General features: G+C 40.2%; 1 protein-coding gene and 1 long non-coding RNA gene across 4 annotated transcripts; one reads left to right on the top strand and one right to left on the bottom strand.

The window, feature by feature from the left end:
* Positions 1–6,273: 6,273 nt before the first annotated feature.
* On the top strand, positions 6,274–63,457 carry LOC128077743 (uncharacterized). 3 transcript variants are annotated; one of them, XR_008205164.1, is made up of 12 exons: positions 6,274–6,476; positions 7,306–7,586; positions 9,028–9,183; positions 10,538–10,711; positions 17,834–17,923; positions 18,861–18,896; positions 22,645–22,765; positions 25,039–25,181; positions 25,935–26,075; positions 32,036–32,162; positions 55,685–55,893; positions 56,984–63,457. It is a non-coding gene; the product is annotated as an uncharacterized LOC128077743 (long non-coding RNA). The 3 variants fall into 3 exon arrangements; XR_008205162.1 differs by having other exon boundaries at positions 55,685–63,457; XR_008205163.1 differs by having other exon boundaries at positions 32,033–32,162; positions 55,685–63,457.
* Positions 36,301–40,534, bottom strand: PPP1R3C (protein phosphatase 1 regulatory subunit 3C). Its single transcript, XM_052677250.1, has 2 exons — positions 40,401–40,534; positions 36,301–38,834 (listed from the first exon to the last, which is right to left on the bottom strand). Exon 2 carries the CDS (start codon positions 38,831–38,833, stop codon positions 37,889–37,891), a length of 945 nt encoding a protein of 314 aa, XP_052533210.1. The 5' UTR covers position 38,834; positions 40,401–40,534; the 3' UTR covers positions 36,301–37,888.
* Positions 63,458–64,957: the final 1,500 nt, after the last annotated feature.

The raw sequence follows: 64,957 nt of genomic DNA, 5'->3' as shown, positions 1-64,957 counted from the left end.
ATCTCAAATCAAGCATTCTAGGAGGTGAAAATTCTGCTTAGAGTGGCGTGTGCTACTGGAGATTACTGTAGATCTGTGGAAAGGATTCCATGTTAATAATTACTTTGGTCCAGTAGTTGCCAGATAGGGGCTGCAGTCTCCCAGGGTATTATGATAAAGCTGTGTTTGAATTTCTGAGAGGCTGTTTGCTTTTGTTCTGTTGATCATCTCATAACCTGTGCTCACCTGATTTCCATTGGCAATGGCCTTCTTATACCTACAGAGTTTTAAAAGGTATTTCTTACTCTGAAATATTCAATATTAGTCAACATCTCAGGCACAGGACCAAAATCTGAATAAAATGGGTTTAGAAGACAAGGCTTTATTTTCCTGTACTGCTTTTAAAAGTCAAACATCATCCTGTGATCAAAGCTGTTAGACAGCATCAACTCAGCTTTAAGTGGTGTATCCTCTTCCTCATTCTGTGGATTTGGCATTGGCATTGGCAGTAACCAATTATGAAGGATGCCATAGGAGTAATGTTTTAAATTAACCTGATATTACTGGATTTTTCTGGGCTTTCTTGATTTTTCCTTCACCGTGCACTAGCTGTATTTGGGGGTTCATTTCATTTGTAGGAATACTTCGTATACACTGTGTTTATGAATCTGACTCTGTAATTGTTTGTGTCATTTTTCATACTGCACTTCTTTCAAAAGAAGAAATTGACTTAATGTTTTTCCCTTCCCCATCTCCGATGCACCAACTGGTGCATCAGATCTATTTCTTACAGTGCAAAGGTATTCTTAATTTACCTTTTCTCTCAATTTATTTATTGCTGACTTTATTAGCAGAGATTATTAATTATATGCCAGAAACACAGATTCTATACTTAATCATGTGCTCAGCAGAAATTTTCCTACTTGTAGGTGTACCATGAAGAAGAAATTACTGCTTTCATGCAGCAGAGCCAATCCCTGGCTAATCCCTCCTATCATCACTTAGAGCAACAACCCATGTTCTTTTCACACTGCTGCTGCGGTCGCTGTCTTCAGGATCTACCGTCTTTCATAATGCAACAAAGATGTAATTGTAGAATTATAAAGAAATTGAACCTTTCACTTTGAATTTCCCTACAGAATCAATCCCTTTAGGCTATTTGTGACATATTAAGATTTTCTCTCCTTTTTTTTTTTGTCCAGAACTCAGGTTTCACTTGGTACTTTTTATGACATAGGGTAATTTAACAGACTTTTTAGAGCAGAGTTTTCATTTGTGTACATGAGTTACGTGGCTGTTCTCCTGTCAGTCCTTATCCTCACTACCTACAATGTCAAGCCTCTATTTGCAGTATGTCTTCATAATTCAGAGTGATTCTCATATTAATGAGGAACACTCGGTCTTGTAAATGTCTTTGCCTTGTTTTAGAAGGTTGTTTTTAATTTATTATTTTTTGTTTTTATTAAAGAAGAATGGATCAGGGAATTTGAAGGAAGGTTAGGGCACTGTTCTTCACCTCTTGTTTCTGAGATCTGTTTAAGAAAAATTCACACGGGGGTAAATCTTTGAGTTCCAGACCAGTCATTAAGTCATTATTATTTAACCTCTCCTTACTTTCTTTGTGATTATTTTATTAATTGAATTACTTGCAGATGTTTGCTTGTTCTCCTGTTCATCTTCTCAAATCCCATGCTTACCTATCATCTTCTGGTAATGGGTTTCACGTGCTTTTGGATTTTCAGAATCCAGATTAAAATGGAAGAGTTGAACTCCATTATGAGAAAAGAAGCTTGGCTTGTTTAAACCACATGGAATCCCCCCCCCCCCCCCCCCCAATAACATTTGACAACATTTAGGAGGCTGAGGAGTTAACAGTATGCCTCGAGTCTGTCTAAATTGATATTTTTTTTAAAACTGAGGCTGATTTCAGTGTGGCTTGGTGTTTGTTCAGCCATGGCACAGCCTGCTGCCGTACCAGACACTACTAAGGCTGCCATGAGAGCTGGCAGTATGCTTTACTCAGCAGCACTATGCCAGGGCTGAATTGAGCTGGCTGCCAATCCCAAGAGGCTGCAGCTCTTCCCTTGTGCTTTCCAAGTGCTTCTTAGATTTTTGCTCTGGAATCACTGGCACTTACATCAGCCAGACGGTGAAGGTTATATACCAGCTGCAGTGCTCTGAATGTGGTGCCTCTGTATTGTGTTTGGTTTCCTGTCCTTGTTTAATAAGGTCTGCTAGAAATTGGTAAGTGGAGGTGAACAAAAAGCATAAAATGCCCATTTATTACCAAAGCAATGGTGGTAGTTGGTCAACTGTGAGTCATTTTTTCCCTCCTATTATCTTCCTTTTTTAGGTTTCACTTGCTGATGCTCTTTAGTGTATGAATATGTTGATACCCCACAAATGCTGCCTTAGAGCTTTTTGTCAATAGTAGCTAGCAGAGATTTTTTCCCATAGCTTATCAAACCTAAAAGTAGTGCTATAAAAGTACTGGAGAAGTATTACTTAGATCAGAGCTTCATTACAATTATTGAATATTACTTGAGCAAAGCATACAAATAAAGATATCTCGTATTATCATCTGCTGATACATGCTGGGCATTGTATAGAATGTCCATTACATCTAGTAACACTGAGGAACAGGCTTTCTTTTCTCCATCTACTGCCTTTTCGAATAGGTGGCTTGTGAAGAAAACAAAAATATATGTTGGCAACTTGAATGCAATGAAAAAAAGTTTATTTCATTTTGGTGTGGGTTGTTTTTTGTTGTTGTTTTTTTCTTTGTTTGTTTGTTTTTTTGTGGTGTGTGTGTGTATTGGGTTTATTCGGGCTGGTTGATTTATTTGTTGGCCATGTTCCCAAGCATGGAATGGCTTTGGCTGAAGCAAAGTAGAAAACAAGAACTAAAGGACAATGTTCTAGTTTGTAACCAGCACTTACCTTCAATATTAGATCTAGCCAGCAGCTTAATGCTTATTTCACTCACAACTTAGTTTTACAGCAAATTTTTATTTTTTTCTGCAAGATATATGAATGTACTTCAGAAAATACATTTGATAAAGAGATTATCCATAAATTTTATCTGTGTTTTGCATACTTACAGATATTCAAAACTTTGCCAGTTCTCCCTGATACCTTCAGAATCTACCGGAGATTGTCAAGACGTGTTACAAAGTTCCTGATAGAATGGTTAATTTCAGCTAATAATATCCTTCCACAGCATGATTTGCAAAGAGAGTAGTGCCATGCCTGTCCATTCAACACTCAAGTGGCTGTGGCATTTGCTAGTGAACTGCCATTCAGGTTTCCTGAGGGCAGAGCTTGAATTGCTCATGGACCATGAGCTCTTAAGTCTAGGTTTTGCATTGGGCAGAGGAAGCCTGGGCCTCGCACATTGGAGGTGAGAAAAGTAAAGCAGTCAAAGCCAGCTCTGATCCTGTTATGAATCCTCACTGTTATGAATGGTGTTTGAGGTTTAGCTCTTAATTTTGCTGTGGGTTAAAGGTATTCAAATGGAACACAAGCTTTCTTTCTGCTTCAGAGTGAGACAGAGCCTTCTCTCCCCTCACCTCAGGGAAATAAAGCAATATATGCTGCACTTTTAGCTGGATTTGATCTCTATCTTTGTTTTATAAAAATTGTCTAATTGGCTACACCAAAATACCCTGCTAAGGCGTCCTGCCTGAAGCCTTCTCCTTTGCTTGCAAGAGAGGTGTAACCTAAGCAGAGGGCAGGATGAGTCTGGAAATGGGAAATCATTAAGCAAATTGTGATAACTCTAATTACTAAAGTACCATTATTGTTCATGTCTTGGTGTGAAATCCTATTGAGCAATGTGAAAAAATAAGAAAAACAATAAGCCAGAAAGTTATTGCTGGCTGAAAATACACAGAATGCTGTAAAAATCATTGTGGTAAATTGTTCCAGATATTACTTAGCACCAATTTCTTTTTTATTACTGGACTCAGAAAATGACATGTGTTTTGTTGTACTGTCAATGCAATATTCTTCCAGCTGTGTTTAGCTGCTAACATAGCATTCTAAACCCCAGACAAGGGCTTGTCTGGACTCTGAACCATTAAAGAGACTATTTTCTACAGGGAAACTGTCTTCTCTCTGGGGAGGTAAGGGGCTGAACCGCAATCTGGACAGAACAAGATGAGAGCTTTCAATATCCCAGACACAACTGCCTTTCCCATCAGGTGTGGTTTCTTTCTTGATGCCCATTTTATTTGCAAATGATTTTTTGTGTGAGAACAAGAGACTTTATCACCAATAATTTACTGCTGCTTTTCAGTATTTCGATCAGCATCCCATCCATTGGGTAGCAATTTTGTGTGAAGAGGTGCAATTTAGGGCATTCAAAAATTTCTGCTTCTATAACATACGGAGAGATTTATAAATGTAACTTTTTTAGTGGGTGCTTGCAGAAGCTGCACAAACCAGTTGGTGCTTATGAATGTTTTTTGAGACGTTTCTTCTGAAAAACCCTGTTCTGGATTGCTTCTAATTACAGAGAGAAGCTTAATTTTCTGTGGTATGTATTTATTGCTTGTTAGGAGAAAAATCTTTGTCCTTCAGGTGCTAGAGGAGGGCATGCCTATGGAATTCTGGAGTTATTTTCATCACAAGAACAGAGAATTTTGCTTGAAATCATATACAATATAAAAGCCAAACTGAATTTCCTGACTCGTGGTTCACTGTTCTAATTATTAGCGGCTTTTCTCATGCATATAAATGAACTAGAGATGGCTTAGAAAAATACTGGGTTGGAAGGAAAGAAAAAACATTTGGAGTTTCTGTGAAATGTAGTATTTTTAACATGTTTCGTTAGCTGAAAGTAATCCATTTTGATTATAAAGCAGCTCTGCAGAGATAGATGTTGAGAACACTCTGTTGCCTGCATTTTGAAGCATAGAGTCCTTATTAAAGCCAAAGAGAAACTGCCATTCATTGCAGCAGCCTCTGGATGAGCGCCATATTTGCCAACTTGTAAAAATGCTGTCAATATGGAATTTAAGTTTTGACTGAAGTAATTTCATTTTGACAACTCGATTGGCAGTCTTTAATACAACTGTCTATGCACTTGCTAATTTACAAAATGTGTTCCCCAAACTCAACAATTTGATCATTTATTACTTATTTATGAAAATCCTAACTTTTTGTACACAACTGTAGTCTGAATAGTGAGAAGGTGTTTTCAAGGCTGTAATTCCCAGTATTTTTCCCTGTATCTAACTTGAATGTTTTGCAAACATTATACCCAAAACTGGGAGCATGCCAGAAACACAAAAAGCAATTTTGTCTGAATATTCCTAAATTGTTTTGTTAGTAAGTTACTTCTTAGAATACCCTTAAAGCACAAGAAGAGAGTTCAAATTGAGGAGCTGTTTGTTTTCTGATGCCAGAAGATAAACAGTGTTCTGTAGGTCTTTCCCCTTGCCTTTAAATATTATTTGTATTATGTTTGGTTTTTTGTCAAGGGACCTCTTGTTCCTTAATGAAATGATTTTGTAAACAGAAGTAAAATAGATTGAAATGCTCTTGTAACTCTCCAGTCTGAGGGGAGAGAGAATAGCTTCAGATACACAGTGGCTCTCAATTCAGCAAGGAGAAAAATCATCAAAACAGGAATAAAAAAAACTATGAGTAACTGTATGTCCATTTCCCCTGGTATTTTTACATGTACTTATTTAATCTGCGCTATCCATTAATAATTAATTGTCCCATTACATCGCTGCTATAGTTCTATGTTTGGGATCCGTTGTGCCTAATCACTTTCTGATTCTGCTTGTTCCTGGTGAGATTCTCCCTGAGCTGAGTTCGTCCATTTATAACACTTTCCATCACTGTCTTCTATGTAATTATTCTGACAATGAAGCTGCTGCAGATTGTAGAAGCCTACCCTGGAGACAAAAACTTGCATAGGAATACCATCTTCCAAAAATATTGACTGCCTCTGAATCTTTAAAGTTTTTTTTTGTTTTGTTTTGTTTGTTGTTGTTGTTTTAACGGACTTGATTAATGAAATAAGTCAGTGTCTCTGCAGTTTCTGCAGATACGTGTTTGCACTGGGATCTCAGTGTAACAGCTAATCATCTGTAGCTTCATCAAGATCATGTTTTGTGAATACTTCTAATATTTAAAAAAAAAAAAAAAAAAAAGACTTTTCCACTCTAGGGTTGTTGGTTGGTTTGGATTCTCTCCGTATTTGTTCCAGAATGGTTACTTTGTTGTCCACTGATCACTTTGTCACTCCCTCTGGCTCTATTTATTTATTTTACACAGGAGATAAGGTGTTTGCCAGTTGTCCTCTAGACTTATTGAAGAATGTTGATGCTGTCCAAGCCAAGAACTGGTGTTCTTCAGTTGACATGTAGTTCATTTGGGGAGCTTGCTCAGGTCACGTACTTTGTCAGCACCAATAAAGATGATTCACAGCACTTGCAGCTATTTAAACAAGCAGAGCCGTCCTCCCTCCCAAAGGTTCACACTAGGTAAGAATCTGTTCTATGCCTTTATCTTCACTTTAATGTCTCATGGCATAAGTCTTATCTTGTAAATTCCTTGAGCACTGTTGAATGTCTTCTATTATCTAAGACCAAATCACCACCTAATTATTTCACCTCTGAATTGCAATTCATGAATTTTTGGAGCCCTGTAGAAGTTTTTCTTAACTCTGAGATTGTGTGTGGACAGACATCAGACTGCTGATAAAATGTCCCCAGAGTGCACTTGCACCCCATACAGATGGATTTATGCCCTGTGCCTACCACAGGTGGCCAGGTCCATCACAGGGGCTTTCTCCCAGCAGATGGCTGTGCCTCCACTCCACCACCCCACAAATCACTCCTTTGGCAGCTCTGCCACAACCCTCAGCACCTTCCCTTCATGTTTTGACCAGGCCGGAGCTGGCTCATACTCTGGGTGGGATTGGCAACTGGAAGAAGAACCTCGTGCTGGGCATGTCAGCCTGCACTTGGGGCTGGATGACTCTAGAGCAGTGGGCCAGGGCTGCTTGGCAGTCACACAGTGTGCTGCAAGTCAAAGGGCTATTTTGGACTTCACTTGAATGTGTTTCCAGGGATAATATTCCCACTGTCATGGCTTATTGCAGAAGTTTATCTTAAAGGCTTGTGTGGCAGCCTACAGATATGGAAAATTAAGTGAAGCAAGCCAGTTTTTAGGTTCTTTTTTCTTAAAATATCTAGCTCTGTGAATTTAGACTTGTGTTAGGCCTGACTGACAGTGACAGCCCTGAGCATCCCATGTGAAAAGCACACTTCTCCAAAGCCGCTCAGCAGCATTCGCATCTTGTTCTTGCAGGCACTGGGCTTTGTAATCCCACGGAATCATGGAAGCTCAAAAAGACAACTAAGATCATCAGATCCAAGCATCAGGTATAGGCCGAAGAGGAAGAGAAATGCAGACAATGTGAAACAGCTCTCTGTTCCCAAGTCCTGCATCATTCCTGGTTCTGCAAGATGTGATGAAAGTACTCATCATAATAAAAAAGCCGCATCATCTATCAGATGCTGAGGGAAACAACAAATGAAAAAATTCACCAACTGGAAACAGCCCATCTGCCACATCAGCACCAACATGTGGTAAATGCCTGCTCATCCCTCATTTGCTGGTTTATGGATGACAAGTGATGTGTCAGCCCCTTGAGCTGAGGCAGCATTTCATGCAAACTGTAAGGTCTCAGGTATAGCATTAAGTGCGCAAGATTTCATCAGCAAGACCTGCCCTATTTCCCTAAGGCCACCCACTGCATCAGGCTTGCTAATCCAGCTGGTCTGACAGCTGTGTGCCTGATGCTGAATTTCTGTTTCCTTAGGCCTTTTCTAAGCTTCACAAATGTCCTATATAGCCCAGACAGGGATCTAATCTCTTTCCTAATTTTCAGGCTTTCTTCAGGATTAGTGTTAGAAAAATCACATTGTGGGGTAATGAAAATCCATCTTTCTGAGATCTGCTCCCATCTGCTCTGAGGGAAAATAAGTTCATGCAAGACTAAATTTGGAACTGACATATGTATGATAAGTCAGGATAAAATGATTTGCAAAATGATACCCCACTTCAGACTCAGGATTTGATACCTTTTGCTGTTCTGGGTGTGGAGTTCTCTTGGGCTGCTGTCAAGTCCTTTTTCCCAGCAACCACATGCTGGATGCAGGTATGTCAACTAATGCTGCTAAAGCATCTTATTTAAAACTGACCTAGCAGGCTATTAAGTCCCCTGGTATTTTGGCACCTACAGCTGGTTACTGATGTCTCTAATACTTCCAGTAGCAGCTGGCACCTACAGGAACAGAGACACAAATCTAGCTTGGAATTTAAGACCTTCCCCACTATGAGTAAAAAACATGTTTGTGGGAGATTTAACAGTATGACATTGTATATTCATGTCATATGTAGCTTGTTTGTATCCTGTAAATTAATTAATTTAAGGCATTATTAATAGACATACATGTAAAGACACAAAAATACCTTTGCCACCTTGCAATACTTCACTAAAAAGGATGAACTAAAAATATTCAATTATAAAGATAACAATCAATTCTGTTTCAGGTGTGCTCTCTCTCATTTTAGTATGAAACTCCTAATTTGCAGAAAGCAGCAATTTCCCTAGTAATCTTTATGTAGGACCCAAATGCTTTCTTAAGCTTTCTATAAATTCTATAGCAGGAACATATATGTTCAGGTGAAAATAAGAAATTAAATTCTTGGAAAAAAATCCGTAGACTTTTAGCTATAATTTCTTAGACATTAATTTCTATTGAATTCTGCAGCCATGCACAGACCTGAGGGCATGGGCAGCAGAATTCCTGAGAAGTGCCTTTGTGCTGGGCTACGAGGCTCCTCTCCACTGCTTCTGTGTTTGGCATCACCAGTCGATTCCCCGAGCTGCATCACTTGTGTGTGGCATTCCTTCTGTAATGCAACAAACTGATGTTTACAGCTCTGCTTTGAAAACTGATAGCTTTTCCTGAGAATAATGGTATGTTGTCTTTTTTCCCCTCAAATGATGCTGCCTGCAACAAGATCAGAAGTTATCGATCCTAGAGTAAATGAGGTCAGCTCTTCAGGACTTCAATTTCCCTATACAAGGCAGTGGGAGCTATGCAAGAGGTCTGAACACTGGAGGGCCCCAGCGAGAAGAGAGTTGCAGAGGTGCTCTGTTGCTTGTGGAGTGGTCAGGTAACCTCGCTGGAATTAACCTTCCTTAAAAACATTACTTCTGGCTGTAGATTACAATTGGTTTTCAGAAGCATATGTATCTGAAAGGAACGATTATAGTTTCAGCTAAACGAACTGAATTCTGGATTTAGAGTAAATACAGCTGAGCTTTCAGCTAGAGTGAGAGTTTTTTGGTGCCAGAAGAAAAACACTTGTTTTCCTTCAGCAAAACTGGCTGCACACACACAACTGCCAACTTCTGCTGGCTGAATTCACATGCTTCTTACAAATGCAGATAGAATTCAGTCAGTGATTACAATAGACTTTCTTTGTGTTTATATGACTGTTTCACATTTCTCTGCATCTAGCTCAACTTATTCCTAACAATCTCTTCACAGATTAAGAAACAAGTTTTGTGTCTCACAGGGACACACTTAAATAAAAATAGTGTGGTACTTTTAAATGCTTAAAGGGTACAAAACTCACAACTTTTTGTCTTCTGCTGAAACCTGACAGCATCAGCAAAGAATGATTCTGAAATAGGATTAAAGCAGCCTGAGAAATGTTGTTCTTAGTCATTGTTCCCTAAGGCTGATGCACACTCAGCTTTCAAAAAAACTTGTTCTTAAATGGGCAGCAGTTTCCTTTTACTTGGGATAAATCTTCATCTAAATCCACATCATATTTAAGCAGGAGGTGTTTATATTCCCAAAAAAAAAGGGTTTCTCCAGGTAATGCTCAGTTAGCACTGCATTAGCAGCACAGCTCAGGAAGCTGCTCCGTGTGCATCTCAGCTTTACTGACTTCTCTTTACCTAGGACCAAAGAATGTCCAAGATGGCGAGTGACTATTAGGCTGTACAATGACTTCTAATGACCTGCATTTCCCCTGTGGACAGTTACCACTGAACTTTACTTTTTTTCTCCAGGGCTGGGACTGTCAGAAGCTCAGTGCATATTTTGTCTCTGGCCAGTGCAACAGAGGGAAGGGGAAGAACAGTCATGGAGAAAAGGAAACAAAGCCAGGCAAGAAAGCATGAGGGAATATTAGCATAATGTGAGCAGTGCTAGTGGTTGTCACCAGCAGATTTTGCTGGCAGTAATTGGTTCAGTTACTTTCCCCTGACCATATCGCTGTAGTCCCTGCCCAGAATGAATCCAAGCCATGATAGACGAGAAAGATGTATGCATGTATCTCTCTGGCATTTGTTGGATTTTCTATTTTAAATGCTCTAAACACTACAGAGATTTCCAAAATTAGGATACAAGTGGTTAACTAGCACTGATAGCACTGATGATATGCTATTAATCTTCAAATCTCATGGACCTATCTTAGTTAATTTAGGAAAATTTTTGTTGTTATTTTCCTTTTTCAGGTATGTTTCAGATCATATTACGTAAGCTGAATTCCACTGAAAACCTGGACGCATTCCTGTAGCTCACAATCATTTTTTAAACTCAAGATAGATTAGTTGGGAAAAGAAGGAAAATGATTTACTGGCCAAAGAAAATAATTAACATTCTCTGGATTGAGAAAACTTCCTTTCATGGTAAGCTCTACCTTGCCCTGTTTTATTTTGGAGAGTACAACAAGCAAGTACATTGTGTGCATAGTAGGAAAGCGATGCCAATGTCTCTGTATTTTTTTTATGGTGGTTTTCTGCTGTAAACCAGATTTATCTCAGGAGATTATTTTATTTCTCCATAGGAAGCATATGTGGAGAGTTAGTAGCACGATGTCCTGAATCTGTAATAGCCAGCACTGTAATACTTGAAGTTTTCTAACCAGCTTCAAACTTCCTTATTCCTGTGTCAGATCTAAGTGTTGGTGTGGCAGGAGTGTTGCTGTCATTCCTTTTTACTCATTTGCCTTTTGTCTACCATTAATTTCTTATTGCAGTTTCTTATTACAAAATATTGCAAAAATCAACATGTTATCTTTTCAACATGATAAATTAATTCCAGAGCGGCATTATACCAGATAAGGATTTTGGCCTCTGAAATAAAATTACCTCATACAACCTTCTTGTTCTAGAATCATTTGAGTTAAAAGGGGCCCTTTAAAGATCATCTAGTCTAACTCCCCTGCAATGAACAGGGACACCTGCAGCTCAATCACGTTGCTCAGAGCCCTATCCAGCCTGACCTTGAATGTCGCGTTTTGACCCCTCTCTTCTCCAGGTGAACAGCCCCAGCTCTCTAAGCCTGTCCTCATAGGGAGGTATTCCATCTCTTGGATCATTTTTGTGGCCTTCCTCTGGATGTGCTCCAGAAGGTCCATGTCTCTCCTGTACTCACCCTGCTGGCTACACTTTTTTTGTTGCAGCCAAGGATACAGTTGGCTTTCTGGGCTGTGAGGGCACATTGCTGGCTCATGTCCAGCTCACTATCCGCCAGTACCCCAAGGACCTTTTCAACAGGATTGTGCTCTATCCTTATATCCTTCTGCTTGTACTGATAATGGAGATTGCAATGACCCAGGTGGAAGACCTCGCACTTAGATTTGTTGAACCATGTGAGGTTCACCTGGATCCACTGCTCAGCCTGTCTAGGTCTCTGAATGGCGTCCTGTCCCTTGGGTGTCAACTGTACCACACAGCTTGGTGTCATCTACAAACTTGCTGAAGGAGCACTCTATCCCACTGTCCGTGTTATTGATGAAGATGTTAAAGAGTACCAGTCTCAGTACCAATCCCTGAGCACTCATCACTGATCTCCATCTGGACATTGAGCCATTGACCACCACTCTCTGGGTGCAATCTTGCAACCAGTTTCTCATTCATTGAACAGTCCATCTACCAAATCCGTATCTTCCCAATTTGGAGAGAATGATATTATGGGGGTCTGTCAAAGGCCTTACTGAAGTCCAGATAGATAACAGCAGCCACTCTTTCCATGTCCACTGATGCAGTTTTACCATCAGGAAAAGAAACAAGGTTGATCAGACAGGACCTGCCCTTGGTTATCCCCTATCACCTCCCTTTCTTGTATGTGTCTTACCATAGCTTCCAGGAGGATCTGCTGCATGATCTTCCCAGCTCAGAGGTGAGGCTGACAGGCCAGTAGTTCCCTGAGTCATTCTTTTTAAAAATGGGTGTGACACTGTCTTTTTCCAGTCACTTGGGAGCTTTGCCTGACTGCCACAACTTTTCAGATATCTTTGAGTGGCTTGTCAACTACATCAGCCAATTGCCTCAGGACTCTGGGATGTATCTCACTGGGACCCGTAGACTTGTGGATGTTCACGTTTCTCAGGTGGTTGCAAACCTGATGTTTGCTTACAGCAGGAGAAGCGATGTTCCCCCAGTTCTCCCTGCATCCCCCCTTGGTGGGGCCATCTATTACTTAGCTCAGGAAGTTATCCTTGATACACTCTAGGAGCCTCCTGGATTGCCTACAGCTTACTTTACTGCTTTTCCAGCTGATGTCAAGGTGGTTGAATTCCCCCAGGCAGGATGAGAGCCTGGGATCATGATTTCTCCTGTAGCTGGAGGAAGAAGGCTTCATCAACAGGCTGTGCTTGATCAGGTTGTCTGTAGTAGACACCAGCCACAAGGATCTCCTTGTTGCTTTGGTTTCAAATCCTACAGGCAGACTCAGGTGGGCAATTACTCTTGGCTAGAACAGATGCATCTGTTCAGTGAACTGGAAGGAACAAACTCAAAGTCAGCACTGAGGTTGGCTGGCATCCTTCAGATCTCAGCAGTACAGAGGCAGGCTGCATTTGGGACAACCACATCAATCTCAGCTTCTGTGCTTTGAATTTGCAGTACTGTGGATCCTCTCTATGTATGAGCTTGTAACACAGCTGCCTATCTACTGTGTGATTCTGGTCTTTCTGTTCCCACAAAGTGCATCTGTTTGCTAACATAGTGGCTTTCTGGAAAACTCCAGCCACCTGACCTCATTGCTTTTAGCAAAAGAACGTTAATATATCAGCTGGGAGGACTATGTGCTTTCCTACAGTCGCTAAAAATGTTTTAAACAACATACACATATTTTTGGCAAGCAAAATCTTATTTTCTGTTTTGAGACTGGAAAACTAAGCAAATTCTCATGAAACGGAAAGGAGTATGCAGCTTTCTTTCAGATAACGAGTCCTAGGATATTTCCATCATTCTTAGTAGATATGGGGAGAGAATGAAAGCTACAGTGATTTTCTTTTTGACAATCTTCCTTTTGACCAAGTTTAATAATTGCTTAGAGGCACAACAGTGCACTTGCTTGGAGAGGCAGGAGAGCAAGGGAAGGTCTCTGATTCATGTTGCTGTTTTAGCTTATTAAACTGCAGAGTGTTTACACTGTTGCTTGTTAAATGTAGGAATAGCACACCTATCTCAGCTGATAGTGGCATCTGGGAAAATGTGTTGAAATACAAAATAAATGGATAAGCAGAGCAAAAGGATGGTTTTTTTATGCTGCTACAAATTTGTTTTGTATGTTTCTGGAAGACATTAGCTGCAGAATAAATTTTAAATTAAAGGGAAAAAAAAGTATGAAGCTGGGGGGTGGATACCACCTTTTGTGACAGCTTTTATATTGTTCGTAAGTGACACACGATTTTGGCAGGAGTGATGTTTCTCACAAAACCAGGAAAGTGATCTCTGCTTCTTACTACAGCAACACTGATGCTGCAGAGGCCACAACAAAGGCTTGTGGTTTTATTACCATTTCCTCACATGCCTACATTACTTGGTTAAGTATCACATTACAAAATCAAAGTTTACACATGCTACTGAACAGGGCAGATAGAATTGAAACAGTATGATTGCTGATATGGACCATTTTACTGCAAGCAGTCTTCTCAGCGTGCTGGAATTGTGCGTTGTGGCACCTCCAGACCAGGAGCAGAGGCTGAAATCACTGCAGCACTTCAGAGAGCCCCAAAACATTTCAGTGATGTGCAGCGACCCGTGCAAGTTCCCAAGCTGGAGGAAAGGGTTTGTTCTGGAAATGAAGTGAGCATTTGTATAACCTAAGAAGAAGCACGTTGTTGAACCTGCAAATCCTTATAATGCATTAAAAAAATTAATAGCACAGCTATCTGCTGTTGGCTGTCCTCTGAATTTAATGATAATTGGATTTAAATGTGGTAATACTTTGCTAATAGGATAGCAGGAGAAATGTGTGTCATGTACAGTGTATGCGGATCAGGACAGGCCTGATATTAGCACCAGCAATCAGTAACCTTTTACAGTTTTGGCACTGAAAAAAAAACTGCCAGGGGCTTCCATTTCCAGAAAGCCAGTCGGAGACAGTATCTTCCAAAAGCGAAGTACAAAACAGCAGTGATATATCCCAGAGTTACCCAAGGTGGTCAGGAATGATGAGGAAACATGCGGGACATGCATGCAGCATGAATTGCTCATTTCCTTAAGCAGAAGGAGCAGCCTTCACAATTTAGGAAGCCCTGCTACAGCCAAGGAGAAGTGGCTATCCTGGGCTTCGAGACAAATCCTTCCCTAATCTGTGTGCTGGGAGTGGATAGAAGCTAAACTGAGTGGATAGAAAAGATTTACCTGTTGTTGGCTTTCACCTTGCCAGCTGTAAAGAAAAGAGTGTACAGTGCACAGCCAGGCCTAAAGCAGATATCTGCAGCTCAGCATGGACTAACATTCTCTGCAGAGTCATATGTCTGCCTACATCTGGGCTATGGAGTGCTTTTAGTGTAAGATGCATATGTGAGCAACTGTACTATTTACTGAGGAGGGAAGGAGAAAAGGGGCCTCAGCTCCAGGAAGCACATCTGATCATTTCTTGCAAACAATCTTCACAGCAATAAGTTTATCTCAGGAGTGCTGGAGCAGTGATAATAATAAAAGACTGATTTTAGCATGAAGTACAAACTAAATGAGAAAAGATTTTGCTTTTGATAGCTCCCTCCCATCTTGCTGTTTCCAACTTCAGATAGTTGTTCATTAACATCACGTTAGAGTAAACATCTTTATTTAGTAAAACATAAAAAGGGATTAGGCAACCCCTTCTCTGTGTCAACACTCCAGACTTATCATTAGGGTAAACTGGCTGAAATTCTGTGATTTTTTTTAAAACAGGACAGAAACGTGTAGCAACTCGGATTCAAGAGGCGTATTTCATCATGCTCAAGGCAGACATTATCAAACAGGATCATTTGTCTTGGCAGTCCTTCAAGGGGTACTTTCTGCCGGTGCTCAAATCAGGTTACTTGCACAGAGAACTCCTACTTTATTTTGGAGTGGCTTCAGGGTTCGTAGTAACACAAGGAGAAAGGCAGCTATTACATTTTAACTAGCGTTTAAGTTTCTTTCTGCGATATTAAACTCACATAACCCATGATTGGTAAATACATGTATTTAGCCATCTGCATGGTAGTAAATTGATTGAGATTGATCAAGAAAGTCTCAGTACTTTGGGTTTTGAGTGCAGCTTTTTTATAGAATAGCTAACTAAATAAACTGGAATTATTTAATCCTTGGACTATAAGAAGTTTTGTGCCACTGCTCACTAAGGATTTTTCAGTTGAATTTTAGCAAATCTGCAAAAGTTGATTCAGCAGATCAACTTTTGAAATAAGTTTTTTCTTCTTTTAGTCCATAAATTAGCAATGCAGGGGTTGTTCCTATTGGCATCTTCCCCTTCTACCCCTCTTGGGGAGATGGATCTGCCCTGAAGGTCTGCAGTCTGTCTGGGTGCAGGTTTTTGGACAGGGTGATCAAGTGGAAGGGCAGTATTGAGTACAATACAGGTGTCACCTTCCATGTTCCTTGAAAGGAATATTATTATTTCCTTGAAAGGAAAATTATAAAATGCAATATATTAAAATATATTAAAATAAAAATATATTGTCATGAAAGACACTTCAACTCAGGTCTAAGATTCTGCTGATAGGAAAAAAAGGGTCAAAAGTTCTTGATGTGTTTAGCCAATTAATTTTCCTTCATTTTAGAATAATATGGCATATATTTCACAAAATCACAGTATGGTTTGAGTCGAAATGTACCTTTGAGATCCTTTAGTTCCAGTCCCTTTGCTATAGGCAGGGACACCTCCCTCTAGAGCAAGTTGCTTAGAGCCCCATCCAGCCTGGCCTTGAATGCTTCCAGGGAGGGGAAGAGGTGACTCTCCTAAAAGGTGACAGCTGAGGATCTTCTTTCCCTCACATCTCCAGCCTTTCTTCCTGAGCAGTAATTTTCTGAAGCATACCACTCTGTTGCTAGAGGAAGGTTAGTTATTCTAAATGTGTCTTCTTTGTGTCAGAAGGGATTTGGCCTGGCTGTGACTAGTGGCCCCTGCCTTTGATGTGCTATGTGACTGCCACTGCCCAGGTGCATCACAGGAGCTGCAGTGCCCTCATTCCTTAAAACTACCAGGGAGGAATGGATGGAATATTCAACTTTTCAAAAAAAAAAAAAAAAAGCAAAAAACTAGAACATGCGTATTCCTGAGCACCATCACGTGCCAGCATACTATAGCTGGGGAAAAAAAGGCCGCACAGACCTTAAACAGCCTATCTTTGTACAATCTACAAAACAAATATTTGAGCCGACACAGGTTTCTCAAGGGACTCTGTTCATATGTAGCATGTTACATGCTCTGACTGCTGTCCCAGTGACACAGTGAACAAGAAAAATATGTTGTTCAGATGTACATGCCCTTGTATTCTGGGCTGGCTCAACATTCTGAAGGTTTTGGTAACCTGTCCATGATAACTGGACATCCTCTGTAGTCAAAAGGGGTGGGAGATCATGCATACTCTCCATAAACTTACAAATGTTATTGAAGTTTGGCAACACTGTTATAGTTCACTTTATGAGATGAAATAAGTTCTTCATTCTTAAAAAGTTCTTAAAGCCACAGCCTAAATGTTGCATCAGCTGAGATCTTTTCCCTATGAAGAGCTATATTGCAGGGCACCCCAGGAAGAAATATGGGATGTACTGGCCTCTCCTGTGATGCATTTTCATTTTCAAAACTATTTTTATTTCTTAAAAAGCAAATTTGTGGAGTTATTATATCAGCTGGTCTTCTTACTGTGGGTTCTCCCACACGGTGACAATGCTATTTAAATATATATTTTTTCAATTTTCTGAGGCTAGAATGAAGTAATGAAAAGTGCAGCTAAAAGATGCACCAAGGTGCTTCAGGTCACCAGAAGATAACCCTTGTTCAGCGATACGAAATAGAAACCATTTGTTAAAAGAAAACTAACCTAAAAATATTGCAGCTGAGACTAGATGCTTTCCTGAATTAGTTCCTACTTCAATGACATGATGTTGTTTAGAATATCACCTAATTTCATTTTAAAATTGACGCTGATGGGGAGTTTGCTCTAGCAAATTGTCTCAGCAATTCAGACTGTCAAAGATCTTGCCACACAGATAAGCTTATGGTCCCCCTGTTCTCCCATGTGGCTACTGACAGGCTGCAGTCACTGTACCGTGGGATCACAGGCAGATGGGAGCAGTGGGACCTCACCCAAGTCCTGTGCTCAAAGCAGGGCCACTCCAAGAAGGTTGCCAAGGACTATGTCCAGTCTGGATTTGAATGTCTCCAAGGATGGAGACTCCAAAATTCTCAGGGCCAGTGTTTGATTACCATACGGTGAAAAACTTGCGTCTTGGATTGTTTTTTGTTTTTTTTTTTTAATTATTATTATTATTATTATTGTTTAAAGGGAATTTTATGTATTCTAGTTTTTGCCCTTTGCTTCTTGTCCTGTCAGTGTCTTGTCACCACAGAGAGAGTCTGGTTTATTTTCTTTTGCTCCCCCTGACCACCACCAGGTATCTTTAAACATTCATGTTCATTACTCCTAATGGTCTCATATTATTTATAGAACCCATTTTTTCCCTCCTAAGTGGCTACAGACTGTCTGCTTCCATTTTGGAAAAATTATTTCATTTGCAAATGTGCATTACATTAATCATTCAACTTGCCAGTTCATATAGGTTAATTTGTAACAGTAGATTGGACACTTTACAGTATATTGGTTCTCAGCCTTCACTGTAGATTTTCTTAGTAACTTTAGATAACTCGTGTATGTGGAAGGCTTTTGCTCTGAAGGCAGTATTTCCACATAGCATAACAAGGGAGAACAAAGGACATGGAAGAGGTAGACAGGAAGAGGTACTGTTTGGATATCCTAATTGGGTCAGATTTGGAAGTTCATAACAATTTGCAGTTGATTACTATTCTTATTTTTTACTTCTTTGTCTAACACTGAGGTAAGAGTAGATTTTACTTGCAAGATCTGGCAAAGGGTTGGTTACTGCTTATTAATAGAACTCCCTTATTCAAATGAGAGATTAAGTTAGAAATAAATTGACAGTCTACCCACAGTTGCACTTTGCAGTTCCTAATGTAGTACACGAACAGGAATAGTTTATTCTATAAACTTGTTCAGGTTCCATCACTCTGTAGACTTTGAATAATCAGGCCAGTGACTCAAGGCAATCCTACTAGAAGATTGAAGCTATAGTTGTGGCTCACAAAAGCCCACTAAAAGTCACGACCAAAGCATGAGTCACTGAAGTGTGAGCACCACACTCTTCATCCATGCACTGCACTTTTACCTGACTGTGATTTTCTATCACTGTCAACTTTAAAGGGCCTCGTGTCCCAGGAAAAGTTTAGGTATCTCTCATCTACACTGTGAGATGCTAATATGCAACCTTAGGTCATTGAACTCCACCTGAACCTTATTTATTTTTACTTCTGCAGAGATGACATGAATTATCCTTCTGACACTGGATCTGAGTAAGTAGATGCACTCCATGTGATCACATTGCTTCTATTGCAGGAGGCAGATGTAGACTTCAGCACTTCCTCTCAGTATATTTGTCTGTTCCTATATATATCACTGCATGGCATGGATAACATCCTTGCAAAGGCCATCGTGGTCATGTGAGGAAAGGATCATGTCACTTGAGAATAAGTGCTTAGAGGTGAATTACTTCCAGAAAGTAGAGAGTCCATGCAGATTCACAGTTGAGCAAAGCTTGCAAGTATTACCTGAAAAAATTGAATGAGTTGTATGTGGACTATTATACATAAATTGCAGTATATGGATCCCAAAAATATGGAATATTTTGATTCAGACATAAACAGAAGAGAGATTTTCAGATAGAAATCTCATTCAGACACAAATAATGGGCTGATACTGCTTCCAGCCATTCTGAGTGTCTGATTGAGTTTGATTACAGTTCTAGAGTCAAGGGTTGGCTTCCTTGGTGCTTCCTTTGTGCCATGGAGGATCCATTGGCAACTTGAAGCCTGCTCACTGGGGACTGGGGCTGGCTGTCTGATATTGCAGTTCTGTAGTTGGTGCCTTGTCGTGTGCTTTTATTCCCTAGTAGAATTTGATGGAAAGGAACAGGATAATTTTTTTTCCTGTCCAGAAAGCAGCAGTGTGTGGCTTGTTTCTGTGCTGGCAACTATATGTTGAGCAAATGAAGGAACTAAAACCCTCTTGGAAGTCAGTATAAAGGCCTCATACAACGTGCTGCAACAGTACTCAGCCAGCTGTCAGGGAAGCCCTTATCATCAGCTGTGATGTACTTCAATTAGAAGCCCATCTCAGCAAAAGAAGTGTTCTTCAGAATACAGGGCTGGTTCTCGCAACTTAAGGGGCAGCTCTTGTTGCTATGTTTTAACCAAGCATACAAGAAATAACATAAATTTTTCTTTGCAATAATTACTGAAAGGATGATAACTCAGAAGGTAATAAAAGTAGTGTGACAACAGCAAAGAACATTTCAGAGAGCTTTTATGGCTCTGGCCTGGGAGAAGGGCAGCAGACTCATGGTATATTCACTGTCACTGAACAAAATCCCCATGTTGTTAGGAGGTGCTCAGTATCTGCATCCTATCTCACTGATTTATTTCCTCAAAGCCTGCAGGAAACACCGAGATAGTCAATTCCTCTATGTAACATCTTTGGGTGACATTTGGTAGCAGGGATAAAATGAAAGAAGAGCAAAAAGAAAATGCACTACACCCAGAGACATTTGGGTAGTAGTGACTGAATATGACCAAGTACAAGGAAATAGCAAGAACTGATCTCTAGAACACAGAAGGGTCTTATTCAAGCCTGAATGATTTCTATGCCTTTCTTACCATATCCCTGAGTAGCCACTAGCTTTTCCTTTCATAATTGCTTTTGTGATGTCACAGGAGAGAGATTTCAATCCTGCTGTCAGTGCTGGCCATGGTCAGCCTCATGCAGTCAGCTCACTAACAGCTGCTTTTTAGTTGTGTTTTCTCTGTAGCTGCACAGTTTTCTGCTGATGTTCATAAGAGATTTGCTGATATTTGTCCCACCTTAAGTAAATAATCTGAACCACTCCATGTACAAAAAAAAATATCCAGAAATCTCCATGCCTTCTGGCAGCTTTGAGACTTGATTCATTTAGTTCTGCTGTGGGCTGCAGAAAAATAAATTGATCTCTGAAAGAAGGCAAAATTGAGTTTTATTTATTTGGTCAAGGTTCAACTTCACCTGCAGCACAATGCAGCCCTTCTCTCCAGAGCTGACTAATATCCACTTAATAACAAGCAGCCTCACAGAGAGCTGTGGAGCAGCACAGTGACACCAGCAATTCTTGGCAAGGTCAACTACTAAGCAAAGAGAGAGAAATATACGAAATGCAGCTTGTGGTGAAAGAAGCTGCAGGAAATCAAAGGGAAAAAAGCAGAAGTTTAATGTAGTCAGAAATACATGGAAACTGTATGAATATTATAAAAAGGAGAAAAATCTAAAAAGGGAGGCAAGAAGGGGAAAAGGCAGTCCAAATAACCAGCAAGTTAGCAAAGAGTGTGCCAAATTAGCTGTGTACACAAAGCCTCTGCCAGAGGTGGAAGACCAGAATGCAGTGTTCTTTCTGGTCAGATTCACTCTAGAATAGTATTGCAGCAGCTCACATGGATAAAGAAATTAACTGGACTAAAAAACTGGACTAGATCCAGTGGCTGCAAAGAGAATACTGCATGATGAGTAGGAATTCATTTTATTGCTGAGACTCAAGAGGCTCAGCAACATTCTCTGTGCGGTTAGTAACTGCCATCTGCAGAAAATGGCAAAAAGTGAATCTCAGGAACCTGAAGCACGTGGGATTCATTTGACTTTGAGAAAACAGTTGGTAAATGATAGCAGACTGGAATCTTGATGGCTGCAGGGTCTTTTATTTATAGTCCAATCACTTGATTTAGTGTTTGAACTGTAATTAAAGATGCACCTTTTACACAACTCCGGCAAAACACACAACTCATTTCTCAGTCATTTTGTTAAAGGCAATTAGGCAAACTGCTCATAGCTTTTCCAAACATCCTGGAACAAACTTTCTTTAGAAATAATGAGCAATACACAGAGAAGTGGACCTGCGAAAAATAGCCATGCATGTTGCTGGTAACATTTCAAGTAAGTTAGGATCTGCAGTCACCTTCTCACTACTAATATGATGAGAGTAAGAATTAAAATGCCAAAAGTAATTTACTTTTTTGGGGGAAAAAAAATCCACCAGGCAGAAAGACAAGAAAAGATTTGCCAGGCTAATTTTAGCAATCCTGGATTACTTATTAAGAGCTAGGCACTCTGGGCATGGCTGAGCAAGGCATTTTCTATGGCAGCTCTGTGAAACCCTCACCCTCTTCCATCCAGTTAATGGTCACGGCTACTTCTAGGCAAATTTCAACTTCCGGGCTGTAGAAACTACAGTGCTTACATTACCTGGAGGTGCCCTACCCATCATGGCTTAATATACATAATTTCAGATAATTAAAGCCTGCTTTATGAATGTATAGTTAATAAACTGAGAATAAAGAAGGGTGTGTTTCCCATATAGTGAAACTTATGTGTTTACAAACTGTGTTTACATGTAGGTGACCTTATTGAGCAGAAGGGACAGCTGACATTTCTGCATAATTTTACCACACAAGCACTGAACTGAGGAGTTTGCAAGTGCTGCACACATACGGCAGCAATTCCATATTTTTCTGTTTTGACATATTCATGTGTATATGTAATCATTTCCATAAGAGCATACAAGCTATTGCTGAGTATTTGGAGTGTATTCTTAATAAGGCATTTAAAAACAGACTAGAGAGAAAAACAAACTGCAGTACTTTCATATGTTCTGACGTGAGCATCTACTAAGTACAGATAATTTCAGGCAGGCTATTAATCCCTGCACCATGCAATCTCCTGTCACAAAATTCAGAAAGATCCAGAAACAACAATATTTTGAAGCAGAGGGAAATGCAAAATGAACTCAGTATTTCAAAATCCTCCAGAGAAAACCCATGCCCCTCTTTTCCCTGTTGCTGATCTGCTAGTGTTCCTTTTGCCTTACACATATTAAAACTTCAGAAGGAAGGTATGGTATATACTGCTGGAAGCAAAGAGCCTGTATCAAGGAGATGTTTGTTAAAATATATTCAGTAGATGTATGACATGGAAACTTTTTAATTCTAAGGAAAATGAAGTATCTGCTTTGTTTTATACCTGCAGTGTTGATGCAAGAAGCCTGGACTGGGAGAACAGAAGGTATTATCTCCTTTCCCAGCTCCAGATAATGCCCAAGCAAAAAATGCCAGCAAGTTCAGCTGCAGAAGCACTAGCACTGCCAATGGTAAGCAAGCCTAGTCATAAGTGATGTTATGATCTGTCTCAGGACAGCCTTGTTCTAAAAGTTACAGAATGATGAATTGTGAGATTTTAAATTAAAAACAAACAAACAAAAAAACACAGACAGTTTTAGAGCTGATCACTGAGCTTAAAGAGGGCTCTGTGCAGGAAAATTGTTCACACCTAAGTGTATTATTTAATTATTTGCCTGTATTTTCAGAGACATCTATGCCATAACAGATGCTCTTTAACTATAACACATCATGTGGAAGTTTATTGTTTCTCCAAAGGTTTGGAACACTTACCATATTCATTGTGATGTCTTCTCCTTGCAATTGAATGCAAATAGGCAAAGTTTAAGAAGCATATTCAGTATTAAATGAGAACATCTTGCCTTCTATTGATTAGCCAGAATTGTAGTACTGTTTACAATGGGTTTCAATTGGGTTGCATCTGTTTCTCTTAAAAAACAAACCTGAATATTTATCATTGAAGCTCTTGGGAGCTATATTAAATAATAGTGCAGTTTATATAAATCACTAATTCTAGAATTACAATAAGTATTTATACCAAATAGAACATAAAAAGTACCCTAGAGGCTAGGTTCACTTTATATAAACACATCTTAGAAAATATTAATTTGATAGACTGAGACAGCCCTAAGCAATAAATATATATTTGAGAGAACTGCTGTACACTCTCCAAACTCACCCCGTTTGTACAGCACGCATCATTTGTTCCTAACTAAACCTGCTTTAAGTTCCCCTAAGCACCAGTATTATTTATCTAACATTTCCTGTCCTGTAGCAGAAGATGGGAATCAAGTTGACCAAAAATCTTGTTAATGAGAAGTTACTTGCCATACCATGTTAAGATGGCAGAACATTTTATACACTTGCATTACTCTACTTTTTTTTTTTTTTCCCAAAAATAATTTCCTGATACTTGAAGCAATTTCATAGAGAATGACACAGCACAGTGTGAGGACTAGCAGCTGATGGTATTTGGGTATAGCAGCTGATGGTAAATGGTATTTGGGCTCTGAGTACCCAAATACCACTGCATCTAGTTTTATATATGTTTAAATACAACTGCATCTAGTTTTAGTGACACAGTCTGTGGGAAAGAGCAGCTCTTTTAGGACTTTCACTATTTTGTGATGAGGGCAGTGATTGATCTACACTAAGACTGGGGTTTTCTTCCTGATATTCTGACGTCCAAATTAAGCTGAACTGTCCTTGGTCATGTTCTGTGCCTCTATAACAGTTTAACAACAGTCTTAGCAAATTTACTTAGCCCAAATAAACCCAAATTCCTGAGAATGTGTTGGGTTTGCTGGTTTGCTGAATCTGTGTTTTTATTAAAATGTTTATTTTGGTACTTTTCCCATTGGCTAGACGGCTCTTAATACTTTTTCACTTCATTGCTCATTTGCTACTGCTATGCACATAAATCAATGATGGAATTGTATCCTTCCTACTGTGACTTTTTTTAAATATATCTGGTCTATACAGATAAATTCAAGCCAGTGGTGGAACCTGTTCACCCCTTCCCTCCGCCTACAATGGGACATGACAATAATGAATTCTTAAGGGAACTATCCAGATTAATGTTTCTCAAGAAATGAGTCAATATCAAAGCTATTCACTGAATGCTGCTGTCTCACAGGACACTTCTTGAGTTTCTCTCCAGAGAATGTTTCTAGTGGAGTAGCATGTAAGTGTTTTTATTAGTAGAATTCACAGAAATTCACTCCCTTAATAAAAGCAAAAAAGCAGAACGACGTAACAGTGCATCTGGGATTCAGTGAATGCAGAGATTGGAGTTTTGTGTAGTAGACATTAGGGATACTCAGGGCAATTTTTCAGAAGAGAGGCATAAAGGAGAACCAGAGCTCACACACTGTCTATGGTGGGTTCCAAAATTCTGCCTTCCCACAGAAATTTACTAATGACTTGTATGTGTTGCAGTCTTCTGCAAAAAAGCTTTGGCAAGCTTTTGGTCTGTGACTTTCACTGACAACTTATTCCTAGACTAAGTCTGCTTAATTTGACAGCCTTTTCATCTGAACTGTGCAATGCTAACTCATGATGATGAGATTGTTACGTAGGGTGGGTAGTCTATATGCAGCTAGGCTTGATGTGGTGAAGAAAGATGGCAAGCTAGCCCATTTAGAGCAGGTTCTGCCCTCTATGGTCTTCCAACTAGCACATCCCAAGATGCTTTGCAGGTAGCAATCAAGTCATCTGTAAACTGAAAAAACCCCATACCTTCTAGCACTAGAAATGGGATTGTGATGTTGAGCTCTGACATGGATAACATGGAGTCCTTCTCCTCATGGAAGTGAAGCTGAAGACAGAGTGTTTCTAATGCAGCTCCAGCACAGAAACCTCCCATTGAACACATCTCTTGGGCTGGAGGTAAGCAAGGTGTCTGACACCTCTGATAATTCATCTCAGCCCTTAAACTGTGGTGGTGGTTTTGGGTTTGGGTTGTGGAAAACTCTTTTCAGCAGTTCTGAGAGATTAGACGTGACTCCCAGATTCCAGAAGCACCCAGAGCACAAAGGGCAGGCTGGCAAAGCCTCAGGCCCATCATTTTTCCAAAATTTAAGGCTAGAAATACATTTGCCTTCTAACTCTGCAAATTGTATTTGCTCCTCATGCTCTTTGTATCTCTACTTTCAAACCCACAACCTGACCCGATGTATTTTAGGCACTTGTGATTTTTGTGCCATAAAGGGACCTGGCAAAAGGCCTGCACCCCACTTCCTTCTCTCTTTGTGAGCTCTGGGCAGCTTCACATAGCAATGGTGCCTCATAGAGCACTTCATGTGCTCTACTGTGTAGGCCTGAGTAAGATTGGGCTCCAGCTGAGCTCAGGAAAGGGCTAAAAGACAAGCTAGATGGTCAGAAACATCCCCAGAGTACTCTATACACCAACTGCCCTGTAATTTCAGAGCAGCCCACTCTGCTGCTCAAAGCAGCTCCTCACCTACCTGAGTTCTTATACTGGGGATAAAACTGGAAGGCACAAAGCTGATACAGTCTATATCTGTCTCTTTTCAGCCTCCCTTAAAATTCCTGGGAAGCTCTGTGGGGTACAGCCATCTGATAGAGATATTTCTTCCTCATTACGTCACGTTCTTGTAATTTTGATGCTTAATTATCCAGGATAAGGATGAGGTGGGGATAACGTAGAGAAAGTAAAAGAATCCCAATACAAAACACTTCTATTTGCCTACAAGAAGATCCTGAGTGTGTTCACGTTTGCTATCAGCTTCCTAAAAAAAAGAGGAAGAGCTTTAAATCAAGGTAAGTAGAGCTGTCTCAGGTGAGCATAAAGCATTTTCTATTCTATAATACAGGCATTGGATGAAAGCAACCCCAGAGCTGGGTGAGTGTATGTAACTGTCAGATGATGCCCCATTTTTACATTAAAAAGCAGACACCATTCATTGAAAATGAAGCTGGAACATTGCTTCATAAGGAAGTGTAGGGCGCCTGTGGGATCCTCCTGGAAACTTGATAGGTGTGTTCTTATGGTACTGCTCGGGGCAGCAAGTTTATGAATCAGTATTTTGCTACATCTGTATCACCAAAATCAGGATAATATATGGCTATGTTTTGCTTCTTATTAGGGAAGATACTTTTGTGGTATCTTGACTATATTTATAACAAGATATTTGACTTTCAAGCATTTCAGAGAGCAATTTTGGCATTTTCTCCATGGAAATCAATATCCATTGAGTACGTACAAGTTATCTATGAATCATCTTTATCTCTTTGTCAAGTATTATCAGAGGTGTACTCTAATCTTATTATGAATTCACCTTTCATTTGAAAATGAAGAGGTTCGACCACAGGTCAAATGACAGATCCATTGTTGAAATCTAGTGGGAGCTTCATTGCCCTGAGTTCCAGATCCAGAGAGGAGTTTTAGCATCAAAATCTCTCTGACCCTAACTTCATTTAGCTACTGCTTAGTCCTGCAGGCAGGCATAATATACAGCAGCTGCAGTTTCATTGTTAATATTTCTCAATTGTTTAGAATTATGGGACTATAAGTGTCCAGAAATACATCAGTTGTGAAAAATTCTAGCATCCACATACCTACTTCAAACTCAATTCTATTCCAGTTGAATGGAGGAATACAATAGCCTCGGACTGCTTCAGGAATTGCTTTTGCATCTTATCCAGTGACAATTTAAGATAAAATATATGTGTTCATAGGATGAGGCTAGTGAGGTGAAAACTTAAACAAAAGCATAGAAGCATTTGGCAGTGTTGCACTGAGTGATTTTTTTTAAAGTACAGTTAAGTAAAGTGCTAAGTAAATTACTGAGAGGAGCAAAGTTTGACACACTTCTACACTGGATAAATTGAATGGTTTCCATAACCATGTAGATTTTACAGAGACAGATTTGAAATGCCTTTAAAAAGCACAAACTGACTCTATTTTGAATTTAGGAAAAAATTGTATGACTGAGATGCAGAAACAAGCTTAGGAGGCATCAGATCTGCTGTCACATTCAACTTCCTCAGCACAGTCACTGCAGTCACTGTGCTCTATTCTTTCCCTGTTCAGCATTCAGGTGGTCTCTTCAGTTTACACTAAAAATCCAGCACTTCCTTTCTGACATGCCTTCACAAAATTGTCAGCATTAAAGAAAATATTTGCAGAATATATCATCTTTACACTAGGTGAACAAATAATAAATTGCAATTCTGAAAAATTAGAACATCCATAAAAAATACTGTCCTTATTAGCTCTGCAAGTGCTGTTCAGGGTGTTACATCAAACATATTTAGGAGATAAGGAAAGATTATCCACTTGGCCTTATAAAGCATTGAGAGGACAGCATGTCATTGCTGTAAAATGCTTGATAGGCAAAAGATGTTGAGCATCTCATTCTTAACAGACCACAAACTGGAATGGGTTTCCTGGTTTCATGCTGGCCCTTAACTGACTTGCCCATATAAAATATTGCACAACCAGTAGGCTTTGTTGTGGAAGGTGGGCCAAGGGAAGGCATGGGCACGGCAGGTCAGTGTGCCCACGTACAGCAGAATGGCCTCCCTGTGCCCACAGCAGTGTTCTACCCTCAGGCTCATAAATAGCTACCCACCTCCGTACCAGTTTAAAAAGAAATTAAAAGCAGTTAAATCTTGGAATAAATGTCTTTGACTTCAGTTTACATTGCTAATTACTGTAATTTATAACAAATATTAACTAAGCCAACCACACAATTAACTACGCTGGTTCCTTTTACCATATTATACAGTGCTGTTTTGCTATTGTTTTAATAGATGTGGCAGCTTAACCTCACAGTGGACTCGATATATACTTTCAGGCTGTTTTGTTCAGATGGCAGATTTTAACTGCAATTAGACTGACATGAGCATGGCACGACTGATACCTTCTTGGCCATCTGCCTCCATCTCCTTCACAGCAAGTAATAATCCAGAAATACATAAGAACTGGCAGTGATTAGAAATGCAGAACAACTGGAAAATAAGGTTTAATTGCTAGTGTTTCAGTGTGCCAAGATAATACCATGAGCACTGACTCATCAGAATAAACTGATTTCTGACTTCAGTGCTTTGTTTTTTGAGAACTGAGAGAAAAATGGTTGACAGGATAGGCAAATGTGAAATTGCTCACAGCATTTAGGCACCAACTCTGCCCTTTTTTAGTGCTTTGATTTGCAGTCTGCAAGTATAATGGCACAGCATATTTCAGGCTACTACAGAAAGCCTTTAGGGACAGTTCCATTACACGATAGCCTGTGATTGTGCAGAGTGAAGATGATGACTCAGGCGTGATGACTGCCAGTATGATATTGATAATGAAATGTTTTGCTGAATCACCTTCAACTCCATCCCCAGTGTCTTTCCAACAGATGGAAGTGTAATTACTGGTGACTCACAGCAGCACATACAGCCTATGCATTTCAGGCAGGATATAAGGTGAGAACAGCTCCATTGCAAGTTTAAAAATTCAGGAAGTGTGAGGGAAATACTGCACAGTGCTCAGAAATAGAAGAAAGCCTGATCTGGTCTTAAAAGAATGGAACTATTTGAGAGAAATGTACTACGTAGTTTGCTCTGACAATAATGCCTCCTATTAATTTCCACAGAAGCTACAACAGTTAACAGTTAACTCAGTTACAAAACACTTTTTCAAAATTGTAACTGTTAGCTATGCATTTTCACCAATGATGAACAAGAGCCTGCATGCTGCACCAGCAGAGATGACCCACTGTCTTCATCACCACTGCTGAAACACACCACCCACTGCCTCACTGCGCTCACATCCACTGTTTGGACTCCAGAAATATTCAACAAGCATGAATGAATGTCAATGGTTGCCCTTTTTGTTCTGGATGGAGGAATTCAATGACACTCCTTTGTTTCACACACACTTCCATGTCATCTGCTATTGTGTCAGACTCCTCATCTGCTGCCATCTGTCACATGGCAACATGTAATGGAATAACGTCAGGAAGGTTCACCTCTACTGTCATAACACCAACATCCACCTCTAACATCATGGGCCAACACAATAAAATAGGAAGCATTACTTTCAGAGCAGCCTCTGTATTTGGAGCATGTTCGAAGTAGGGTAGGCAATCCAGCTGGTTAGTGCAGGCATGAAAATCAAAAGTGGGTCCTCCTGCTCTAGAAGCAGTTTCTGTACTGAAAGTACATTTGCTAATTATGTTTGAAATACTCACCTGGCCTGCAAAAACATGAAGATGGGTGAAATGGTTTAGGTTGGCCAAACAGTTGTTTCAGACCAGCCAAACCTTCGCATCTCCACCTTCCACTCCATTTCTTGGTAGATTAAATTTAAATATCATTTGTAGCTCTGGCATTTGCTGAATGAAAAGAGTAAAAACTCTGTGAAAATTGGGAGGGATAAAAATACATATATTTCTCAGTTATGTTTTCAAATCAGTAAAATTAGCCGGAGGCTTTCAGCACTCATCTCCCTGTCACTGGTCCATCTGTCAAATGTAGGAGTAAAATAGCTGTTTAAGAGGAAGCAAATGCTGTCAGCACAACTATTTCAGTGTCTCCTTAGAGCAGAGGAACATTTCCTTCACTAGACTGGGCTGCAGCACAGCCCTTGCTGACCCAGCCATCCCCTAATTCTTGTCTGGTGTTTGGCAGCCAGCGTGGGAAGCAAGGAACTCATGACAAGCATTAAGGACCGGATGGTGGAAAACATCCAGGGACTCCAGTCCACATTCTTTTTCCCTTTTGTACTGCTTGCCACTTTGGGAGGCAGTCACACACATCCCCAATTTACTGCAGGATGGAAACACTTAATTTGAACCATTATGTGATGGGATCCACACTGTCCAGGGAAACCATGTGTTTATAGTGTTGAAAAGGAGTGCCCTTTAGAGAACAACAGCTTATGGAAGATGCTTGAACAGAATGGCTGGAATCCCTCCTGCAGGACTGGCAGTGGTTTAAGGGGAACCACCCTGCAGAGAGCTCTCCAGCAGCAGCATCAGACCAAGCCTCCTATGTAGACCCACAGGCAGACTAAAGCAACAAAAATGATGAGCTGCAAGAGGCTGTGATTTAAAAAAAAACAATTGAAAAGAATATGTTGCAAACAACTGCGCAGAGTTGTCTCTATAAAGGAGCACAAATACACAAAATGCTGCAGAGGATCCCTTGCTGTCTTGCCCAACTTGTGACTCAGAGGAGGAAAAGCAAGTAGCTCTGACAAAAACTGAAACCATCAATGAAAGTACAGCCACTGCTGTCTCAAAATTATTTTAAACCTGTGGCAATTGTCCTTGTGGTACCTAAACCATGGGTTATGTGCCTGTGAATGACACTACTCTAATTCCCAAGACAACAATATAAAAATAAAAGTAGAATATTAGGAATTTATTCTGGTTTTCAGTCTCGCAGGACAGGTGGTAACCCTGCTGTCTGAGCAGAGCTCCAAAAGTGGGACAGGAGAGCATTTCTGTAAGTAACAGCTTTTCCTGGAGGATTTAAAAAACCTTGGTAAAAAAGAAGAAATGGAAAAGGGTTAGAATGGTGTCTGGAAAGCATCCATTGGCCATTCAGAAAGTGACAGCAGGAGCTGTTAATGATGTTGCTTTAGGAGCAGAGAAAATTCACTTCCCATTCTTTCCACAGTTTTTAAGAAACTCAGCTTTGTGCATCAGAATGATCAAGTAAGTGAATACCTCTTACTTTAGTTTTTGGTGTTTTTTTTTTTTTTTTTTGTCAAACTGTTTTGACTGCTAAAAACTGCAGTTAACCATCAATCTGTAATCCAGTCTTTTTTCTGGCCAAAAGGGCTATAGATAAAAGTACTTTCCCCTTTTCTCCTGAAATGATCCAGCAGGCTTCCGTGCCAGATAAAACAAGGCAATGAGAATTTTTCATTCTAGTTAGTAGCCCTAGCTACAAATTGACCAAGTTAGGCTCTTTGGTCAAGCTGCATGTGGAACTTGGAACAGAGGCTTTTATTGCCATGCATGGTGCCCCATCACTCTCTCCTCCAACAGAGTGGGCTCTATAGGTAGCCAGAAACACCTCACACCTGCACTGATTCTTGCTTCCTCTAACAAGATCTGTGCTGCTCTCAGTGTTGCCCAGGAATTTCCTACAAGCTCTTGCCCGTTAACATCCAAACTACCATGAGTGGGAAGTGAATACTGCTCTGCCAGTCTCTGCAAATATAGGTGCAAATTAAGAATTTTTTATTTTTTTTTTAGAGGATGGGTAAACCTTCATCTACCTTGTTCATTTTCTACAAGCAAGGGCAGCAAGTGCTCCAAGAACATCTCTAAGACACCCATGGATCAAAATACCCAGCATTTTCTCTGCTGATTTCTCTACTGGTGCTATGGGCTTATGGTTTCAATGGTCCCAGTACAGCTAGGGTGCTAAGATAAGGGCCTATGAAACCTCCCTGCTATTTTACTCCACAGGGGAGAGGCTTGATTTGGAGGATGAGAAGCGCCATTCAGTTATTCAGCAAATAATTACCATGTGTGCCATACAATCAGCATTTGCTACTCCCATTTTCTCAGCTGCTGCTAATGCAGCACTCAGCACTAACCTATCCTTCCTAGGTTGACAGAAGGCCCACAGAAGACTAACTTCAGCAGTAACACATATCCCTTATGCATCATTTTCATCTACTAGCGGAAGTGGCTCTTGGCTCTTGTTCTAAAGGCCTATGGGGAGTCCTAACTTGTGTAATCTCAATTTCTGGGTCTCCTTTCAACCAGCAGATGGTTCCTCTGTGGTGGTATTACACATCTGCCCTGCTGTCCTTCCTGAGGAAAATTATGACAGACCTCTGAAAATGACACAGTCCAGCAATTTGGATGCTCACAGTCTTCCAGAAGACAACACCAGGTAAGAAAGACTATAGCCTGAAACTCAAGGGCTAGGGAAAATGGCTTGGAAGTTAGTGGTTCCTGACTTTCCTATTCAGAGCAAAACGTAAACGGTTTTACGGCTGTGGTAGCAGAGGTAGTAGCTAGAGATAGGGAGATTGTGTGCTGGTCTCGATTATCTATCTTTGAGGGCAAAGGAGGCTGGAATTCTTCCAAAGGAAGAATGAAGGTGGGTGGAATATTTGACAAGCTTTTGTCTCTCAAACCTTTGCTGTGCTAGATGGAGTGTTTGAAGGGTATTGATATTCAATATCTGATTGTCACCTGAACGCAGAATTTTTAGTTGTAACCACTGAACTCTGCAGTTCCTGCCTGTTCTTGTAGTGTGTGGCCTTAACATTTTATGGAATGGACCAATCGCTGGCTATGGCTGTGCAGAGTAGTGATGGGCTGAGCTACTTTCCTGAGGTCAGTGGTTCACTTCAGGGGTCAGAGCAAAGTCAAAGAGGTCTGTGTAATGTATCTTGACCTGAGCTGATCCAACTGTAATGAGGTATGTAATTAGTTGAGGAATAGAGCTGTTTGTTTGTTTGTTTGTTTGTTTTGGTTTTGTTGTTTTTTTAAATCTACATAATTTTTTTTTTTTTCCTAACTGTGAAACAGCTGGATGCCTTCAGAGCCTGTCTCCTTATATACTGAATTAGTTCCAGGCACATTGGCTTTCTCTTCTGAGGCCAAGGAAACTGCAGAGAGATTGACAATGGGAAGGCAGGAGACAAAAGGATCTTGCAAAGAAAAGCCTTTAAAACTAAAATTTAAAAATAAAAAGTCCTCACTCTTGAATTTTCCCTTATTCTAGCTGATGATGTTTGCTGTGCATTATGAATTCTTCCTCTCTTTTGAAAAGATTTTTTTCTCAAAGGAGGACCAGTAAGACATGTTATTTTAAAAAATGCAGCTGTTTGCTCTTGACATGGCTATTTCCCAGATTTGACCTCATGGTTAACTGTGGCTGTAACTGGGGAAAGAGGAGCTTGCCTATGGCAGGAGTTGTGCAGTGTGCAGCAGCAGGAGAGGGGAATTGCTGTGTCGGTCCTATTGCCACCAACTGAGAGTGTAGAAGTACCACTATCATGTTCCAGTGCAAGGTGCAAAATGCTTCAGGGCTGATGGCATCTGAAATGCTATGATGGCGAACTATGAAGAGAAAGCAAAAGCATTTCTCCAGGAACCCTTTTGAAGCAAATAATTTAGCTTCTCAAGGGGTTTTACTCTTCCTCATTTATTTCTATCATAATATAGTAAACTGTAGACCAACTTTTTCTGACTTCTGCTTTCTGGTTTTTGTTTAAGCACTGGTTACTTTCCCTTGAATCAGCTCTGGTTGCTAAATTCTTCTAACCAAAACCTTCCTGACAGTACTGTTAGAAAGCCCAGTCCTGAGCCTCATATGTTCCCCTAGATCAAAGTAAGCTGAGGATTTAATGCACAGCATGTTGCAAAGTTATCCAGAACTGAGTTGGACCCTAGTGCTGCATTCTTGCTTTGCCTCAGCATAATTAACCATGGTATTTTCTACCTTACTATTCAAAAGATGCACTCACTGAAATCAGCATTGGGCCATTTGCAGCAAACACTGCATAAACAGAAGTCAGTCTACCTATCTGGCATGAACTTTATCCCTAAAGCAGACAACTCCATTCTTGGCAAAATGTTCAGAAAACATGAAGGCTTACCATCTTGGTGACTGATCCAGAAGGGAGATGAGTAAAGGCTGGAGAGTTAGAAGTATGTAACACAAGGAGGAGGTGCACAAAAAGATGAATGTTCTTAATGGGGGTGATTACATCCTTAAATTAAATGCCCAGTGAACTGTATCATTGATTCAATCTGCCCAGATGTTGTAGGCTTCAGAGACGGTCTGTCAAGCACCTCAGAAGTGATGTATGTTCCCAAGCCTTACCGCACAGGATTTGTGAAGTCAGCTGAGCAATGAACAGACGGGTTCCGGGCAGCACAATGTTTTCACTGCTGAAATTGAGGACCATGCAGCCAGACTTTAATCAGAGCTGGCTGAAAAAGGTATTTCTGCCTTTAGGAAGTTCCAAAGGTCAGACGCTCCTATCCAAAAGTGCATTATAAGCTGAAATATTCATTTTTTCATGAAATGAAGCATTACAGATTCTAGAGAAGGGATGTAGAGAGAGGCGAAAAAGCTGTTACTCATTCTCAAGAACTTACAGGCTACCGCAAAAAGACAGCAATAGTTTCCTCTTCCTGTCCATGCAGAATACGGCTAATTGGGAGCTTAATTTTAGTTAGGCTATGGCCTCAGGAGCCTCTTTTAAGGTAAGAAGAGAAAAGAGTAATTGGAAAGATGTGAACCCTCCATCATTAGAGGGATGTAAGAGCAGATTAAGCAAATGCCAGTCAGTACAGCTGATTCTTGATATAGGAGGAGAAGGAAGAGATCTCAAGAGAAGATTGAGGGCAGCCTTACCTTATTTTGGCCTCACTGAAACCTTTTGCTCTTTATTATGTTTCATTTTAAAGCTTGTAACTGTCTGAAAGGGATAAAAGCTTATGCTTTGTATATATATAATTACCTTAAAATGTACCATATAGCCATTAATTTCCCAAACATACCATATAAATTATGGTAATTCATTTATGTATAATTAAAGAAGTTAATATTCATTAATTGCCTGTGTGAATTCTAATTATGTTCTCAGGAAATGCTGAAACACAGCAAAAGCACTGCCTGTTTACTGGGCAAATGTGATCTTGCAAGGCATTTTTGCACAGCTAAAGCTAAAACTTGTTAAAAATAAGCTGGTTTTTGGTATTTTAAGTGATTTACGTCTCAGTCAAGAGAAGAACAAGTAAGCATTTTGAGTCCTGATGGCTGGTCCCAGAACTTGGCTGGAGGACAAGAAGTGCTGCTTTTCCTCATTGCGAAAGCCTTTGGCTCTACCCAAGAAGCTTTGCTTTTGTTTTGCTTAAGTGAAGTCTCACATCGAGACAGAGGAGCCTTCAAGCCACTTGTTACAAACCTCTGTTCAGTTCACTTTTCTTCCTAGAGCAGGGTGGTGCAGCATGTGTCATGGCCCCAGAGCTCTAGCACAGAAAGACACTGAGTTATTTACGAAGTACAATTTTGCCTTAGTACAGTTTGAGGTTGGTAGGTGGACCAACCAGGCTTTGTAAAGTGGAAACCCTATGTTCACTACCTAGTTCAGAAACTTGCTATTAAAGCTATGTTGTATCTTGTCTTTTTGGAATTTCTTTTTCATAATTAAAACCACCTCTCTTGCTGACTTTGCATGCAACAGATTGAACTAGATTGCATCTTGTCACTGAATTTTCTTAATAAGTTGGGAAATCCCATGTATCTGGTGTACAACCAGTGCTGGCTAGGCTGTTCCTGCTCTGTGCTGGTCTAAGTTGGCACCTAGCAGAAGCAGGAATGCGTCAGACCCTTCTGTTCTCTGCAGACTTGGACACTGCATAGTTATTTAGTGTTTTCTCCACCCTAAATACTTGAAAGGGTGGGTCCACAGAACAGTGTCAATGGTGAAAGGCTGGCTCAAAGGGAGAAATTTTTCTTTGGTGAGTGTTTGGTACTACTGATGGCAGGTGAGCTGGCTCCTAAGCATAAGGAGAAACAAAACCTCCCTCTCCCCTGAATAGCAGCAATAGCTGCAAAGACAGCATAACAAGCTAAGTACCAGGTGAAAGTGAGCCAGAAGACATTAAGGACTATTGTCTAGGTGCACCCAGGCATGCATCACATATGCTACAGTTCAGCAGGAAACTCAGGCCACTGGACTGGCACAGAAGTACCCCTGTAACAGGAGAAGCACTAGAGAAATGTGTCAAAACCAAAACATGAGTGAGACAGACAGTTTTTCTGTTTGCTTGTTTTAAATGACAATAATGTAAGGCTAACACTCTTGATAACCTCTTATTCAGTGAAGAGTTTGGATTTCATCTTCAGGATGACATCAGATGTTGTGCTGAGATACCATACTATAGTCAACTTTACCAATAGCTGGTGGCACAGAGCAAACCTGCTATGCCTCATGCTCCTGTTGGAACTGTAGTTGTTTAAAGAAGGAATGGAATTAGCACACTGAGTTGACTCAATAAGAACCAGATGTATCAAAACACGATTTATTCTTAAAATAGCTAGTAGACACTTAACAGCATGGGTTACATTAAAAAAAAAAAGTGCAATCAGTGGAAGAGACTTACTTTATCTTAGCATTTATCTTCTCATTACACTGCAAGTAGCTTCAGACTGGGGCTATTTCACAAGTCACATGTATTTTGATGTTAACAACACTTCTTTACAGTTAAAAGGTGTGCCACTATTTACAACTGCTGAGTATATGCCAGACAATTTCCCACACAAATCTTGCATGAAACACAGACCATGTTTACAGTTTGATGGCTCAGGAAGCTAAATTACAAGCATGTGATATAAAATATACGCTTGTTTAAAAAGAAAAAAACTTCTAAAATGAGGTACAATAAAACTGAGCAGTTTTCTATTTATGTGCAAGCCTATATTCATTCTAGAAAAACTAGCAGCAATTCTGCTCTTTAAAAGAAATTAGCTTTCACCAACTGCAGCTAATTCACTGTCTTCAATATGAAGGACCTTTCCTATATTACACACTTTTCAAAAGTTATCTCTGACTCTGCAATAGGGAGCAGGATACTCAACCATTAGGTGCTGTAAGACTAGATCAGGAAATGAGTGAAATCACCTAATGCTGCCACAGGCTAAGACATTTACTAATCATTCAGTCTAAGTCTATACACTAACCTTGGCTTCAGCCTTTACTTTTGGCATGTATAGTGACTGTTTTTTTAAAGGCACATTTTTCTTTTAACATTAGAAGGTAACCATCAGCCTGTCAAGCGAGTAGAATGATGAAGGTAGAAATCAAGGTTCGATTTGATCTTAAATGCAAGATATCCATTATTCCCAAGGCCAGTGAGGTCAGAGATGTCTTCCCAAAGACACTTCCACCACTCACTTTGCATCATTATCTGTGTTTTCCTTTTTAATTTCATAAATTTTTCCTTTATTTAGAAAGCCAGCTTTGAAGACATCAACACATTGTCCATCTCCAAGTTAGGCAGCACATCTTACCTCTTCTCCTTCTCCCACTTTTCCATTATCCGCTCCAAGTTTCCTAATCTTTATTGAAGCCACAAATCCTAGCCATGCAGTCCTACCTGCCACTGCTACAAGCATGTAGGTCATTGCAAGCCTCAGTCCTGAGAGCACTGCCTCAGCTTTGCTGCGCTAACAGGCACAAAATGGACTGTGATGTTCTGCTTCTGTGACACCTCTGTGCACATGCATTCACACACATACAGCTGCTACAGCTTGCTAAGATACTGTCACCTTCCATAGCTCCTAACAGAGTCTCCTGCCTAATGACTCAGGAGAGATAACAGCAGAAAGCAAGTCGCATATACTTAAGATACAGGCATGCTATTTCTAGTCGGTGGTATATGCATGGGTTTTATCTTGTTTGCCTTTCTTTCCAAGGTTGAGTTTTGGCTAAGAACTTCAATAACATAATATGGCTTAACGAGTCCCACAAACTGCTGAATTTGGAATTGCAAAGGCAGCCACAGCTGCCGGTGGTTTTGTTATATAGTTATGTGAACCAGAAAGCTAACACTGATTTGTTGCTAAGTGTAAGAACACTTCCAAGATAGTGTCTGTCACCAATATGGTGATGAATTTTCAATCCCACCTGAGCTCTGCCACTGGGGAAAGAGGCCACTGGACAGCCTTGGACTGCCGAGATGATCGGGCTCTCTCTCCTGCCCTCTCCTTGGAGTTGGAACATCAAAACAGTCTTTTGTGGCAGATGGTATCCGAACACCATCAGATTTCCACTCTGCATGGAGAATCTTATAATTCTGCCCCTCATTATTGTCCCAGAAGGTACGGTCTCCACTTTGGTAGGAAATGCAGAACTCTATTTTCTCTTGAGAAGGAATGGCAGGAGGCACGTCAATAGTAAATGAGAAGGTATCGTTTTCAGAATCACCATAAATATTGTTCATGTATACACACGCCATGTCCGTGTAAGTCTTCCACGTATCAAAGGTGATTCGAACATGAACCTTCTTCTCAAAGCTCACATTTTTTACTTTCACAGTGCCTGACAGCACCTTCTCTTGTAGGCTGCAGTTCTCCAGACAGACCAAGTTCTTCTGCAGGCGGTTCCTGAAGTCCAGGTAGTCAGCAGAGGGACGTGGGAAATCCAGAATCAAGTTTTTCTCCTCATGAAGCTTCAGGTTAGAGGTTATGCTTTCAAGACCTATAAGATCAAACTGGAGGTCCCAGCTAGGGTGCTCCTGGACCTCTGAGAAGGTGTGTATTGCTGTCAGGGAGAGCCCCTTTGAATCTGCAAACACAACTCGCTTTTTGGCTCGGGCTGACGAGTGGTTCCAGTCACTGTTCTGTGCCTCAGAGTCACGTCTCACATGGAGACATGGTCTGAGAGGTTTGAATCTGTTCACAAAGTTATTTCTCTGGCAGCTCTCAAGGGGGCTGAGGAAGCTCTTCAGAGGTGGTGAATGGGCTAGGCAGATTCTCATGGCCACGTCCACAGGCATGATGGAGTTTGGCAAGGGTCTCGGATCTAAGATCTGAATCATTCTGAAATGAGCAGAAAGACAGCGTGTTATTGTTTGTTCCATCAGGGAAAAGCTTGTTGAGAATGCATTTTTGCTTCATCTGCTGTCTTAATTATTCATGACCTTCTCTTTGCACACCTTTAACTAATGCAGCCTAAATTAATATTGACAGTTCAAGATAGGAAACAGAGTGAATATATTGTCATTTCTTTACAATTCTGCAATTTTTCAATACAAATTGAATCTCATTTGCTTTTTCCAAACCTCTGAAACATGGATTTTAGTAACAGCTAATTAAACACATCTTCCTGAAAGCACATAAAAGAACATTCTAGTGTGTAGTCCATATAGATCAAGTTACAGTGAAAGTGCTCATTCACTTCAATTTCTTTCAGAGACTCTGAGCTGAGTCTTCAAATTCTAACAGACTGGATCAGCTGCTGCATTTGAGCAGACAGCACTACATTAATCAAGTTACCTATCCCATAAGATCAACAGCTAGGATGCTACATACCACATCACCCTAGAACTCTGAATAATCAGAAGTGAATTTGTTAGGCAATTTGGCTTTTAGTTAAATCAGATATGAGCTATTAACCGAGGTCTAGTTAAGAAAGCTGGTTTGCACTGTGAACACTGCTGAGTAAATGGGGGAAAGAATAAAGGAGCTGAAGGAGAACTTTTTCTTCATTTATGTTCTGACTACTGTATTAAAAACAGCCCTTATATCCCCCAAAGTCCATGCCTAACACCTGCTGCAAGCATTTGATAAGAACGCTACAGCTTTCTTTAAGATATATTCCTAAACCTGTCTCTCAGATGATGAAAACCACATTTATTTTACAAAATGCTCTCAAATATGATTTGAGTTTTGGATGGTCCTACATGGAGCCAGCAGTTGGACTCTGGGGTCCTTGCAGGTCACTTCCATCTTGGGATACTTTGTGATTCTGTGATGCTAAAACCAAGGTCAGTTAGCAGGAGTATTTGCAGAAGGGACTCCTACTGCAGTGCATCTCTTCTGGTAAGGACCCAATCCTTACTAGAAATATGGATTTCTGTTGAGTCATGGGAAACAAGAGCACTTGCTTTGTCACTTAAATAAATGGCATTCTCCTTCCCAGTGTTCTCACTGGTATTCCAGAGCACTGCCAAAAAAGCAGAATCTGCATTGACCTCTTCATTCTTCTCCTTGCTTTTTTTTTTTTCCCCGTCTTAAACCGTGGCAGCATTTACCATAATAGGTAGTGGAGTACCAGCATCAGATTTATCAAGTTTTGTTTGGCTTTTAGCAGAAACAGGATTGTATTCTCTCTAGTTTCCATGACCAGCTCCATAGGCTGCTGCTCCTAAGGTTATGCAATATTTAAAAAATAAAATAAAATAAAATAAAAAAAGCAGCATAATGGAACAGCTATGCTGCTAGGAGAGGCAAAAATCTGCCAGCAAAAGATGATGGGGTTCAGCAGCATTCAGAAGACAAGCGTTAAGTCCTTCTGCAAGCCTGATAGGAGCATAGTGCAAGCTTTGAGGTTTCATTCCCCAGAAGGATGAAAATCGATTTTATTCCCCCCTCCCCTTTACTTACTTCCTTCTGCGGGGCTCGAAGCGCACGCTAGAACTGTACCGAGGGAGAGCAGGCGCAACGGGGGGCAGCGGGGCCCCGGGCCGGCGGCGCTCACCTGCGGCAACGCACGGGCAGTGCGGTGCCGTTCCTCCGGAGCCTCCTCCCGCCGCTGCCTTTATGCGCCGGGCTCGGCCCGGCCCCGGGGCGCGGCGCGGCGGGGCTGTGCGTGCCAAGGCGGGGGGGGGGGGGCGGGGGGAAGCCGCAGTCGCTCCACGTAGCCGGGGCTGCGGGGCGGGCGGCGCCGAGTGCCGCCCCCTGGGGCTTTGGCGGTTGTTACTGTTTGCGGTGTGATGGTAGCCGCGAGGTATTGGGGTGCCGTTGCTTCCTGGTACATCGAGGGCTCTTCTCTCCCCACTCCCATCCCACAAAGTCGTTTCCAAAACTGCTGTGCTGGAAATAACTTCGATATTTTTGCCTCTAAGAGCCCGAGTCCTGCTGTGTTGGCTCTGTACAGTCGAGGGCGCTGGCTGCGTTGGAGGATGCGTGTCTCACAGCAGTGTTTGGAATGGGGAGCTCTTTGACCCACTCAGACTACCTGCACCTCTTGCATCCCTTGGAAAGGAGAGGGGGTGACGTAGCCTCAGCACAGCTTGGGGCGGCTGGAGCTTCATATGGCACTCACTGGTAGCAGGCCTTTCCCAGAACTAGGAAAGCAAATAGGTTTGCTGTATGGGACTTCCAAGTGAATATTGTTTAACGTGTCAATGTGGAGCTTCTTCCTGTTGCTGCTTTAGTAGGACACTAGCTAACAGAACAAGAGTAACACCAGCTTGAAACTGCAAACTGTCAGATTTGATGAAAAGGAGCTGGAAACCTATGTTGTCAGGGTCTGAAGTCTGTCATCCTGGGCTACACCTGTCTTTGTCTAAAGTGACAAAACCAGAGGTTTCATTTGCACGGTGCTATTGGCTGTTCACCTCCCTCACACAGCAGTGTGAGGTGCTGGAGGTCCTGCTGTACTTCCCGTTGTAGCTGTTAGCTATTTCAAGAGCAAAGGAACAGAAAGCAGTAGCACGTGGCCTCTGCAGTATGACCACAGCCACACCATCACTGCCTGCCCCCACGGCTGTGTGAGCCTGCTGTGGCTGCGTGGTTTCACTGTCACCTTCCTGCCTGCTCTCCCCCAGGGGCAGACCTGCACTCATGCTGTGCAATGAGATAATGAGTCTGTGAGCTATTTTGAGCTTTAATCAGTAGATGAGTCTGTGCACAATGAATAGCAGGAAGCACTATGCTCTACATGAAGCGAAGGGGGCTTACAGTAAAGAAGAATAGAAAATAACAAGATTTTTCTGGCTCATCCGAATTATTTTTCTTTACATGGTTTGTGAATGAAAGGCTCTACTGCTGTGTGTGAGGTTGTTAGGAGACAGCACATCAGCACAGGCCGAGGCATGGCAGGTGACAGTGATGCCTTCATTTTGGATTCAGGCTGCATGGAAGCAGAGAAACTAACAGCCTTGAAAGTGCTGGAGGGAGAAGTCTCTTCTAGTGACTGAAGCATGGCACACAGACCTGTACACTGCCTCTGTGTGTACAATGAGGGCATTCATAGGACAGAAAGGCTTCAGTTCCTTAGCAGGACTCTTGGTGACTGAAGTTCCTGCCCTTTGTGCCAGTATGTGACACTAGATGTCACCTAGATGGAGTCTGAGGCACTACCTGGCAGTGCAGGCAAGGACTGGGAAGGTTCTGGCCTGTTCCCTGGCGCCATCTATTCAGGATGACCTTCCCTGATCCTCTGCTCCCTATGTCACATCCCTCCTCTCCATTTCCTTATCTCCTGATGACTGCTGGCTTCCTCTCAATGGCAGATGATATTTCCTCATTGTTTGCTTAGGGAATGTGCCAGAAAACCTCTCTTCAAGCCTTACTGGTTGCAGAGTGTCTGGGTTTCTTTTTTTTGTCTTTTGTGCTACAAATGCTTCTGCCAGGGGTTGAAATTGAGGCCCACGACCCCCAAGGGCATAAATGGCTGGTACTTACTAAATGTTCTGTATTTACTCATTTTAAAGCATGAGTGAGCAACTCAAGAGAGGTGTACTGAGCCTGTGCTACTGAAGTTGTTGTCCCATAGAACCACTAGGCCATGTGGGACCACATCCACCTGCACAGCCCACAGGTGGGCTGTGCTTTCCATGGCACGCCACAGATAGGACCTGGGCAGCTGTTTTATTCCAGGCTGATTCATGCTTGAAGCCTGCACACCAGTGGTTGCACCAAGTACCCTTTTCTGCACGTTTCTACTGCTTGCTGTATTTTTTTGCCACTATAAAGTGTTTTGTTCCTGTTGGGTTTAAATAATCATTTTTTCCTGGCTTAGAAAACTTTATCAAAGATTATTTAAAGTGATATGCTTAGAAAAGAAAAGAAAACAAAACAAAACAAACAGCCAACCCAATAGTAGTGAGATGCAGAGCTTTTCATGGACATGCTGTTGCCCAAGTTAGTAAATATGGACTGCACACAGCAGCTCAGTGGCTACTCGGTGACCCGAAGCCCCGTTCATGGCCACAGTGTGCTGCTCCGGTTTCTGGCTGCGAGAGGGCTGTGCAGAGCCAGAACTGTTCTTTCCTCACCTGGAGAGATGTCCCTGCACTGAGGCACACTGCTGGGGTTACCTGAGGTAGTAGAACAGTTTGCACTTCAGTGATGGTCTTCTATCTGCACTTTTTATAGCGGACTCAGGTTTCTGGTTATTTTGGTTCAGCAGCTCTCCTGTCATCGGAAGCTTAAAAATGTAGGTTTCTCTGCCCGTCTCCCCTTTCAAACAGGGCTGCTAAAATAGGAGCATCTCCAGAGGAAAAAAATCATTGTCTCACTTCTGTTTGACAGTGCTTTGTGTCGTAGCCACTTTCCTGACACTTGTAGGAGCACACAGAAGAAAAGCACTGCTGGGAGAGGGAAGGGGGTCACGTAACAGGCGGCTGTACCTCACTGACTCTATAGCAAGTAAACCAAAACTGACCTCTCTTGTACTACTTCTGGCCCTTTTTCTGAAAATGCTGCATTTTAAGTGTAAAAGCCTAATTGCAATAAATGAACTGCTGTAAATTGTCATTGTAGTTTCAGGAAATGGTAAATGTATGCTTTTTCAAAATAGTTTGCAGTCAAAATTATTCCCACTATTCCTAGACTAGGTAGCACGTGGGCTGGCTCCCCGGTGGGCCCATGGAGGTTGCTGTGTGGCAGGCAGGCAGGTTCGAGGTGTTCTGCTCAAAGATCAACAGCATTAGCTCTCCTGTGAGTGCTTGTTTATGCAAACAGCACTGCAGGTCTGCTGTTTGTTCTTCATCTGCCTAAACCAGCCAGCTCCTTTTTCAGTGAGTGGCTTTTAGAGTAGGTAAAAAGTGATTTGGTTTCTGTCAACTATCCAACAAGCCTGGTCATTTGTTGGCTCTGTTCATTTCATGTCAGAGGAGAATGGAAAAGCTGCTTCTCTCAAACCATTTTTCAAAACCAAGTAATTAAGCAAGTTTCAGTGGTTTACTATTTGGTTTTACTACTTTAGGTTGCTATATTGTTATCTTCCTGCAGAGCTTCAGGAGGGAAGGAAGGAGATACATTGCAGTTGTGAGTATGGAAGAAGTTGGATGGGCTTTAGTGTATAATTGAAGCAAAGATAAGAAAGCATTTCCTGAGAGCATAGTTTGATCATAACTGCATTTGTAGAATAAACCCCAGAGAGGAAAAATTATACATCTCCATTTACTTGCATAACAAGATATCCCTTGAAAAATTGCTGCTGTTTGCAGGGTCAGAGGGTAATGCTAGCTCAGTGCAATAATACTATACAATTTAACAGGGACGTTCTTGATTTGATTTTAGGCTTGAGGCTAAAATCAATTGCTAATCCAAGGCACAATACCGTGGTTGCTAGAAAACAGAAAATATCCATCGGATTTTAGTTGGCACATACGTGGTTCCCGCAGCATTACTCAACACACATTAATAAAGAAGGGCTTTAATAAAGGAGTATCTGTGGTAGCATAGTCATGGCCCATCAGCTTGGGGGACACTGCAGTCACACAAAGCTTCCACTGGCCATTTATTAAATTGAGCTCTTATGTTCAATATCTACTCTCTGCTATCAAGAATAATCTTTGTAAATGGCTATTATATATGAAGTTGGGCAGCTGTTTTCTACAACCATGTTTGTGATGCAAATAATTACTCAGGTATGCAGCAAGGCTAGGGAAGTCCAAACTGAGTTGAGCTTGTGGACCTTTTGAAACATAAAATCAGTAATTTATCAGATGAAATACAGTTAAAAGCTTGGTTTAGCCTTAGCAGAATCTTATTTTCTTTACTTACTTCTGAAAGCCTTTCATTGAACTTTGAGAATGTTTTATGGTTACAAATGTGGACCAAGAAAACTATTCCTGGGAAACTCCACTGTTGTTTTAGGGATTTCTTTAGTGCTGGCACTGTCTGCAGAAGGAATAATTAAGGTTTTATCTTTCTGCAGTCTTTATTACCCCGTATCTCATGGCATGAATCACAGAAAGTCTAGAAAAAGTGCTGCACTGACCACAAATGGATCACTCTACAGAAGTGCATTGTTATCTGAAACAACTGTCATAGAAAGGCAAGGGAATATCATAAACTAATTAAAAGTTTGTTTAATGTGATTATGTTAAATTCAGGATATTTCCAGCAAGATTACCTTACATAGTATTTATAAATGTGTTGTCTTTTGAAAGTGTAATTGCCTTGTTTTCATGTTGTAAGGTGTATCTGAAAGGAAACTTTCATATATTGTATAGGTAGGTACAAATTAAAATACATATATGTCTGGCTTACAAGTTTTTGAGAACATAAAGATGGTCCTAGATGTCTGAAAGAAGTACAGTATTCCTTTATTAGTATTTCAATATTTTTTGAAACAAAATTTCTTTTAATTTGTAACCACACATCCAAAAAGATTACGTGATTCTGTTGTCAAACATTTCATACATATAAATCACATTGCTGTGTATAGGTAGTCAGAATTTATTCTTTTTTCAGTGAGCCAGGTGGAGAAAATAACTGTGCTGAATATCAATCTTTTGCCCAGCAAGTAAAGTTGTGCTTTGTGCAATTTGGTTTCTGTGTGACTCTGTGTGACCAAGCAAACACTGATTGAATAGACACTTTTTGGCAGTTACATGGGAAGACTTTTGTTCTTCAAAGTCTTTCAAGCAAATAGGTGGCCTCTTTATCCAGATGTGAAAAATCCCTTACAACCTTGCACGAGACACATGATTTTTCAGTATGATTTCCATTCTTGTAAGACTTATGTTAAACAATTTCATGAAAACCTCATCCTGAGTAAGCATTGCTGTATTTAATAGCAGTCCAGATGACATCTGCAATATGTTCATGTAGTGTTTAGAAGTCTTTGAATAATGCTCCTTTTCTTATTCTGCCACTGAAATTATCTCTTTCTATATTGTAGGTTCTCTTATAAGGTCCTTTTTGTCTTGTGTATCACAAGGGAAGAGCAGTGCATGAAAATTAATACAGTGAAATTCTGTGTTGAGTTTTTCTTGGATTTGCTCTGTTGGGGGAAAAATCTCCCCTATGGCACAGGACTGAGGGATGAATGAACCTTTTTTCTTTAAGGTTTAGTCTGACTTCTAATCACTTCAGCCTTAAAATAGGACTGTCCTAGGATCTGACCTAGTTATTTCAGCATTCTTTTTGGATGCATGATATAAACACACATATACAAATATTTGTTCAGTTTCACAGGGATCAAACTTCATGCAGAGATTAGTTTCATCTTTAGATTTACTGGAAAGAATGAAACCTCTCAAATCCAAAGACTGTAACAGCATCAGTCTTGTTTCATCCCACAACGGGTTGGGACACTGGGCCCCTGAGCGTAGAAAGATCTACAGCTTAAATAACATATTTGCAATAAATTAGTTGCCTTGGGTTATTCTTGGATACTGCTTCCCAGAACACAGTGAGTTTGCTGTCGAAATGTGCTTGCTCCACATATGCAATAATGCTTACAGTATATTTTGCAATCTTTAAAATGTATTTAATCAGTGAGAAAAATCTTGCATATTTCCCTGGAGAACTACAGTCATAGAATGACTGGGACAGGCAGGGATTTCTGGAGGTCATCTGTTCCAGTCTTGTCTTTAAAACAAGGCTGAGCTCAGGTTGCTTGTCCAACAGCTTCTCTATAGACAACTTCTGCCAGTGCTTAACCACTCTTGTAATATTTTTCCATTTATAACTGGAATGTCTTTGCTGCAACATCTGACTTGCCTTTTTTCATCTTCTGCTACACACTCCTGGGGAACAGTCAGGCTCCATTTTCTCCGTTGTCCCTCTTTCAGTAGGTGAAAACTATGCTCGGATCCATCATTACTCAGCCTTTTCCTCTGCAAAACAAGGAAACTGCTCCCACAGCAGTTTCCTACAGCAGGGCAGTCCTGCTGTCTGTAGCATGTTCCAGTCCCCTCACTCTCTTGGTGACCCTCCACTGGTTTCACCCCTCCTTGTTAATTCACGAGGCTTTTTTACTGAGGGAACCAAAATTGGACTCAGTACTGCAGAAGCAACTTCAGAAATACCCAGTGAAGGGGGGTAATCACTTCACTTAGCATTCATTTCAGGATTTTAAGTAAAATTAATGGTGTTCTCTCAGCAGAACAAAGGCAAAGCTTTGTTTGCTGTGGCAGACTCTAAATTTGAAATTTGGTACTTTAATATTTGTGTAATTTCTTCAGGGGCCTTTGGTTTGTTACACTTAGTAGCTTACAAGCTACGAAGATTTTCAGTACTACTTTACCTCACCTCACTTAAAAATTCTGGCTGACAACATTTCAGTTTTTCTCTCTGAAGCTCTTTCTGAACCTTGCTGCTCATATGCCAACAAACCTTTGCTTGAGATCACTTAAGGTTGCTCGAATGCTAGTCTAACACACACACATCCCTTCTGGAAAGTTCTTTTAGCAATTCTTTGTTAATGAGTTTTTTAAAAACTTCTTCTTTCTCTTTAGCAGGGAGTTCTACCAAGGATCCTTTCTTAGACAATGAGAGAGGATACAGAATAAAACACAGTATGGGTGGTATAGCACTCATGTTATTCTCCTGGACTATAGAAAACCCATTCTTAAATCTCTTAGCAGTTGCACATGTTCTTGTATAGGTGTGTTTCACTGTAGTAGACAAGAAGAGGTTATCCCTGAATGAACAATTGCCCAGCCACAGTGACCTGTTACAGGTGAGGAAGTTGTGATTATGTTCTTTAGGAACAAAGATGGGAAGTAAAATATTGAACAGTAAAGCTTAATAAGTCTGTTTCCATCCAATGCTAACTTTTAAAAACTCTCTGTTCCCAAGGGAAAGGGAACATCATGCCATTTGTAGTTTTTTTCTCATGGTAAGTATGAGAGAAAATAAATTCTATCTCTGTATAAGAGTGGTAGAGTAGAAATGCTATATTCATTTTATTACCATCATTATACACTGCATGTTTGATTTCTCCAGATAATAGCCCTACTTCATGCTGTTTGCATTTGAACATGAAGAAGGTATTTAAGGAGAAACTTCTAAGCTAGTCGTAGCATGCAATGTTGAGAGCAGGATAGGGTGTTGGTCAATGGAATGTCACTGTCTTAAGAAAGACACCTTATCATCTGGGGTGTTACCTCCAAAATCAGGTTGTGAACACCCTGCAGGTATACTAGAAAATGAAATAGCATGCCTGTCCCTTTTTATGCAACATATCGTAGGTATAGATAGAGGATGGAAGGTGATGATTCATTATCTGTTCATCCAGAAAAGTAGATGCTGATTCATATGATACATCCTAAAATTTCTCAATTCTGAACATATTCTTGACTACTGGAAAATCTCTTCAGAAAAAATAATGCTATGTACAGGAGTGCGCCTGTGCCTTCTGTTATTAATCTTGTTCTAAATCAAAAGGTCCAGATCAGCCTAAGACTCATTGATGCATAGAGTTTTTTCTAGTCTGCCTGGTTCTGGTCTCCTCTGTCAAATGTTTTACAGGTAATACAAAATTTACAGGTTATTAAAAAATTAGTTTTACTTTTTGTTTTTCTAAATGGCATGTAGAACTTTAAAAATACATAATACGTTATATCTTTGTCAACCATATTCCAGACTCTTGTATGTGCCTTGTTTGTTGCTGTTATTAGTACAGTCATACACAAAAATGAAGGCAAATTAGTCCCTCTTGAAGGTAAAAGTCATTCTGTCCAAAGCAGGGAACTTGCTGAACTCAGATTTTTTACATTTGTTCTGAAACCTGGAACTAGAGGAAGACTTACTAGCAAGAAGAAGGAAAGGAGAGTCACAGATATGCTACTGCATAAATGCCAGAGTGCTATAAAATTCTTTGAGCCACTGCTGTGTTGTACAATGTTTTAACTGTTGAGTCAGCATACTTTCAGCATGGTAAGAGTACCGAAACACATTGTGACTGCATTGCTGATACACGGCATCATACCTAAACCAGTTTTCTTCCTTTTAAAGTAGTGAGCAGATTAGTTCAGTTATGCTTCAAGACTTCATTCTTGCAGGTAATTGACTATTCATCCACCTTAAGTTTGTCTGTGGTAGGCTGGCTCAGATGGCAAGTTGACTGATGCCAAAAGCGTATGTAAGGATTTAGAGTGGGTAAGAGAGATACGGGCATATATTCTGAGAAATGCTCAGTGTGCTTTGTTTTTCATCTGAAAAATGGGGCATTTTTGAATAAGTATGTCTAGAATTGTCTATCAATAATCTAAGGCTATTTAATTTGTAATTTAAATGTAATATGTGCCAAGAAAGATGTATGCAAAAACCTTTTTATTTAGATATGCTATCAAAATATGAAGAAAAATTTTATGTCTTCAAAAATTGTGGTTTCACTACAGCACAATGTTTTGCAGGCACACTTGGGTTATACCCAACCATCACTGCTCTAGCAGAAATTCCCTGTTGGTTTTCATTTAAAAATGGAAGTCATTCTCCTTGAGCAGTGCTAATCTCAAGGATAAGGATCTTAATTCAGAGGTGATGCTAGCTACTCCCCTTTGTTCACACCAATCCCTTCAGCTTGTGCCTAAAGTAGCGTAATAGTCATGTTACAAGAGGGTGAGAGCTAAAATGGTCGTGACATTTTAAGAGGCACATTTTCATGCTGTTCCATGCGTCCTCCTTCTGCTCTTTTTTTTTTTTTGTCCCCAGTTAGAGGAGCTATGCCAGTCATATGTCTAGCTGCTGTGCTTGCCAGTACAATACCCCTCAAGGGGAAAACTTACAAACAGACACCCTGCCATCCTTAGCATGTGTTCAAGGGGAGAAGGGATCAAATCCATCCGTACTTCTCACCTGTTGTTAACTGGTCAGTGAGTCTTCCTACTTCGTTCTAGGTCATGTCGAAGACATGCTGAAAACGCAGGAGTTCAGATGAACTTCTTTGCCATGAAAACAAACAACTAAAAGTAGTCATGTTCTCAGCTGCAGCTGAGCAGCAGCTAAAAAGTTATCAGCCTGTCAGCACCAAAGCAGTGCCAAACTGCAACTGTGCAATTAGACTCAGCATATGCTAACATGTCAGATGCAAAAACAAAGTTTGCATGTCAGTGGGTCTGCTGAGAATGAGCTCCAATTCAGGAGCTCAAATGCACAGTTGTGAACATATCTTTAAAATGAAAGGACCTTGATCAAACTTAGGAGCAATTTAAAAACAAGAAGAAATTATCTTCATATTGACAAATGTGTGAAGTGGTAAAAGATAGCAAAACACATGAAAAAGGAAAAGAACATACAAATAATGCCAAGTGTAAGTCCCTGCAGGTCACTTTGGTCATTCAGCCTAGAGTGTCAGTACTCATTTCAAGTTGGTCTGAATTGTGGATTTGCAGACAAAGCACAGCCTGCCCAACCTAAGCTGCAAACATAAAAGGCAACTCCCCCATCTCTGTGTAATTTTTCCATTTAATCACTCGGCAGTTTAAAGTCTTCCAGTAGCTTAGGGAAAAATAGCCAGTGAGAAAGCAGCTTAAATATCTCTGAACTGAAAAGCAAGATGTGAAAAAGAACGCCAGATAAGATACCAGAAAGATACCAGAAAATTATGAAAGGTCTTTCCCTTCTGTGTGATCAAACCCAGGAAGATGTATTATTGTTTGTCTTTTTACAAACATACTTTCTCCTGTAAGAGAAGCAACACAGATTTCATTATCTAGCACAAAGTGCAGATAATTGTTGCATGCCTGTGAAATATTTCCCCATCCTGACAGTACTTTTTTTTTTTTTTAATTATTCATTGCTTTTGTTGTTGTTGGAGGGGAGAGTAGTTAACATTTATACTAATACTTTAGTATTTATTAATTTTATGTGTTCCAGTGTTTGGCATAAGATACAAAATAGTTGGCACAGAGCATTAAAAGATCATTTCTTAACACTATATTTCAGGTATATGTTATCAAAACAAGTACAGTTTTGGCCTGAAACTTCAAGGTCTTTCACAGCTTGTGGACACAGACTGCACATTGTGTCTGTGCTACTTGCTCTTCACTCAGCTTTCAACAGTGAATAGAAGGCAGTATTTCCAAATGGCACAGACCACTCCAAGAGGTATTGGACTGACTGGCATCAGTAATAAAAAGAAGGAGTTGAATTTTCCAGTATTCACAGTAACCATGTATCTTAGGTGCTTTACACAACTCTCAGTATAGGCACAGAGGTGCTATTTAAAGCTTTTACACATTGTGAGTTTGGAAGCTCTGTCTAGGGTGTATGAAGTCACCTAAGCCTTTGCATTTCTGCTGGGATCAGCTGGAGCAGAAGCACGAGTTTAAAAGAGGACACTGGCACTTAGCCTAAGAGAAAATAACTGGCAATAAATCCTTCCTCTAAAGTACTTGGATAATTTGTAGGTTAGAGATTAAAAAAAATCAGTAATTGAGGAGTTTCAAAATGCAAAAAGAATCTTGTGTGGTTTTGGTTATATTTTAAAGAAGAAATATATTTCTGAAGTAGTTCAGTAACTGAAGGATGTATCTGTCTATTTAGGCTCCTCTGTCCCCAAGTTTGAGCTTCAGTGGTGAGCACCTGGTGGGAAGGCAGGGCCAACCCTGAGGAGCTCAGGTGCATGCAGTGTACCTGTGTGACTGGAAAGAGTGGAGCCAGAATCCACCCCTTGCCAGACCTCACTTAAGGGCTGGCAATGGAGGTGACGGCATTTCATGCTGGAGTTCCCTGCTTGCCTAAGGCCTTCCAAAGATGAGCAGCTTTTATTTTTCCCTTAATTTCTGTATCTGCTGTATTTGGGCTTGTTCTCATTTCCTGTAGCCAAAGACTTCACCACCCTGCTATTAGCGTGGTGCCTTCCATCCCATTATATCCCATTACACATATACAAATCTCTACCTTGAATAACACGATGAGCTTGGCCTGTGTGGGAGCATGGTTTGGAGTTCCTGAATTTCTGATGCTCAGACCACCAATAACAGCATAGTTATGGCAGTCCATAACTACTCTGCAGCATATTTGCTTTCATTTAACTCTTCTTTCATTCATGAGTTAACTCTTCCATCAGTGTTAATTCTTGCACCATATCTAACCAGCCACCATAAAAAAAAGTCTGTACTAAATGTTACCTAGATGTTTGCTAAAGCAAGCAGACATCTTTCAGATCACTTAATCAGCTATGAAATGGGAAAGTGATATTTCTAATAAACTTCTTGGATCTTCTTCTAGTTGAAAATGCTTGAATGATAAAGCAAGTAATAAAGCATTTGTGTATTTTCCTGTGCACGCTGCTATAATTTCTACTGTGCTTTGCACCACTGAGTGCACAGCTGGCACTGGGGCTTTGCTAGATGTGTCCAACTATAGCAACCTATAAAAATGCCTTGTTTGCCAAAAGATCCCTAGCAACCTATATGTTTTCCATAGATTTATTTTTTTTTTCAAGGAATATTGAGGCCAATTTTTGTCATATGCTTATCTGCTGCATAGGATTTTTTTTACAAGTTAAGAGGGCCACAGCTAGGTCTGGTGTTGTTGTACTCACTGCAGGGACTATCTGATGTATACTGCAGTGTTTCCATGTGCAGACAGAATCAACAAAGAGAACATGAGCACTGCTGCATTGTTTGCCCAAGACAACAAAGATGGTCATTGGTAAAGGCATTTCTGATGAAAAATCCACAGCTATATTGCACTACTATATGTTGCACTACTATGTATTGCACTACTATGTGCTTATGGAGCATTTATTTTGTGTGTTTGCATTTCAGATGTCTGAAGGATTTTAGATCTTAATTGTGGCCACTACTTCCACAACCAGTGTAGTTTTCCAGCTGTTCACTTTCTAGTTTTGAAATTGCTTGGGTTATGAGGCAGGCATCATCTGTAACACTGCATGAGCGGAGAAATAAGGTGAAAGATGCTTTCAGCCGTCACCTTGAGATCTCATCTTGAAGGCCAAACAACCTGGCCAGGCAAGGCAAAAAAAACTAGAAGGAAAGGGAGAAGTTCACTTGTTCTCCTGGAAGGACTCCAAATATATTTAGTTTTATCCCTGAGATATATTTAGTTTTATCCCCAAGTTATGTTGAAATAACATCCTGTGTAACTTAACCCTAACAGCAATAGCTGACATTTAGGTAACTGTAAAATAAAAAGGGCCTATTTTGTATTTTTGTAGAAACACATTCAATCACCTCCAAAATCCAAAATAGATAACTTTGAAATATATTTCCTGAAATATATCTAAAACCAAACCTACATTTATGATTGTACTATACACTCAAAAGTGTTGTCATCTAAAGAGGAATTTATCAGGTGTTAGGCACTGGGTGTACTGGCCAAGTGCACAGTGGGTACATGCCATGTGAACTAATCAGAGTCTCAGGTGAAATACAAGCACTACAATTTACTATTTTTAGGCAGCTGGGATATTTCTCTGTGTGACCATGATGTTGAGGGCAACCGTAAGGCAACATCTCAACAATCGAGGTATGTTCAGTCTAAGTAAAAAGTCATCACCAGTAAAAACATATAAAGCCTTATAGCAGTTATTTATAATCTATGCAGAAGAAACTTCTCTGTCTCCATGAGGAATTACAGAAATAAGTGGATCACAGAAATAATCATAGAATAAACTATTTTAATAAAGCTCTCAAAATCTTCTCTTTCTGGATGGAATTCACAGAAATCAGAAAAGGTTTTATTTGTACTTCAGTGAATGACTTCCCTTAGTTTACATTAATCAACTACAATAGAAAGCAACAATACTCAATTTGCTAATATCTCCTTTGAATGCATAATATTGGCAATAGCAAAGCTTGTCAATATTTATCATCATCTCTTTCAATACTTAGAGCAATTTGAAAATTGAATTACATGTGGTTTTTGTGTGTATCACCGATTCCCAAGACCTTTGACTTCTAAATATGTTTTTTGCCAAGTTTTTAGTAGGCAACTGAAAAGGAAGTAGTCCTTGTCCACTTGACAGTTCTGTGAACCTGAATGTAAAATGTAATCCAAATGAAAAGAAAAAAACCAAGTTTAAACAGTTTGAACTTTGGTAATGTAGCATCATTTGAGGCTGACAGAGGACTTTTCCAACATAACATTAATAATCTGTCAATGAAAGCAAAACAGGAAAGATTACTTTTTCTGCAGCCTATGTAGCCACAATTTAAAAAAAAAAAATCTGCTATAGATAAGGAGTTAGTTTGTTATCATCTTTCAGTGCCCCTTTTTCTGCTTTTCATTGACTCTTTCTAGTGATATACTCTAGCATAAAATTCAGCATATCTTTTGTATTGCATCAAGGAAACTCTTGGAAGATATTTTTCTTGCACACACTTAGCCATGTTATGCCTGCAGAAACAAAGGCCTATGCTGCAAAGTCTCAAAATGAAGCCAAATTTGTGACTTCTATTTCAATTTGCAATTCAGTTTTCTTTCAAGAAGGATCAAGCATAGAATTAGTTTTGAACTTATTAACCACCCAGGGTTTCCTATGTTTCATCAGCTCCAGTTCTATGCTGATTAAATGCATAACCAACTCTTGCATTGCTTTTACTTGATCTGAGAGGTTTGATTATTATTTATTCACTTTGTCCTCAATTTACTCATGTGACCAACATACTAAATGGAAGTGAGAATTAGTCCCTTAAATACAGAGTGGCTACCTACTCTGCATTCAGGTAGGAACGTGATTATGTTTAGCTGGTTATCTTCAAATACAGATGTTAAACCTGGCTTACAGGTACGTAAGAATTGTTTTAATAGATCAGATTTTTTTCCTCCAAGAATATCCTTCTGGCCACAGTAAGTGATAACATGTTGGCAAGAATCCCAAAGGAGAAGCTTCTAGTTGTTATGTACTGGCCTAACTCCATGATAATTTAAGCTCAGGAGGACATATAAATAACTGTGTTCACTTCTCATTGTCTTCCTTTCTTAAATAGACTATTTCTTTTTATTGTTGGTTGTTTGTTTTTTTTCAATCAATAATTTAAGATAATTGGGGTTTGAATCCTATAAGCTTTTGAACCTACTTCCTAGTTTCTGCCACTCAGTTGGAATATGCATAACTGTATTCTTCACAGGAAGTCTCAGGATTTTAATTTTTTCATATCTGATTTTAATACTGCTGCCACCACTTCTTTATACATCTTCTACCATTTTTTCCTCTAAGATATTTATATGTATAATAGCAAATCCTTGCAATGTAGAATTTAAAAACTGAATTGAGTAAGGAAGCAATTCTATAAAGAAGCAATTCAGTTGAGTACGGTGTCTAAAACTCACCTCCTCTGGTCTGAGTTTTAGGTCATTGTACTCTACCTTTAAAATATTGATTTTCTTCTTGTTCTAGGAGGTTTAAAACACTGTTATTAAGCAAAGTTAACTGGGATATTCTGATTTTTGACCACTCCGTCTATTTTTATAAAGTCTTTATTCTCCCCTTTTCATTACTTGTCTTGCTCAGGTGGCCACATATTGCCATTAATATTAGATAACGTATTAATTGGTATCTTCAAATCACTTCACTTTGTGAAAGTCACATTTCTGATGCTTTTATCTTCTGTCACTTGTTTTGTGCACCTTTAATCAGATCTGACCAATGTTAAACAAAATTTCCTCTGAAACCTTTTTTTTTTCTGTATTTGAGACACTCAGTGAAGATTGACAGACTTTGTGTTCAGAAGAGTGACTCTTCTACAAACTTGTCGTGTTGATTTTATGTTGTCTTTTCTTTTGTGCAGTAGCAGCAGTTCAAAATGATGTCTCAAATTGCCTTCATCCATATGAACAGCTGATTCTTCAGTCCTTATCCAGTGAGGAAAGTTGTGTTTTCAGACAAAAAAAGATGATTCACAAGGAGATCACAGAGTTGTGGGGGTTGGAAGGGACCTCCGAAGATCATCAAGCTCAACTCCCCTGCAAAGCTGGCCCCCTACAGCAGGCTGCACAGGTAGGTGTCCAGGTGGATCTTGAATATCTCCAGAGAAGCAGAATCCACAACCCGCCTGGGCAGCTTGTTCCTGTGCTCCGTCACCCTCACTCTGAAGAAGTTATTTTGCATATTGATGTGGAACTTCTTATACTTCAGTCATGACTGTTTTCCCTTGTCCTGTCCCCAGAGACCATGAGAAAAGAGGTTGGCCATGTCTCCTTGATTCCCACACAGATATTTATGTGCATTAATAAGATCACCTCTCAGTCTTCTTTTCTCATGGCTGAACGGACCCAGGTCACCCAGCCTCTCCTCACAGGGGAATACTCCAGGCCCTTTATCGTCTTTGAGGCCCTTTGCTGTACTCTTTCCAGGAGACCCCTGTCTTTTTTGTACTGGGGAGCCCAGTCCAGGATACAGACTGGCCAGGGCAGAGTAGAAGGGGAGGATCACCTCCCTTGACCTGCTGGCACGTTCCTTTTAATGCACCCCAGGAATCCCATTGGCCTTCTAGGCCACTAGGGCACACTGCATGGCCAACCTGTTGTCAACAAGACCCCCAGGTTCTTCTCCACAGAGCTCCTCTCTAGCAGTTCATGCCTCAGCCTGTTCCCAGGTGCAAGACTCCACTCTTGCTTTTATTAAACCTCATTTGGTTTATTGTTGCCCAGCTCTCCAATCTGTGCAGGTCTCTCTGAATGGCAGCACAGCCTTCAGCTGTGTCAGCCACTCCTCCCAACTTTGTATCATAGGCATACTTGCTGAGGGTGGGCGCTATCCCCTCATCAAGGCTGTCGATGAAGACATTGAACAAGACTGGTCCCAGCACCAACCCTTGGGGAACACTACTACTCACAGGTCTCCAACCAGACTCTGCATCACCAATCACAACCTCTGAGCTCAGCCAGTCAGCCAATTCTCAACACATTTCACAGTCCACTCATCTATCCCACACTTTCTCAGCTTCAAGATCAGGGGAACATGTGAGATGGTATCAAAAACCTTGTTGAAGTCAAGGTAGATGACATCCACTGCTCTCCCCCCATCTACCTAGCTGGTGATGCCACCAGAGAAGGCTACGGGGTTTGTCAAACATGATTTTCCCTAGGTGAATCCATGCTGAAAATGAACTTCAGAAGTTCCTGATTAACTTCTTCTCTTCCAATTGCTTGGAGATGACATCTAGAACAAGCTGTTCCATCACCTTTCAAGGAACAGAGGTGAGACTGACTGGCCTTGAGTTTCCTGAATTCTCCTTCTTTCCCTTTTTGAAACTGGAGTGACACTAGTTATCCTCCAGTCTTCATGCACCTCTTCTGTTCTCCAAGACCTGACAAAGATGATAGTGATTCAACATTCACCTCTGCCAGCTCCCTCAGCATGTGTGGATGCATCCCATCAGGGCCCATTTGTGCACATTGACCCCACCTAAGCTCTCCTGAACCACCCCCTCTTCAACCAGAGGGAAGCTCTCAATTTCCCAGTCTTCCCTTCAGGCATCCTGAGGGTGAATCTTTGAAGTGAAGACCAAAGCAAAGGAGGCATTCAGCATCTACACCTTCTCAGCATCCCCCATTACCTGGCCACCTCCCTCGTTCAGCAGGGGACCCACATTATCACTAGTCTTCCTTTTACTATTAACATACATTTTAAAACCCCTTCTTATTATCCTTACTCCTCCCGCTTCAGCTCCAGGTGAGCTTTAGCCTTCCTCTTCACTTCCCTGCATGTCCTGACAACACTCCCTATGCTCCTCCCAATAGGGCAAGAACTTTTGCTGCATTTCATAAACCTTCTTTTTCCCACCTACTCCCAGATGGAGCTCATTACATTCTAGTTTGTCTCTCGCATAGAGGGGCAGCTCCTCCACCTTGCTTCCTCAGCCTGACTTTCCAAAAAAGAACATAATCCTCCATAGACAGCACTCCAGTCACATGAGCTTTCCCACCAGGTATCTGTGCTTGCAGTGAGAAGCTATCCTATTAATTTCCTGTGCTGCATGCAATGGTATGCAGGCACTTAAGGGAAGCAGCAGGTGTAAGTATCCCATTGTTTTGCCCTGCAACCATTTTGAAAATAAGATTTGTCCTATTTGTGCTCCAGACTTAAATTAATACTACATATAGTTTGAGTACCTATATGTAATTGTTATTTTACACACTGTCTTGAAAACGATTCTTATTTTTCATTGTAAATTATTTGTGGAGAGGACATGGTATGCATTTATGAAATTAATCTCCATAATTAACAAAGCCTTCTTCTATTGTCTACTAAATTTTCCTGAACTCTTCTTCACATGCTTGAGCAGAGGTTAAAAGAGTCAAGGTCAGCTGAGAATCTTCTGACAAAATATCTCTGCGCATGAAAAAGTATGTACATGTAGGATAGGAATTTCAACCAAAAGAGCAAAGTCAATTTATTTTATTTTATTTTATTTTATTTTATTTTTTACACACTGTAGTAAATTAGTTTTAGCACAGGGCAAGTCTTTGCACTGATGGGAACTATGTAAACATTCAGAGAGATTCATTATCATTGTTTTAAGCATTTCCATCCACTCATGAATCTTGTTACAGAAGCAAGAAAGAAAGAAAGAAGTAAAGGTACTGTTTTGTGCTGAGCTTACCTGACACTTCTGCTGTGACATGGTGCCTGTCATACTTTGAATATATTTTCCAGCTGTTTCAAATTTTTGTCTCTTTACACTTAGGAGAGGGGAAATCACACTATCAGACTTACCAGCTGTTCTTGGTGTTATCTGGACTGGTTTTAATGCCCAGGAGGGAATACTGTTCCTTCATGAATTATGAAACTCTCATACGTTCATGGTACTGTGGTGAGCTTGGGTGAAATCTGCCAGGTGGCTCTTCTGTTCTTGCCTTGGAAATGTGGTTATCTTTCAAAGAACCCATCACTGACTAAATGTATTTAGACTTCAGTAAATAAAACCACAGAGCCTTATTGTTGGGATCATCCTTACAAATGTTTCTTGGTCTCTCACAATCCATAAACTTATGTACTGTGAAATGTTTGCCTACGAATGATCTCAGTGCAGGTTTCCCTTTGTAACACTTTGAAGGTGGGTTCTCATTTCATCTCATGCACGTGAATATCTACCTGCATACAGGAGTGTGTGAATAGCAAAGCCCTAGGGAGAATTAAATGACATTTATCCTGTACTTCCAATTGATTTACTTCTGATGTGCCCATTAATTTATTGCAAGAGATTCCTATGAGACTTTTTGAAACTACATATGAATGTAAAGATTCCTTACAAATGTGAGACAATGTAACATTTACATTCAAACGGATGGCTGAGGATGAGGGGAAAAAAAAAAAAGTGGCAGCAAAGAGGGTTATATCTTGATTTTTCCATAGAGATGTTTTCAGGCACTGAGAACGTGCCTGTGCATTTGTGCAGTCAGAAAAGAAATAAGCAATATAAGCTTTTCCAGGATAAAAAAAAAAAAAAAAAAGATTTAATTGTAAATATTTGGCATTAGAACACCAATCCAGAACAAGAAGAAAGCCTAAGGCGCTCTGTAGGAGCTGGTTAGGGCAAGTGCCATGAAAAGCCTTCGATAAATGGCTTTATTGTATTGCCCTCTACCGAAACTACCGAAGATTGCAGACTGATACTTAACGCGAAGGAAAAAAAGCTCGGGCAGGAGAGCCGTGAGATGGGTACAAACACGTTGTTTCACACTGCTCAGCAGAGTCTCAGATTCGAATACTTCTGGATTTGGAATCCAAAGAGGGGCTCGGGTTTTGTTCTGTCTCACTGAAGGGATATTCATTTCTTTAGAGAAGAATCTGTGTAGGCAGGACAGAGATCCGAAGTTATAAACTTGCCAAGAAAATGGGTATTATATCCTTGAACTTATAGGAAAAGAAAAAAAGAAAGCTTTCTGAGTTACAGAGGCAGATGGGTTCAGAGCTGATGAGAGAACTGTTGCATGAAACTGTGAGGAAAAGATCTCTCTGGGTCCTGTGCCTCAGATTATTATTATTTTATTATTATTATTATGTTTGCATGCTGAAAGAAAGTTTTGCGTGAAGCTATGAAAGTATTTAATTACTGTATAGGTGAATTAGCCAATTTTACACACTGGAATAATCCCTTAAAAGAAAACCTTCTTTCCATACAAGGAATTTGAGAAGGTGAATTACTCGTGGCAGCAAGCTGAAGATCTGACTTGTTTTGTGTAAAAGATGAAAGATCAGGCCATGACTCTTGGCTCTCTAAGATGCACTGGCTGTAGTTTCATTCCACCAAGTTAATTCACGGGTTCTGTGCTCTTGTTCAGCGTTAGCAAGGTCACCCAAGCTTTTGAATGGAAAAGAAAAAAATGTATCAGAATGACAGTTTTAAAGAACCAAGATAATAGAGTTCTGTGTTTGTTGGATTTCTCACAAATAAGGCAGCAGAACATCTCTAAGTAAAAAGACACATTTAGGTGTTCCTTCTTCCAAAGGCTAACTCACAGCCCTACAGCACTGCCCACAGTTTGTTGTGACATCCTTGCTGGAACCGAGAATTTATGAGCGTCGTTTTGGTTGTCTTGTCTCAAAGTGTTGAACTCTGCTTTTCGTGACTTTGAATGAGCAGGGTAAAAGTTAGGAGGACTCACCTGTATTTTTAAGGAAGCCTTACTGATATTGTTTTTACCTTAGCATTTCATAAAGCACATTTTGATTGCTGAAATAGCTGTGGTACCACTGACAATAAAAGCATATTAGCATGCTGCATCTCCTTATGCAGCGTGTCAAAGTTGGAGATGTGTTGTGAAAGTCCTTCAAATACCTCTGTTGTGAGGATGATGTAAAAAGGCTCATTTACAGAATTTACTCTAGTGAATTGCTCATAGAAACAGAGAGGGTTCCTGCGAAACGGTGATTTGAGGCCAAAAAGTACTATCCTAAGTGTGCCTCATTACATAGCTGGAGGTTTTCATAGGTGTCTTGTATTTATTGTATAAGCATCTTGTATGTATTGTATCACCTCTTGGAGTGGGGAAATGGAGGGATCTGTTCTGTCTCGGTTTCTCGAGTAAGCAATGAGACTTCGCTGGAGGTAAACTGACGTCTGAAGGAATAGCGACCTCAGCAGACCGACAGGTGACGTTACTTCAATTTTAGGTCCTCTTCTTTTTGTGAAATAAAGGTAAAGGAAATTGTTTTATGTTAAACGTTCCATTTCACATTGAGTGAGACTGAGGGAAAAAAAAAGTAAGTATTTAGCAAATAAAGTCCACATACTTGATGATACACATGAAAAGTGTTTTCCTTCTGTCTTTTTTTGACACTGTTGCCATGAGAGTGAAACTCTGAAAATCTTGTTTTCTCTGAAGAAGGAATTTTCTGCTGAGGACTGACAAAGCAATAGAACAGTACTCAGCCCATCACTTTGTTTTTGTGATTACTCTTTATTGTGAAAAATGATCACAATGATACGTAGTGCAGTTCACCTCTCTTCTGCTTTGTCTTATAGTGATACGTACATATAGAACACATCTAAATTTGCCTTTAAAAATAAATAAATACATAACGAAAGCAATGGCTTAAAATGTCTTGAGTGAAACATTCCATAACATACCTATGCCTCTGGTGATTTCCAGCATCAAAGGTCACCCTTTCTTCTGATCGCTTAGCAGCCTTTACATTAATTTCCTGCTTTATGCATTGTAATAAATTTTTTGCTTATGTGGTTAGATACTAAGAATGAAGTTCACAACAGACTGGATTTTGTAAAATGGATGTTGTTTCTTTTTTTTTTTTTTTTTAAACAAAGTTGTTTTTCAGAACCATCCACTGCTTGTGTTTTTAGAAAAGTAGAAATTGCAAAATTTATCACGTGCCAAAGAAGAGCATTTGTTCAACTGTGCTCTTAAGTTGTGTAGTAATGAATAAACAGTAAAATACATGACTCTGATTAGGAATAAAACCAAAGCAACTGATCTTTGCAATGTTTTTTTGGACACTGAATGCTGCTAAGAAGAGAAAATGTGAAAAACAAAAGAATGATGATATAAGATGCTGAAGAGAATAGACATACAGTCTATGGTAATTAGTGTATATTTTAGACATGCTGCCAGGTGGATGAGACAAAGGTGTGTGTTTGTCAGTGTTATCGCTCTTGGGTTTTGATTACTCCAGCAATTTTAAGTGGCTGTATTAGTAGGGATGCAGAAATTTCACGATAGTTCGCACCATCTAATAGATGTTTTCTAGTCACAACTCAGAGGAAAACGTTGTCTTCCTCATATGCTTGACAATAACCTTTCTTCCTTGAAGTTCTGTGTACTCTGTCCCACAGTTCATGCTGTACCTGAGCTTAACTCCGAATTCCTTGAATTCAATAATAAACTTTTCATACAGTTGAAAGATATTTGACTGATAATCTGTTTCCAGGATCTTATCAGTTTATTGTTATTTTTTTGTGAGGGGAGTAAGTTACATTGTTACTTGTAATACGTGTGCAATTACTGTATGAATTGTGCAAATTTAAATAAAGATATTTTGGTAACGTTTTCTGCCAAGAAGCAGTTCCTGAATTTCACCTGGGTAAACAGGTACGAAATAAAGTTCAGCAATTTTTTCTCTCATGAAAACACTGTGAGTGTAGATTATACATGACTTCAGAGATGTTCAAAAAGCCAGTAGAATCTTGGTCCTCTAGTGTGAGGTTTGGACAGCAAACTTTAGACTTAGACTATAGATTATTGGAAATATTTCCTCACAAGAAACCGTTGCTGAAAAATGTTCTACTGAAACTATTTTGCTCCTTTCTCTTCTTCTTTATTTTCAGTTTGTAAAAAATGAATGTTTTCAGACAACTTTAACTGGTAACTTTTCCTTCATTTAATGCACAACTTTGCACCTAATGAAGAAAACGAGAGACCCTCAAAATCAACCTTCTTCAGGCAGTCATTCAGGTCTGTTTTGCTGGTATTCCAGACAAGAAACCTACGTGCTAGGGACATGGCTGACCTGAAGGAACACATTAGTGATGTTTTTGAGGGATCCTGAGTCTCCCCCAAGGGGAAACACTGCTTCATCTCAGCGTTTTCCAAACTGGTGACAGAACCATTTACTGTTCTTCCAATGAGATGCTGAAAAGGAGAGAGAAAAAAAAAAGAAAGCATAAAACACTAGTAGAACTGCTTTCTCTAATTCACTTCTACATTTGTGTTGTTTTTTCTTTTTTGGTTATAAAGTGATCTGTCATTAAAAAGCCTTTTCATCCACTCCACCCCCAACAAGAAAATGTTTCCTGAAGGCAGCAGAAGAAACTGCACCCAGCTGCCCTTTTGTTCACCATAATATCAGGGCTTCTGCTTGTTAAGCAGCCACCTATGTACTGATTGATGTAAAAGCCTGGAAGCACTTTGCGTTGGAGAGCTGCATGGGGACATATATCCTACAGCACCTGAGTGTTCAGATGACTTCTGCATTTCCCAGGCACAAAATCCAGAGCAATGAGCCAGCATCAAATAGATTTTTAGAGAGATTCCTGTTGGGAAATTTTCAAGTTTAGCATTGAAAGATGGCAAGTGCAGATGTACTTGAATACAAAACAGCCAGGTTGTCATGGTTATATGTTTTTTTGTTTTGTTTTTTGTTTTTGGGTTTCAGTATTTCACATCAAAACATCATGTAGTGTACGGGGCATTAAAGTGTCACTGCCCCAATCCCAGCTACCTATCCCTGTACATTACAGAAGTCATGGGATCTGGCCCTTCTGGGTGGGGGGGGGCGCTCTTGCTGCCTTGCAGTGGGTGCTGGAGGGTGCTTTCCTGGCCGTTCCAAGATTTTCAGGTTTGACTTGGTCCTGGGAACTCTCTCTCTCTCATCTTGTCTGATTTATTCATCTCAATTTCAATTGAATTGTATATATTGTGTTATCTTGTATTCCAATATTATAGTAAAATAAGTTTTCCTCCATAGATTGTTGCCGCTGCTCTTTTCCTCCCTTCCTTCCTTCCCATTTTTGTGGGACTGGGGTCGGGGGGGAGGGCAGAGGCCCTGTCACAGACATAGATTGATCTGGTCAACTCCGTGACACAGGTGGGTTTAGTAGACGTTGTGCTAGGTAACCTCTAAAGAAGAGGAAAATCCTAGTATTAACAGTAATTTTTGTTGAGTAAAATTAGACATTCTTAATAGTGAATGTTTTGATAAAGAATCATACATATTTTTTTATATTGTTGTTTACAATATTCTTCAACTGCAACCAACAAATAAATAAACAAAAAAAAAATCTCAGTCTTCCCCTTCTTTGTTGTTGTTTGTGGACCCACACTTTCTATTTTGGGTGATTTATGGCACCCAAGTTGAAATACTGTCTGCGTACTGCTAGGATGAGAAAGTGGATGCAAGCTGCTAGAAGGAGATGTCTTCTGGCTGATGTAAATCTGCTGATGTGAGCAACAGCGTGCCTTCTTCCAAGATTTTTCAAAGGGGAGCACAGCTCATTTCCAGCCATTCCTATTTTTCACACAGTACAAGTCCAGTTCTGAGCTCATGACCACTTGTTGAAAATGGTGCTCCATTTACATTTCATAGATCTTCACTCCATTTCTTCTCTCTAGGAGGCTTGTTGGGCTCACATCCTCCTCTTCCTGGCATTCTTCCTCCTAATATCTACAGTCTGTACCTGGAGTTCTCAGTTCTGGTCAGAATTTTTTGCAGAATTTCTCACTCAAAGCACTTGATTTTTCATCAGGCAGCCTCATGATTTTCCTTTGAAGGCTTTTGAGCTGTTATTTTAATGTAACCAGATTTATATTTTATTACACAACTTGGTTTGCTGGCAGATTTAGTCAAATGTTCTCAGCATACCTTGGATGAGTTGAACGGGACAAGAGTTTCACAGCCTTCTTTGTAGAGGATAAAGGGCAGAGGCTTGACTACGTTTTTATTCACAAGATTTCAGTTACAAGAAATGAGATTCTAATCCCACAGTGGGAGTGAGCAGGGGGAACCAACTTTCCTGTAGACTTTCTCACTGAAATATGTGACCGGCTGATAGCAAGAGCTTTTCCTTTTCTCTCCTTTTTTTTTTTTTCCATTTGTTTGTTTA

Source organism: Tympanuchus pallidicinctus, unplaced genomic scaffold, assembly GCF_026119805.1.
Source record: "Tympanuchus pallidicinctus isolate F22 unplaced genomic scaffold, pur_lepc_1.0 scaffold16, whole genome shotgun sequence".
In the NCBI taxonomy this organism is placed as follows: domain Eukaryota; kingdom Metazoa; phylum Chordata; class Aves; order Galliformes; family Phasianidae; genus Tympanuchus; species Tympanuchus pallidicinctus.
The sequence above is the reverse complement of the archived record's forward strand: the minus strand, read 5'-3'. Positions and strand labels throughout refer to the sequence as shown.

Excerpts from the sequence above, each read along its gene's own strand:
- PPP1R3C (XM_052677250.1), bottom strand. The coding sequence starts at position 38,833 with ATGATTCAGATCTTAGATCCGAGACCCTTGCCAAACTCCATCATGCCT.